This window comes from Suricata suricatta, chromosome X (assembly GCF_006229205.1).
Source record: "Suricata suricatta isolate VVHF042 chromosome X, meerkat_22Aug2017_6uvM2_HiC, whole genome shotgun sequence".
Lineage (NCBI taxonomy): Eukaryota > Metazoa > Chordata > Mammalia > Carnivora > Herpestidae > Suricata > Suricata suricatta.
In genome coordinates this window covers 105,716,015-105,788,103 of record NC_043717.1, presented here as the reverse complement: position 1 = coordinate 105,788,103, position 72,089 = coordinate 105,716,015, and the positions used below count along the sequence as shown (strand labels likewise).

Genomic DNA, 72,089 nt, shown 5'->3' with positions numbered 1-72,089 from the left:
CCAAATCTGTCAAAAGAAAGTCAAGTACCTTGGCTTTCACCTGTCCCAGGGTCAGTGCCAAGTCAGCCCAGAGACAAAACAGGCCATTTGCTTGATCCCGGTCCTGTTGACCCGACGTTACTTTCAGGAGTTTCTTCAGGTTGCACGTTTCCGTAGAATTCTCGGTCTTGGCAAAACCCCTTTATGAGGCGACAAAGGGAGGAGAGTGGGAACCTCTGCTATGGGAGCAAGTACAGCAAAAGGCCTCTGAAGAGACCAAATGGGCCCTCATCAACGTGCCTGGTCTGGGGCTCCTGGACATGTTCAAGCCCTTCTTCCTGTGTGTTCATAAATGTACTGGCATTATAGTGGGAGCCCTAACCCAGATGTTGGCATCACCCAGTGGCATATCTCTCCAAGCAGCTTGACTCTGTCGCCCAAGGCTGGCCACCCTGCCTATGTGCACTTGCAGCCACAGTCCTCTTAGTGTCTGAGGCTGACAAATTACCTATGGGACAAGAATTGACAGTCCAATGCCACATTCAGTATTACCTTAATGGAGTATAGGGGACAATACTGGCTAGCGAACGCCTGGATGATCAGATATCAGGGAGTGCAATGCGAGAAGCCACACATTCGCCTAGAAGTAGTGCGGACCCTGAACCCTACAACCCTACTGCCTGTTGGGCCAGGCCAGCCAGACCATGCCTGCACTGAAGTCACGGATGAGGTGTTCTCCAGCCGACCATATTTAAGAGACCAGCCTTTCAAGGACCCCAATGCCCTGCAGGGTACTCCGTGGTGACCCTGAATTCTGTCATTAAGGCCAAACCCTGGCCAAAGGGGACTCTGGCACACAAGGCAGAGCTCATCACGCTAACCCGAGCCCTCCCACTGGCGGCAGGGGTAAGTGATAATATATACACAGACTCTGATTATGCCTTCCCCACCCTCCACATGCATGGGGCTTATATAAACTCAGGAAGAAAAGACATGACGTATGGTAAGGAAATCCTTGAACTCTTAGATGCTGTGTGGGCCCCTAAGAAAATGACCATCATACATTGTTGGGGACATCAAATGGAGGACAGCATGGCTGCACGGGGAAACCACAATGCAGACTGAGAAGCAAAGCTTGCAGTCTCCAAACAAATAGCTGAATCAGCGGCTTTAACCACCACACTGTTTCCTAGACCACCAGCAGAACGGGTCCCTAATTACCTGGTTTAAGATTGAAAATGGAAGTCACCTCCCAAGTGGATGGTAGAAATGTGAAGACCTCCGAGTAGCAATTCCTGAGGCCCTGGCCCCAGCGTTTGTCAGGCAGTTCCAGCAGGGAACCCACACTGGCTGGACAGCTGTTGAGACCACATGAAGCCGACATTTCTACCTCCCCCTGCTCTCCAGCATAGCCCTAGCAGTATGTGAGCAATGTGAACCGTGTGCCCAGAATAACTCACCTCAGGGATCCAAGGCCGCTCCTGGGGTACCGAGCATCAGGGGAGCCCCATTTGAAAATGTGATGGTGGACTATACTGGCTCCCTGGGCTCAGGGCTGTGAATATCTGTTGATGTTTGTGTGCCCTTTCTCAGGCCAGTGGAAGCCTTCCCTATCCACACAGAAAAGGCACATAAAGTGGCTCCACTTCCTCTAAAAGAAATCATTCCTCGATCTGGGATCCCTATCCCTATGGGTGCAGATAACGGGCCAGCATTTGTGGCTGATGAGGTGTGGCTGATGGCCAAGGGGTTAAAGATCACTTGGAGTTACACACGGCATACGAACCCCAGAGCTCCAGGAAGGTGGAATGAATGAACCGAGCCCTGAAGCTGCAATTAAGTAAACTATGCCAGGAAAGCCGCCTACACTGGGACCAGGTATTGCCAATCACCTTGTTAAGAATCAGGTGCAGCCCCACTAAACAGATGGGGTTCTCTCCTTCTAAAATCCTTTATGGGCGCCCTCCCCCATTATCAAGGGCCTAGGGGGGGATCTAAATGAGATAGGCAATCTAACCCTAGGGCAACAGATGTGGGCCCTAGAGTCAACCCTAACCTGTGAGTAGGGTCTCCCCTAATCTGGGAGCCATTACAGGGGAGTCTGACCACAGACGCTCACCCTTTTAATCCAGGAGATGCTATATGGGTGAAGGGCTGGCATGTCCAAGCCCTAAAACCCCTCCGGAGGGGCCCTTTCACTGTCATTTTGTCCACCCCGACTGCAGTAAAGGTAGCCAAGGTGGTGTCTCAATTCACTACAGCAGAGTGAAGCTGGCATCTTGAAACAGGGAGTGCATTCCTGGTCCGTCAACTCCATACAAGCTGACCATACGGAAGAAGCAGTCTGCACCTCCAGAAGCTCGGGAGATGGCAGCCCTGCTTGAGTCACTCCGGAAGCTGACTGATCTTCACATGGCAGAAGCTTGAGGAATCGACAGTCTGGTGGAACAAATAGACTACCCTTCTTTTTTTTTTTTTTTAAATAATTGTAATGTTTTTATTTTTGAGAAAGAGAGAGAGAGACAGAGTAAGCAGGGGAGGGTCAGAGAGAGAGGGAGACACAGAGTCCGAAGACAGCTGAGCTAGCTGTCAGCACAGAGCCCAACATGGGGACTCGAACCCACAAACCGTGACATCATGAACTTAGCTGAAGCCGGATGCTCAACTGACTGAGCCACCCAGGCTCCCCGGTCCTTATTTTCTATATCTGTTTCCTAACTGCGATGTACTGTCACTCCTTGTGTCTTGCCATTATTGTGATTCTGGCTCTACTCTTCACCAAAAGATTGCCCGAGGCCGCCCTTGTTGGCTGGGAGTGTGGTGAGAGGTCTCTGTTAGCACTCACCTTCCCTTTGTGGATAAGGTGCTTCGTTGGTATTTGTTGCTTCTAATATGGTGCCCTCTATAGACCTAGATTCTTTAGCATGTGACACATGTATTCACATAACCAGGTCAGGCCAGCTCTGTCATTGGGTCACATGGACCTTACTATACCATACCCACTTCTGATGCCAGGGAAAGACCCTGGGGACCTGCAGACACAATAAGACCACATATTCTATCTGCCAATGGGAGAGTCACTACTCTTGCCTTGACCCACAATACTCCCCCAGTGAAGATCAGTTAGAAGTCCTATCCTACCAAGAGCGGGGAGGCTTGGTCAGCTGGACACAAATTACTAACTCAAAACAACCAGTGTCAATGCCATTTGACATATGTGTGGTTATAGGTATTGGCCCAGAGGCATCGGTCATACAAAAAAAGCAGGTACTTGTCATAGAAGGCCCAAGGGCTCTTGATATACCATGTGGAGTCTTAGACCAGGAATGGGAATGCCGACTCAATGACGAATACCTGTGTGAGGAAAATGGTTTATGTGCCTATACACCTGAGTTGTTATGCCCCAGTTGGAGCGGTGTTTCATGGGCTACTTGGGAAAAAGAAGGCACGACAGCATTCCTTCAGCAGGGGGCTGCTACCATAGGTTGTCAATCAAAGGCCTGTAACCCTGTTAATTTTACCATCCAGGAAATTCCAAACGGCAATGAGGTACCCGAATTGGCACCTGGATCCGTGAGCATGGCGGAGACCGAGGGACTGTGCCATATTTGTAAGAGAGTCACAACTGCCCATCCAACCATGTCCCATCAAATCTTCCACTCCTTCTATGAAGACAAAAAGTAGCCTGCTCCCATCTCAGTCACAGTAAGGAACTTGTTTCTAGCCCTGGCAGAGACTGTAGCCCAGACTCTGAGGATCTCTTCTTGCTATGTATGCAGGGGAACCAACATGAGGGAACAACGGCCATGGGAGGCTAGAGAATTAGATATCTATGAACCTTATAATGGAACAGAATATTCCAGTCCTACCAGGGTTTGGCTCCCCCAAACCTCAATTATTGGGAAAAACTGCCTTGCCTGGTGGAGAAGAAAGTTCACCATCTCTGTTGGCAGCTTAGTGTGCCTAGGCCAAAGATTTTATAACTCAACCACCCATGAAACCCAATGGTGGGGGACCCAGATCACTGTGAGCCAGAGCCCCATCCCTTGTCTAACTTCTCTCCTCTCTGAGAGGCCTAGGAAATGTCAATGCAGCCATCGAATGGCAGGCCCCAGGTGGGCTATACTGGATACATGGAAGGACAGACTATATAGTACTTCCCCCAGGCTGGTTAGGGTCATGTGTGCTGGGAACTATTTGTCCATCTTTCATCCTGCTCCCAACTTGCCAAAGAAGAACATTTGGGAGCCCAAGGGTATGGGGACAGGGAGACTCAAAGGAAACAACACAACCTACAGATCAGCAACTGGAAAGATGACCAATGGCCTCCCAAGCATATAATCCAATATTAGGGCCCTGGCACCGGGGCAGAGGATGGGTCCCAGGGCTACGGCACACCCATTTACATGCTAAATCACATAAGCAAACTGCAAGCAGTTGCAGAAATCATAACCAATAAAACTGCCAGAGCTCTTAACTTACTAGCCAAGCAGGAAACCAAAATGCGCAATGCCATCTATCAAAATTGCTGGGCCTTAGATTAGTTACTTGCTTCTGAGGGAGGAGTGTATGGAAAGTTTAACCTGATCAACTGCCACCTACAGATACGTGATGAAGGCAAAGTTCTAGAAGGGATCACAGATCAAATGAGAAAGGTTGCTTATGTCCCAGTCCAGACTTGGAACGATTGGAACCCCAGGGAGTTATTTGGAGGATGGTTTTCAATTCTCAGGGGATTCAAAACCCCCATGGGAATTATCCTCTTGATTTGGGGATCTTGCTTAATCCTACCTTGCCTAGCTCCCCTGGTTATATGGTCTGTCTCCAGCCTCACTGAGGCAATGGTCAAAAGGAAAATGGCCACACATGTGATAGTTATGGAAATATAAACCTCTAAACCAAGATGATGCTCTTTGACCCAAAACAGGGGGCCTGAGTGTCAAAGGGGGGACTGTGCTAGAGGCCCCTCCCTAAGAAATGTGGTGAAAACCTCAAGTCAAGGGAAGGCAACCTGGCTATGTGCACACATGACAGTCCTCACAACTCTGTAAAATAGACCACCCAGTCATACGACTGTATGTCTGTATGTTACCATTTATGGGAGACAAAGAAGTAGAAATTGTATAAGAGGCTACTCCCCCCTGTGCTTGGGGCTCAACCTTTTGGGGTCTCCCCCTGCTGAGCCCGTGCTGGCACAAATAAAGCTACTTCTTGGAAAGCAAAGCCTCAGTGTCCTGACTCTGTGTGTGACCCACTGCTACATTTCCACTGTAACATTCTCTCAGTGTCATTGTAGCCCAGGTCAGGGATTTACCAATGCAATTTGGTACCCTAGTTTGTAGGTCTTCTGTTACCAAAGAGTGCTGGAAACTTCTCTTCTCCATCCCCTGACCATTATTTTACCCACTTCTGTGCAAAAGGCTTGGGGTCCTCAGTGAGGAGTCTAGCCAAGAGACCCTGGCCCTTTTTTCAATCTTTTTCTAATAAGTGATCTCTACACCCAACATGGGGCTTGAATTCATGACCCCAAGATTGAGTCACATGCTCTACCAATGGAGTCAGCCAGGAGTCCCATCTTTTTTCAACCTTTATCTTGATTAATTGGCCCAACCACTGCCCCAAGTTTTTGCTGGTCAGGTTTTGCATTTTAATTTTTGTCTTTTAGCTTAAATTTCTCTAAGCAAGGGTAAGTAGAGCATACTTGTTTGGGGACTTTTACTGTTGGGGGACCTGCAGTAGGTGTCTTTGGCCCTCCCAACCCCATCAATGTCCATTATGTTTATCACATTTCTTTTTTTTTATATATAGTTTATTGTCAAGTTGGTTTCCATATAACACCCAGTGCTCTTCCCCACAAGTGCCCTCCTCCATGACCATCACCCCCCTTCCTCTTCCCGCTTCGGCCCTCAGTTCATTTTCAGTATTCAAGAGTCTCTCATGATTTTCCTCCCTCCCTCTACATAACTCTTTTTACCTCTTCCCCTCCCCATGGTCCTCTGTTAGGTTTCTCCTGTTAGACATATGAGTGCAAACATATGGTATCTGTCCTTCTCCACCTGACTTATTTCATTTAGCATGACACCCTCGAGGTCCATCCACTTTGCTACAAATGGCCAGATTTCATTCTTTCTCATGGCCATGTAGTATTCTGTTGTATATATAAACCACATATTTTTGACACATTCATCAGTTGATGGACATTTAGGCTCTTTCCATAATTTGGCTCTCGTTGAAAGTGCCACTATGAACACATTTTATTTATCACATTTCTTAACAGCCATCTAAAAATTTCCACTTTGCTAAAGTGAGGCCTGTAACTCTCCCCTTTCTGTTTCCTTTTTCTTTTGTTCCTTTATTTTTGAATATTTGCTTTATTTACCTTATTTCTTTTTTTATTGAATTATAATTGACATACAATATATATTGGTTTCAGGTGTACAAGATAGTGGTTTAATATTTTTTACATTATAAAATGATCACTACAGTGGGTATAGTTACCATCTGTCACCATAAAAAGTTATTACAACATTATTGACTATATTCCTTATGTTGTATGTTACATCCCCATTACTTATTTATTTTATAACTGTAAGTTTGTATCTCTTAATCCCCTTCATCAGTTTAATCTGGCCTCAACCCCTTACCCTTATTTCTTTTTTCCCCTTATTTCTTAACAATCTTTCTTTTGTAGTTTCAAGTTTTTATTTAAAATCCAGTTAATTAATATACAATGTAATATTGGTTTCAGGAGTAGAATTTAGTGATTCATAACTTACTTACAATACCCAGTGCTCATCACAAGTGCCCTTATTAATCCCCATCACCCATTTAACCCACCCCTCTGTCCACCTCCCCTCCAGCAACCCTCAGTTTCTGGTTTGACTTATTTTCTCCGTATGTTAATCTGTTTTGTTTCTTAAATTCCACATATGGTGAAATAATATGGTATTTGTCTTTCTCTGACTTATTTCACTTAGCATAATACTCTCTACCTCCACCCATGTTGTTGCAAATGGCAAGAGTTCATTCTTTTTTATGGCTAAATAATATTCCATCACACACACACACACACACACACACACACACACACACGCACAAACACATACATGAGCTGATGGACATTTGGGCTTTTTCCACAATTAACTATTGTTGATAATACTGCTATAAATATCAGGGTGCATGTATCCCTTCGAATCAGTATTTTTTTATCCTTTGGGTAAATAACCTAGTAGTATAATTGCTTAAAAAGTTTCCACCTTGGTGAGCAGAATCCCTTGACTCTCCCCTGATCTTTCCCATTCTCATGTTAATTAACCTAATGTTTTATTAGCATATGTAAGACTCATGTGGGAAAGTTGAGAGGGCAAATTTAATAAGGCTTCCAGATATGTTTTTTGGCTGTATAACAATAAGGTTAAAAAGGTGGCCATGTGAAAGGGGCCCTGTTAACCACAGCATTTACCATGACCTGGAAAATGGGCATATTTAGCAGGTGAATATCCTGTTCGTCATAAAGCCAGCCTCACATGGTTTGCATAGGAAGCATATCAGTGGCTTCATCTGGAGAATTCCACCTGGCATTCATAGGGGGTGATAGAGATGCCCCCTTTTCAGGGTAAACAGATCTTACAGCAGCTTTTATCCAGCCCACCAGGCTGGCTGTTCCCTCAGGAATAACCTACTTTGTGTCGGGATCATGTATAGTGTCAAAAAACAGACTCTGAGTACTGAATAAAACAAAGCAGAATGGTGAGCTTATTGCAAGGCTTTCAACTGGTAAAGCCTGGAAACCCAAGGCTATGGGAAAAATGGGTTCCAGGCTGCTCACAGACTAAGGGATTTTTATGGAGTAAGTGCAGAAGTTATTTGGCTTTTTCATCTGATTGGTTAATTAGTGGTCTTCTTCCTTATTTGGATTGGGGTAGCTGAGTCAGGGGAAAAAGGAAGTCCAGAGATTGTGTGAATAATCATGGCATTGGGATTAGCTGGCGTCCTCTGCTGATTTCCAAGAAGAGTTGTAAATTCCTGTAGGGTTCCGTTTCCTTTATGCACCTGTTTAGACTATTTCCATTTTGTCCTTGACATAAGTGACTCCATTTTAGTCGGTTCTACAGTTGTCCACCTGTGATTGTTCCATAGTCAACTGTGAGTTGCTCTCCTCAACATGCTCTTCTACTCCACAGCATCCAAAACCAGCAAAACAGCTTCTAAATTAGTTGCTCTCATAAGCCAAGTTAGTAGGGGTTCCTCAAGTAGCTGATGATACCAGTCTATGAAATGAAACAACTCCTTCACGCTATATCCTCTGGTTTCAATAGTTTCTTGGTTTTGTCCTTCCTCTACATTGATCATTTTCTTGATGGCCAGCAGTTTTAGAGGTGCTTTCTATTGTCTCCACATAATTTTTTTCCCTTTCAAGGCAGCTTTGAGGCTAGTGGTCAAAACTCAGGCTACCCAAATCTGATCTTGGTTTAGCATCAAGGCTGGACCCATCACTTTCTTGTATTCTCAGTTTTGGTATTACGGATAACAATAACCAAGGGATTGGATACTTTGCCCTTTCCTTCTTAGTTTGTATTTCCTTATGCATCCAGTGAATTAATTCCCAGATGTTGGATCTATCTCTAAAGTCCACTGGTAACTTTTACCTTTAGTAACTGATGGCAGCACAGTTGCTGCTACATACTGGGGGTGACCATGTGGCCACCCAGGAATCAGAGGTTCTTCATCACCCACTCTTTCATCCTCTCTCTTCCCAAATTACATTTTTTTTGTGTGTGAGCCAGAACCATTCTAACAAATCCCATTTTGAACACAAACTAAAATTGTCCAGATCCCAAGTACCATTCATGAAAAGGAGGGGTTCCCCCACTACTACCAAGCAATTCTCCAAACACCAACTGGGTGTCCTACAATTCAGCTCAATTCTGACACTATCAACCCCAAAATGGCATCAGATTCCACAGGCCAAGGGCTCAGTCCTACAAAGATACCTCTCCTGCCACTTAAGATGCCAATCGCAAGCCCAAATTATGGCCCATGCTTCTGATCAACCAGCTAAGATTGAAGATTCCCAGGACCCCCTCCCTCAGATTGGATTAATTTGCCAAAGTGGCTCACAGAACTCAGAAACATTTTACTTACTAGACCAGAGGTTGATTATGAAAGGATATAACTCAGGAACAGAGAGACAGAAGAGACACATAAGGCAAGGGAAAGGGCATGGAGCTATCATGCCCTCTCTACAGTGCTACTCTCCCAGCAACTCCATGTGCTCACCAACTGGCAAGCTCTCCAAGTCCAGTCCTTCTGAGTTTTTATGGAGGCGCCATGATTGAATCACTGGCCATTGTTGACTAAATTCAATCTCTAGCCCCTTTCCCCTCCCTGGAGGTCAGGGGTTGGGGATGAAAATTCCAACGCTCTAATCACTGGTTCATTCTCTGTCAACCAGCCCCCACATTCAGGTTACCTAAAAGCTTTCCAAAAGTCACCTCATTAACACAACACAAGATACCTTTATGGTTCTTCCCACAGGATATTCCAAAAGTTTTAGGACCTGTGAGCCAGATGACCAAACATATATTACTTATAAGTCACAATATTGCATGAACCAAATTAAGAAAAGATTACTGCTATTACACAGAAGCGCATCTGAATCTTCTCTAGATCACTATACCCCTTTGAAAGACGTTATTGTCCTAAATTGTATAAAAGGTTGCCTTGCTTTTCTTTATGGTTTAACCTACTATGTATCCAATGCCAAACTTTTCAGTATTAGTTTTCCATGCTTTTGAATTTTCTATAAACTGGAATCTTTATATATTTCTTTGTGGGTTTGCTTTTCTTTCACTCAACATAACAGCTTGGCTGCAGTTGCATATTGTTGCATATACATTTTGTTGCATTGTTGTATATTATTGTATACAATTGTTGTATTATACAATTTACTTATATATTCTATTGATGGTCCTTTAGTTTGTTTCCAGGTTTTGGCAGCTTAAAGAATTCTATTATCATGATTATGAGTGTGTAATGATTTAGAAAACATACATAGTAGTAGACTTCCTGAGTCATTGTCATACTTCATTTTCTACTTCTTTAGAAAACATCAAATTACTTTCGAAAATATTTGTATCACCTTTTCCTCTCACTAACGTGAGATCTTATTTTGTTTGGTTTGAGTCAAGGTTTGTCAGCCTAGCACATGTGCCTGGACTTCTAAGATCTCCAGGAATATATAAGAGCTGTCAAAGCTCCCTACTGACATGTAGTTCCCAGGTCTTCTGTTTATATTTCTGTGTATATTTTTGTTACTTGCCCCAACTGGTATCACAGCCTCACATAGCTGTGAGGTGAAACAATCACTACTGTTTTCAACACGTGTCTTGGAGTTAGGACTTCTCCTGAAGATGGAACTCTGAGTCTGGTCAAATAATGACAAGTCCCGTGAATAACCCTTTTCTAAGGACCTTCCAGACAGGTCAAATAGTGGTCATTTTCAGGGGACGCGAATTTTTGAGGAGTTACAAAACTAGTGCATACCTCTAGTGGCTGCTAGGACGCTGGTTTTCACAGCTTCCAATGGCTGTGAGGCTACTGGTTTTCAAAGCTGTCATGGAACTGTGGAGAGGTAGATGAGAATAGAATTCTAAAAGCCACAAATCCAGGGTTCCTGGGTGGCTCAGTTGATTGGGCGACCAACTCGTGATTTCCACTCAGGTCATGATCTTCCAGTTCATGTGATCAAGCCCTGAATAGCTCTGTCAGTGCAAAGCCTGCTTGGGATTCTCTATCTTCTTCTCTCTCTCTGCCCCTCCCATGCTTGCTCTCTCACTTTCTCTCTCTCTCTCTCTCTCTCTCTCTCTCTCTCTCTCTCTCTCAAAATAAATAAATAAACATTTTTTAAAAAGCCACAAGCCCTAGGGGTGCCTGGGTGTGGCTCAGTCGTTTAAGTACCACACTCTTGATTGCAGCTCAGTTCCTGATCTTGCAGTTCATGAGATCAAGTCCCGTGTCAGGCTCTGTGTTGGTGATGGGGAGCCTACTTGGGATTCTGTCTCTCCCTCTCTCTCTGTGCCTCCCCTGCTCTTGCTTTCTCTTTCTCAAAATATATAAACATTAAAAATAAATAAAAATAAAAGCCGCAAATCCTGCCATTCTTACTGAGATACAGCAGTTTTTCTTGAATAAACATCCTTAAAATTATTGTAATCCTTTGGTTAATTTTCTGACCTCTAAAAAAGTTGATTTTGACTTTTTTTTTTTTGCCAGAATTTTCTTTGCTTTATGGAGAGGCAAGATTTATGGAGGTCCTCAGTCTGTCATTCTGGACATCTCCACTATTACTGCATGACTTTAATCAATACCTTTTTTCATATTAAAGATTTTCTGGTATTGCTAGTTTGCTAAGAATTTTATCATGAAGGCTGCCAAATTTCATCACAATTTATCTGCATCTATTGAGATGATCATATGATTTTTCTCCTTTGATTTGTTGATGTGGTGAATTACACTGTTTGGCTGCCTAGTGGTAATCTTGTATTCCTGGTATACATCCTACTTTGTCATGATAATTTATTCTGTTTTTTATTGCTGAATTCTATTTGGTACTATTTGCTCAGGTTTCTGCATTTGTTACAATGAAGGAGATTGTCCTCCATTTTCCCTTTCTCTGAATGTTTTTATCCATCAGAATCAGGATTATGCTAGCCTCATGAAACAAGTCAGGGAATGTTCACTCATTTTCTATTCTCTGGAAGCTTTTGTGCAAAGCTGGAATTTTTTTCTTGCTTGAATATTTGGTAGAATTTGCCAGTGAAGCAAGCCATCTGGGCCTGGAGTTTTCTTTGTGGGAAGGCTCCTGATTAGTGATTCAATTTCTTGGTTTCTAACTCTTGTCAAATGAGTTTTGGTATGTTTATATTTTCTAGGAATTCATCCATTTTATGTAAATTTTGTAGTTTATTGACATACAGTTTTTCTTTTTTTTAAATAGATAAATTATTTTTTTCATGTTTATTTTATTTAGAGAGATAGAGCGTGAGCAAAAGAGGGGGAGAGAGAGAGAGAGGGAGAGAGAGAGAGAGAGAGAGAGAGAGAGAGAGAGAGAGAGAGAGAGAGAATCTGAAGCAGGCTCCGGGCTCTGAGCTGTCAGCACAGAGCCTGACTCGGGGCTCGAACTCATGAACCGCGAGATCATGACCTGAGCCGAAGTTGGATGCTTAACTGACTGAGCCACCCAGGCACCCCTGACATACAGTTTTTCATAATCATGTCTTATTATTTCTTTAATATGTGAGACATCTTTAGTGACATCTTTTTCATTTCTGATCATGGATATTTTCCTGGGCAGGTAGGGAGAGAGGTAAATCATGAGAGACTCTTGAATAGTGAAAACAAACTGAGGGCTGAAGGGGGAGGGGGTGAGAGGAAGGGGGGTGATGGGCATGGAGGAGGGCACTTGTGGGGAAGGACACTGGGTGTTATATGGAAACCAACTTGACAATAAACTATAAAAAAAGAAAAAAACATTTATGAACCAAAAAAAGAGGAAAAACTATATGATTTCTACATATAAAAAACTTTTATTCTGATAACTGAATTTTTTATAAATATGACTGAATTTTAAAATTCCTTATACTGGGGTTCCCCGGGTGGCTCAGTCAGTTAAGCATCCGTCTTCAGCTCAGGTCATGGTCCTGCAGTTCCTGGGTTTGAGCCCCGCATCAGGCTCTGTGCTCAGAGCCTGGAGCCTGCTTCAGATTCAGTGTTTCCCTGTGTGTCTGACCCTCTCCTGCTCATACTCTGTCTCTCTCTCTCTGAAAAAATAAACAATTAAAAATTATATAAATAAATAAATAAATCAAAATAAAATTCCTGATACTTGTTTGTCTTCTAAAGGTAATTGTTTCTGGAATTCCTGGGACTCAGTGCTGATTCCAAATAAGATATCAGATGGAAAATTCTAAGTTAATTGTCACTGGCTTTATAAGGTTTGTGGGAAAAAGTGTTTTCATATTTTGCCAATAATTATTTTTCATGCAATTTGCTCAGTCTTCCTTCTCACTTCCCATTCCCCTCTACAAACCCTGTATTCGAGCCGTATGTCTCTGGTGCTGTCCTGTAAACACATCACATGCTCTCACCTCCAGTCTCTGCTTCTGCTACTTCCTCTCACGGTATGGCTCTGCCTCACCCGTCTCCACCTGTCAGAGTCCTACCCATTGTCACATAGGCAACTATTCCTCCGAAGATGAGGGAATTTCACTCTCTTCCTACAACCCCTTTATCCTTCCCCAAAGGAACAGCTGATGTAGTACTCTCTCTGACAGGATTTCAGGGAGGCCGAGCTACACAGGGAGGCAGAGAGTATCAAAATGAACACAAGGAACATGGAGATTTGGGAGATGTTCCCAGCCTGTAATAGAAATAGAAAGAGTCCAACTTCCCTGGGTTTTGTTCCCGTGTGTTGTGCTGTGGGTGGCTCAAGGCGGTCTCCCTTCGGGGGAGCACGGTCTCTCTGTGGCCCTGACGCAAGGATTTGAAGGTACCAGTTATTTGTTTCCCATCCCACCTGAACATCTTGCTCTTCCGGAAAGTTTTGATGCACAAGCAATAGCAACATCTGTTTCAAGGATCTCTGCTGGAATCGCAGCGCCACAGCCAAATTGCCTATGTTTCCATCAAGGAAAATGGCTATTTATTTTATGCAGCCATCTGGGCTCGAACTAGGATGTTTTGTCATTTGTGATCTTGTTTTCTGGCTTTTTCCTTTAAGGATAAAAATTTGATGACTTCCTAAGCAATTTCTTCTGTCAATAATATATATACAGCATGTATATTTTCAAACTTATGAATAAATGTTCCTTAAGTTCTTTACAATGTGACTGTAGTAATAAGTATTTTGATCTAGCCTTCTCTCTTCCCTTTCCCTCCCCCAGCACTGTTATTTGGATCTATAACATTTACACTTTGGCGAAAAACAAGTCAATAAACTTCACAGGGCCCATATGCGGCTGCCTGGAGACATTTTGCAGGGCTCTGCTTCCTCTGGGAAAGCAGGCTGTTTGGAGACTCAATACGCTACCAAATGGGACTCTTCCCTACCTTCCTACCTCTCGACAGTCTACCAAGCAAATGGTTTATCTTACCACTTTTTAATAAACACTCTTTATCATTTCAAACGTTAGAAACTTTTCTGCATCTTTTATGGTGGCTTCTCAAGAGGAATATCACAAATGACTGGAGACTAGAGGATAATTCCAGTGACTAGCAGGCTAGAGGATAACAGAGGGAAAGGGAATGGATCTGAAAACAATTTTTTTAAGATGCCACCCCCCCCTATTTTTGAAGTAAAATTACTCAGAATTAGAACTTTTACAAAGTCTTTCGAGTAGTCTTATTCAAATAGAAGACACAAAAGAAAATACTCCCATTGACAGCACATTTATTTTCTCGTCTTTCTGGCATTGTCACTTACCTGGAATGGAGCCATATTTTATTTTCAAGGAAGAACCTTGAGAGACCAGTAAGCAGCCCACATAAATGTAGCAGAGTTCACACCCCAAAGCTTATAGACTTTATTCATAGAACAGTAGTTCACCCACACTCTATTTACTCTTACATTACACACAATTATATCTGGTTTTCCAGCCCATTGCAGATTAGAATCAGCCAATTAGAATGAAGAGAGGAACTGCCAGGGGAGAGCTATAAATGTTATCAATAGAAGACACAAAACTAAAAATTCACAGCAGTTCTAAGGCATTTAAAATTGGGCAAAAGGCTCTTTACACCAGCATACCCATGAGAGCACACTGTGTTACAACCCAGTGCAATCAGCGATGTTTATAACGATAACTTGGAGTCATCAAGAGGATGCATTATGTACAGGATTCTCTCCGTAGGAGAGCAGAAAGTGTGTAATATATTTTAGGAAGATTTCCATCCAAAATGATTAACATTTTAAAAGGTAAGGCTCGGCAATATAGAATGGTTTACTGAAACCTGGATTATTGAAATCACCTCCTACCTGGTTTTCTGCCTCCAATATCTCCACCCAACACCCAACTACCCACCTCCGTCAAGTCATCCTTTCGGTTATTACAAGATTAATTTTCCTAAAAGCAGTAGCTCTGTTCAAATTAATTCCACATTCAGGAATCTCCAATGGTTCCTCCACACCAATAAAACCAATAAAATAAAATATTCAGCTTATCATTCAAAGGCCATCCACACTCCAGCACAGTCTTATCTATCTTTCCAGCTTTATCTACCACCATTCCTTCCAAATATACTGTTCTCCTGCCTAGTGGTTCTCACAGCGTGGCCTCTGGGGCAGCAGCAGCAGCAGCAGCATTATCTGGGAACTTGTTAGAAATGCGGATTATTGGAACCCACTGCGAACTACTAAATCAAAAACCCTAGAGGTGGGGCCTATCAGTCTGGGTTTTAATAAGCCTTGCAGCTAATCCTGATGTGCCTCAAGTTTGAGAACCATCAATCTAGACAAGATGAACTAACCATTACATAATTATACCTTACGTCTCCTACCTCTGTGGTTTTACTCATGATGCTTCCTCTGTCTGCAGTTCCTCTTGCCTTTTCACCCTTATAAAATCTTACATACTCTTGAAAAATATCTCTGATGATCTATCCTTTAGAGAGTTGCCTATATGCTATGAAATGAGATACAAATTCTTTCTCCTTGATATCCTCACAAATATTTAAGTGCAATTCATTCATCCATTTTTCTGTTCAACTAATATATATTTTAAAGATTTTATTTTTAAATAATCTCTACAACCAATGTGGGGCTTCAACTTACCACCACAAGATCAAGAGTCGCAGGCTCTACTGATTAAGCCATTCAGGTACCCCTCGGTTCAACTAATACTCACTGAAGTTGGCTATGTGCCAGGGGCAGGGAACTGGGGATACAGATAGACCATGAAACAGGAAATGACACCACAGTGTTCCATGACTGTAACTGTGAGAGCACAGAGAAGGGACATCTCTCCCAGACATGGAGATCTGATAACGGTTGTTACAGAAAGTGTCATCTGAACAAGGTATAAAAAAAAAAAGATGAGTAGAGATAATCAGCAAAGAGTATTTAAAAAAAATAATAAACAACACATCATCAAGAATTATTTTAAATAAAAATTCATACATGACATAAAAGTGTAGAGGTGAGTAGCATAAGAGTATTTGCTTACACTGACTAGCTTGAAGCCACGCCCAGTGCTTAAACGGCAGCCAGTTGCATGAGTCCTCCTTGTTTCCTATGGTTTCAACAAATGGCAACACACATTGATCCAGATCTAAAGTTCAGATCTACCTTAGGGGTCAGGTGCTCAGACGAGCCCATGCTGCTATATGCTGTCATTTTCTAATATTTTACTTCTGGACTATTTTTTACTTCACAAAGTAGAAATTATTTTTATTAATTTATACCATCTGTGTTTCTTTAGATTCACACAGGTATCAAACAATATCCTTACTCACATGCCTTATTATCCTTCAGGCTTTCTCCCTGGGATCATTTTCCTCCTCTCTAAAGTATAGCTTTAGAACTGTCCATTAGTGACAGTTTTTTGATAAACACCCAATTTTTTTCTGAAAATATCTTTAATTGCCTCAGTTTTGAAAAATATTTTTGTTGTATGTACAGCCTAGGTTGATGATTATTTTCTCTCAGCCTACTGAAGATATGATTCCACTTCCTTCTCACTTAGATTGCTGCTATTGAAATGTTATCCATCATTGTTCCTGTTTGGGTAATTTATCCTTTCTCTCTGCCCGCTTCTAAGATATCCTCTTTTTTTCAGATGCTCTGTGGGTTCACTTCAGTGTCTCCAGATGAGAACTTTTTCTGCTTTGGACTCATTTCGGTTTCCTGGACCTGAGGATTGGTTTCTTTCAGCAATCTGGAAAAATTGAAAAGTTAGTTCTTGAATATGGCCTTTTCCTCTATTATCTCCAACAAAAGCACCAATTACATCAAACTTTTCACTCAAACTTTCATGTCTTTGGTTTTTCTCTCACATTTCCTATCACTTTGTCTTTCTGTACTATATTCTAGAGAATTTCTTTGGACTGTCTTCTAATTCATGAATTTGTTTTCCAGCTGTGTCTAATCTTCTCATAATACAGTCACTAAATTTTGAATTTCAATTATTTTAAAGTGATTTTCTAACTCTTTTTTGTACTTTTTTGTATTCCTTAAATTATTTGTAGTTAGAATTTGTCATTTACATCAAAGCAATTCAATTTGTTTTAAAATTTTTAAAAAATGAATGAGGAAGCAGCTTTGGGGACTGTTTAGTGAAATCATTTAATTTTATGTGTAAGAAAATGAGACCGAATCAGATAAGACACCATTTCAAGGTCACACAGTGAATTAGGGCAAAACAAGACTTGAATCTAACTTTTCTGACCCCCAATTCCAGGTTTATTCCATCACCCTGCAATTCTGAAATAATACCAAGATTCATTAACAAAGCAAAAAGGTACTTCCCAAAACTTTGCTTTTTTCTTTTTCTTTTCTCTATACTTATTTTAGAATAGTCTGATTTCTCTTAGTATCAGCTCAATCTCTTCTAAGCCCTAAGTTCAAAGGCCCCCTTTTAATGGATTTCCTTTTTACATTCAGATTATCTTTTCCAAAATAACATGGAATGTCCCTCAGAAAAGAGATCATGGGGCACCTGGGTGGCTGAGTTGGTTAAGCATCTGAGTCTTGATTTTGGCTCAGGTCATGATCTCATGGTTCATGAGATCAAGCCCCATATCAGGCTCTGTGATGACAGTATGGCACCTGCTTGAGATTCTCTCTCTCCCTCTCTCTGTCCCTCCCCTGTTTACTCACATGCATGTTATCTCTCTCTGTCTCTCAAAATAAATAAACATTTTTGGGGGCACCTGGGTGGCTCAGTCGGTTGAGTGTCCAACTTCGGGTCAGGTCACGATATCACAGTTTATGAGTTTGAGCCCTGCATCAGGCTTTCTGCTGTCAGTGCACAGCCCACTTTGGATTCTCTGTCTCCTTTTCTTTCTGCCCTTCCCTTGTTCACTCTGTTTCTCTCTCTCTCAAAGATAAATATTTAAAAAATAATAAACAAACAAAACAGAGCAGGTACAAGTCCGTACAAGTAATTACTTAGACTATGCATTTCTATGTAACACATCAAATTAATCATTCTAAAATTTGTTCCGATCTTGTCACCACACCACACTTCACAGGTACAAACCATCCTCACAGCTATTACCTCTGGGCTTCTCACCAATCCCGAGACAGATATGCTGAGGTTGTTATTAACCCCAAACTGGATATGCTGGAAACTAAGAAACCAAATATCCCCTCTTATACCTAATTTTGTTACTGTAATTTTTAAATTACTTTCCTTCAATAGGGGCCCCCAGGCAGTATAAGCTATGGGCCCTATAAAACCTAAATCTGATCCTGATAACCCTCATTTTACAGACAGCAACTCAGGCTAAGTGAAATTAAGAAACTTCCCTATGATTTAATGGCCAATAATTTATGTGCATACAACATGACTTACTTAATTATTCACCAGTCAGTATTTTTTCACATGCAATCATGGCAAAACTTCCCCATTTCAAATACATTTCCAGATAGTTGATGACTGAGTTAAGGTGACTTGGTGGTAGCATATCCTGAAATAGTCACTGATGTTTTCCCACACGAACGTGTCCTGGCATCACTCAAGCCCAAACAGCTAGAGAATTCCACATACTTTGCCTTCATGTTAGGACTGTCACTGCAGCGATGTCGAAGAGAAAAACATGTGATGTTCTCCTTTTGAATTTCAGCTTTTGAAGCCCATGGCAGAAATAATGAATGGAAGGTGACAGCTTGGTAGGAGTTCCTTGCACCACCACAGCATGGGAGTAGGACGGAAAAGTTCTGGAAACACCAGGGGCAAAATTAGATCCTGAGACAGCCTGAAATGATGTGAGAGAAAGAGAGCATGAGGATGCCCGCTTACTCCTAGGAGAAAGTATGAGCTGGTGGGCCCCAAAGCGTCATGTGACTGTGAAGATTGGACAGTGCCAGATACAATGTCACAGACCGTATGGTGGGGGGCCAGGAGGAGATGCAGCTGTCTCAGAGAGTGCTCCATGGAGGCGACAGGGGAGAACCGTGGGGGGTGGCATATATCCCACCAGCAGCTGGCACGCCTCCCCCTTCCCCATGCCATGAAGTGTTCTAAGCCTCCTGTAAGCTACCAGGCAGTCACAGAAGACAATGAGAAGGAGGATGCTGATATGAGCTGAGATCTGAAAGCAGCCGAGATGGACACTTTGTGCTATCTGGAAGATTCAGGACTTAAGAAGCTAAATTCACTTATAGAATCAGTCAGCTAACTTGTGCAACTGAGTTGTGTGGACTATCAAATTTGCAGCTACTGTATAATTATTTTTAAACCAAACATTACTACATTGGCTAAAGACGGCATGATTTAGGAGTAAAGGTTTCTATTTAGAATCAGAAATTCTACCTTCAAATCCCAGCTCTGCCATTTACTAGCTTTGTGATCTTGAGGAAGTCATTTCACCTCTCGGAAACTCCGTTTTCTCATGCACATGATGGAATCCCTATCCTTCCTCTACCTCAGTGCCATAGTGCAAATGAAGTGAAATCATACAGGAGAAAGCGGTTTTCAAAATGTAAAGTTCTCTACACCTATTAGGTGTTATTATCCGTCACACATTTCTTTTCATTCATCTTGTACTATCCTTTTTCTTTTTATATTTTTAGACATATTGTCAGTGTCTGGAGAAACATCTGTTTTGTAAATATGTAAATATATCCAGAGACACTGGAGTGGGAGCGCAGGTCCTCATTCTAACCCTGGTGTCGAAGACAGCAGCTTGGTGCTGGGTGCTGGGTGCTGGGTGCTGGCCAGAGGCAAGGCTGCCAGCTTTTCTTGTGTGTTCATCACTTACGGCCACCGTAACAAACGATCACAAATATAGCAGTTGAAAAGCAATACAAATTTATTATCTCTTAGTTCCAGAGGTCAGAAATCCAAAACAGGTGTGAGTGGGCTCAAATCAAGTTGTCGTCAAGGCCATGTTCCTTCTGGAGGCTATAGAGAGCCCATTACCTTGCCTTTTCCAACTCCCAGAGGCCACCCATATTCCTTGGCTTATGGCTTCTTCCTCCATCTTCAAGGCCAGTAGCAGAGCATCAGTAAATCTCTCTGCTTCTGAGCCTCCCGCCTCCCTCATACAAGGACCCTTGTGATTATATAGGGCCCACCCTCAATAAATCAGGAAAATTTCCCCATCTTAAGAATTGTCCTCTGAATCCCATCAGCAAAGTCCCCATCCCATGTGTGTTAGTCTTCCGGGGTCGCCAAAACAAAGCACACACACTGGGTGGCTTAACGCCACCAAAAGGTACTATCTCCCAGTGTAGAGGCTGGAAGACTGAAAGTCAAGGTGTCGTCAGACATGCTCCCTCCAAAGGTTCCGGAGGAGGAGGCTTCCATGTCTCTTCCCTTCTGGCTCCCAGGAGTCACAGGTGTTCCCGCGCTTCAGCTGCAGCACATACATGTCTGCCGTCATCATCACATGGCATTCGCTGTTCTTAATGCTCCTGTGTCCAAAATTCTCTCTTCACACAAGGGCACCAGTCATACTGGGTCAAAGGTCTTTCCTGCTCCAACCTGACTTCATTTACGTACATCAGCTCTGACCCATGCCCAAATAAGGTCACATTCTGCGCATCTGGGATTAGGACATCAACACGTGTTCAGTGGTGGGGGACAGAAGTTGATCCTTAACACCCTGTAAGGCACCCCAGGCACAGGTTCGGGGGTTAGGACGTGGACATCTGGGGGATCAGTGCTCTGCCCAGTGTATCCAGGTTCTCCAGGCAGCTTTGCTGATCCACGCCGTGAAGACCTGAAGGCCTCACAGGAGAGGCCAGGGCCAGCCGGCAAGGACCAGTGTGGTCATGGGAAAAGAGCCCCTCCCTTGCCAGAGTGGATTCAAGGCGGTCCCTTCTCCTTGCAGTTGTACCAAGTTAGAGCAAACCCTTTTGCTTCCCCGAGTCTGGGTTACATCGTTTGGAAACGGGTCTCGTAACCTCCAGTTCCCAAGGGTAGATGCCATGACGCCATGAGGCAGGTGTGGAAAGCACACATGAAATGGCGGCTGCTATCATGTGTCCTCACACCCCAACTTTTGAGAAAGAAAGTAAAACTTTGTTCCACATAATTATTCTGGCACTTCTATTCTACTTTGAAATAGCACATTTTTCTGTGTGGCTAGCTGGCCCTGCCAAGGCAGACTAAGAGCTAAATGGAAGCCAGGTGGGGCAGGGACCACTCCAGGGGCCCACGGCCTCCCGTCCTGGCCTCTCCCTTTTGTCTGCCTGTCTTCCCTGGTCTGGAGACTGAAAGCTGCAAAGGACGTCAAGCCCTGGGGAGACCCTGAAGCCAAGGACTAAGGTAGTCCCGAACATGCGAAAGACCCTAGACTTAAAATTCTAAATGTAAGAAAGAAAATCTAAACTGTCAACAGCCTCCCGCCCCGCTCCCAAGCCCTTGGAGTCATGTCCTCTGTCTCTTTAGCAAGCACAACCTCGCTTGAAGCCAGTTGTGGTGCTGAGCCACAGTTTGCAGGAAGGGGGGCTGGAAGAGGCAGTGCCGGGCACTTGAGATCCTAACTAATTTGTCACTGACCACAAGCATGGAAGACTGGTTGGATTCGAGTTTCCCAGAGACTAAAATGCCGGTTGTCAGGGAAATAAGAAAAATGCTTACTGTATGGCTTGTGAGGTTTTTTTTTTTTATCCCCCAGGTTTTTATTTAAATTCCAGCTAGGTAACATTCACTGCAATATTGGTTTCAAGAGGAGAACTCAGTGAGTCATCACTTACATAATGACAGCCAGTGCGCTTCGTAACCAGCGCCCTCCGTACTGTCCATCACCCATCTGACGCGTCTCCCAACCCCCTCTCTCCAGCAGCCCTCAGTTTGTTCTCTGCGGTTAATAGTCTGTTTCCTGGTTTGCCTCTCGTTCCTCCCCTCCCCGCATGTTCATCTGTTTCCTTTCTTCAATTCCACAGATGAGTGAAATCACATGGTATTTGTCTTTCTCTGCCTGACTGATTTTGCCTAGCATAACACTCTCATGAGTTTTGCGTTTGAGTGAAATAGTGGGAGAGGAAGATGCAGGAGAGGGATAGAGGACGGGATGAGTCGCAGCACAAGGGACCAGACGTGGGCCTGGAGAGAGCTAGCGAGGCTGCGACACCCCTGCCTGAAAGACATCCTCCCTGCGATGCGATTTCATGAACAGACCCACGTTAGCAGCGATGTTGTATTTATTTGCTAGAGCGGCCATAAAAAAGGTACCACAAACCAGATGGCTCAAACAAGAGAAGCTTATTGTCTCATACTTCTGGAAGCTAGAACTGCAAACCCCAGGCGCCGGCAGGCCGCCTCATCTTGGCCTTTCTCTCAGCTTCTCATGCTGCTGGCAGTCCGGGGGTCACCCTGGTCTCTGCCTCCGTCTTACACAGCCTTCCCCCTGGGTGGGTGTCTTCACCCGGCCATCTTCCTATAGGGACATCACGCATGGATCAGGGCCCACCCTCCACTAACAAGACCTCACCTTAACTTTCTGCATCTGCAGGACCCTATTTCCAAATAAGATTACACACTGACGTAGAGCGTTAGGATTTCCACCTCTCTTTTGGAGGGAGACACAATACAACTCAAAATAGACATGAATTAGTCCACATTTGCCTTACCCAAATCCACAGTGTAGACTGCTGTCAAGGCCATCGTGTGCCACACAAGCCGCGGGTCGTGGGGGGGGGGGCGAGGGGGGAAGGACACCTGGCAATGTCTGGAAACATCTTTCTTGTCTCATCTGGTGGAGTGGGGGATGCAGTGACTGCATCCAGGGGGGAAGGGCCAGTGGTGTCCTGAATATCCTAGAGCACAGGACAGCCCCCAGTAACAAAGATATACCCTGTCCACGGTGCCACGTTGAGACCCCTATGTCACAGTAAAACAAACCAACAAAAACCATGTCTGCCTCCCACACTGTCCCCATAGGAAGAATGTCCCCTCTCTCCCCAACCGGCTCCCAAAGGGCTCTCTCCCTCGGAAGAGGGGTTCCCCGGCCCTTTGACTTCCGGTCCCATGTACTCCCTCCCCCTTCCAACTCGCAGATTAGAGGCAGGGTCTTCAAATGGATGATTTCTAAGGTTTCTCCCTCTGCCGCGCTGCGTGGCTCCGGCCTGCCTGCCGCGCCAACAGATGAACTTGTCAGGGCTGCTGGCTTCCCTGCGTCTAATCCGGGCCTCAGCAGCAGCAGGGAAGGGGGCAAATGTTCGGGAGCAGTTGCTGGCAAAGAAGCACAGCAGTGGCCAGCCCCGATGATGCCATGCGTGCACAAAAGGCGCTTTAGCAGATTTCTCCTAGGTGGTCACATCTGCAACCGGGACAAGGTCCCTGCTGCGTGTGGATCCCGGGCACTGGGGAACACAGGGCTCCTTCTTCATTCTCTGCTGGTGAAGTCGTTTGGATGGCTGGCTGGGACCTCGTGTTTCATTTCACTTCTGTTATGAATATTGGTAGATTAAGCTGATCTGTGAAACGCAATGGGGGATGAATTTACGTGGCAGTAAAATGTAAAGCAGAAAATTTCCACATGAACGTGGTTTTATCTAAAGTAAAAGGGCTTCTGCATTGATTAGGCATTGGTCAGCAAACCATAATAAACTGCTCCCTGGTTTGCGAGATTACATTAATTACTTAATGATTGCTGATTAATGTTACATAACCTTATGATTAGGCACCAATGTGATTTTTGTTCCCTGCTTATAAAGCCCTTGGCTTTCTATTCCTGTCTATATTTTTTCAATTTGTTTAATGTTTTATTTATTTTTGAGAGAGAGAGAGAGAGAGAGAGAGAGAGAGAGAGAGAGAGAAAACTGGGAAGGTTCAGAGAGAGAGGGAGACACAGAATCTGAAGCAGGCTCCAGGCTCTGAGCTGTCAGCACACAGAGCCCAATGGGAGGCTCGAACCTGTGAACTGTGAGATCATGACCTGAGCCGAAGTTGGACACAACGGACTCAACCATCCAGGCATCCCCTCTATTCTTGTCTGTTAACATTATTACATTTCTTAATCAAATATCTATGTGCCAGATTTCAGTAATTTCCCCTACAGCTCCTGGCCAGTAACATCAAATAATGGGAATACCCTTGTATTTAATTAGGGAGGAAAATGTTTTTTCTTAAGATTTAGCATTTGGGCCCTGGTACCTATTGTTTTGAACTGGTTTGGATTTGGGATTGAGGAATTGCTAACATATTCCTACTGCCGTTTTATTTTCAGATCAGCCGTGCAAATTGCAAGAGAACATTCACCCTTAGAAAGGTAGTTAGTGCTTTCAGCGGGGGCTTGTGTCTTGTCTAGGGCAGAAAATCCTCCCTCCCTTCACACATTCTCCTGTTCTCTTTGCCCAGAGCTCCCCCATGTGCTTTGTCACTACAATTTTTAAGAAAGTGCCAATGGAAAAATCCAGCTCTTTCAGCTCTGCAATGCCATGCCTCCATTTTAAACCACTCAGCTCAGGAGCACTGAGGTGGCTCATTTGCTTAAGCGGCCAGCTTCGGCTCAGGTCACGTTCTCGTGGTTCATGGGTTTGAGCCCTGTGTCGGGCTCTGTGCTGACAGCTAGCTCAGAGCCTGGAGCCTGCTTCAGATTCTGTATCTCCCTCTCTTTCTCTCTGACCCTTCCCTGCTCACGCTCTCTCTCTCTCTCTCTCTCAAAAATAAATAAAAACATTAAAACAAATTTAAACCACTCAGCTCAGAAGGACTTGGACGGGATCCTCATCTCCATCAGAGAGAGTGAAGGGTGACTGAACAGGGATGTGTTTAGGAATTCTTGGCACATATTTTTTATTTTGGTTATTGTGCTTCGGTTTGAACAAGCATGACCCTGTTTCTGGGAGCCTGGCACGTCAGGAAGTAACTCTATGCTGCGCTAAAAGGAAGGGAAGTCTATGACCTTCAATTGTCATCAGAGTGTGAGCTAGTGGTCAGATATGGAGGATGATGTCCTGAATTCCTTGAACTTAGCATTTTAGTTTTATAACTTCAGATTTTTCACTATCATTTATTAAAGAGTTATATTATACACAATTATACATGATTCATGTACTTACCACCCAGATTTAACATTTTGCCATATATGGTTCTGAACTTTCTGTTTTCCAAGATATAAAATGTTATAGTTCAAGATCCAAACCCCTTCCATGTCTTCCCTCCTTTTCCTTTTTCCAGGGTAACCACTCACGGTTGTTGTTGTTGTTGTTGTTGTTGTTGACACAGAGCGAGAGCACGAGTGGGGGAGAGAGGCAGAGGCAGAGAGAGAAAGAGAATCTTAAGCACAGTCCACACCCAGCGGGGAGCCCATGACGGGGCTCCGTCTCATGACCAGGAGATCCTGAAGGATCCACCCAGGTGCCCATTTTCTTTATTTTATTTTATTTTTCTTTATAAGTAGGTTCCACGCCCAAGGTGGGGCTTGAACTCACAACACATCAGGAGTTAGATGCTCTACCGACTGACCCAGCCACATGCCCCATAACCACTCTCTTGAAGTTGGTGTGTATATTTCCCATGAGTGTTCTTTTTACTTTTGTTAACTTCATGTTTTTATTCATCTGTATACAATTATTTTTCTTCCAGTTTGTTGAAGCTATAGGTCAGACAGTATGTATGTGTGTGATTTTTAATTTGCACAACCAGCATCAAACTGACCACTTGTAGGACACACGTACATTCCAGTATACTCATTGTCGTACTGTTTGCAACAGCAAAAAAGAAAGTGAATATAACCTAATCGTCCAACAGTAGGGGAACAGATAAATAGAACTGTGTTTTATGCATACAGAGGAACACTACACTATGGTTAAAATTAATGGACTAGACCTACATGTATCAACACTAATGAATCTCAGAAACGATGCTGAGTGAATAAAGCAAGTTACAAAAACATATGTGCAGAAGGATACCATTTACTCACCCGCTTAACTCCTCTGTAACTTTAACTTTTCTGATGTCTATCCCTTCACATTTAAAACACAGATCTCAAAGTAGTATTCACAGTTATTTCACTTAAATATCGTTTCCAGTTTCCAAAGCACTTTCATATACACAGCCTCATTAATAAAGGCAAATGAGAAGATGAAGGCTTCAATGTTAAAAGGCGCTTCTTCAGTTTTCAGAATCCTGAGAATTGTTCGCAAAGACTTGCTTAGCTTGCCAAAGCTGCGTGGGTCGGTGATATTCTCATCTGCAGCACCGTCCTGCCCCCCATGTGTAACCCAGTAATGAGCATATGCCTCAGACCTCGGTCGAGCCTCCTAATCGGCTCTCCCTTGAACCAAAGAAGAAGAGAGGGAAGTCACTCCCAGGAAGGTACCGCCTCTACACACAGCTCACTCCCTAAAATAACTTCAGTGTTTCTACAAGACTCATCAGACGAAGGCATAAAATAAGGCCCTTGTTTAAGTTTTCAAAATTCTTCTAGAACATAAACTGATACAGCTTTATCACGTAGTAGGCCCTCGAGAAGATAACCCTCACACAGAGTTCTTCCTGACTCTCTTGTCGCATTATATGGAAGCCAAATATTTTAAAGGCAGGAATGATACCAATATCTTTGCATCCTACACGGCATGGTTTTTGCACATGCAAGCTGCTCAATAAACGTGGGAGGTGGTACAGAGCAGTGGAAAACTGGCAAGCTGAAGTCACTGTAAACAGGCCTGCCTTTGAGGCGCCTGGCTGGCTCAGTTGGTAGAGCGTGGGGATCTTGATCTTGGGGTCGTTAGTTCAAGCCCCACATTGGGCACAGAGATTACATTTTTAAAAATTCAAAACCAAACAAAACAATACAAAACAGGCCTGTTTCCAAGTCGCAGATCGACCTCTCATTGAGTCAATGGATCTTGCACCTGACCTTGTGTTTGGGTGGCCTGATTATTTGCCAGATTCAGCCAAGAAATACAAGGCAGTCAAGTTAAGTTTCGCAGATGTATTTATACAAAAATTATTCATTGTTTATCTGCAATTAAAATGTTCCTGGGCATCCCGTATTTTGTCTGATGATTCTACTTTGGGCAAACAAATTCTCTGTGATTCAGGCAGCTTTCCCTGGAGAAATGTCGCACAGAAAAGCGGCCTTCCCTAGTCCAAGTCACAGCATGAATGAGACGGAGCCCTGGCCCACTCTGCTTCTACAGAACGGAATCAGGCCTACTGGACACTTGGTGCCCTGAAGTCAGAGACCCGTAAACAGCCTACTTTCGCAAACAACAGCGTTTCCCAAAGAACGGTCCCTCCCAAAGTAGGAATGGTGCCTCATTTGAGAAACACTTACCGGATGCCTGTGGGATAAGGGCAAGTGTATTGATTTTAGTATCGAGTTGGGTATTTTATCCTGGAGAGAAAGTGCCCCCTCACTTTGACCATGGATGGTCCTGTGCCACAACCGAAACTGGAATGGTGAAATTATAGGATAACAAGTGAGGGAATGAGCAGAAATCACTCCAGTTCTGTTGCCATCACTCCAATGACAAGCAACAAATTGCCATTACTCAATATTCACGGTTTCCTGAGAGAAAGTTCTACTTCCATTCAAATTTGTCCAGACAGGACACTGGACAAATGTATGTTATTTCTCTACATTGCTATAATTTTCCCCAATATATTTCACCAAATGCCAAACATTATGGAAATACACAGGAAGTTAGCCTCACACCATAGTCAGATACTGCAAATAGCAGGAAAGGAGGGGGAAATAGGAGGGTTCTTGTCTTACGTCTGCTCTGGAACCATTGATTATTCCATAATCAGAACAAAACCCCGAGACTTTTGACCTGCCTGAGTCCTTGGGTGGTATCTCAGCTCATTCTCAAAATGGTCCCTCCCGCTCTTCAATGCGCTCTTACCCTCAATATTGCAGCTCCGAGTCTGGTCACACGTTGGGCCAAAATGGAGGAACTCAGAGGGTAAGAAGAGGAAAACGGAAAAGAGATCTCTCAGCACTTCTCAATGTCATGTAAGACACTGATGCTTTGGGCTCAGATACCTGGGTTCAAATTTTGGCTCTACATTTACCAGCTCTGCCACTTGGAGACTTATTTAATCCCCTGGTGCCTGTCTTCTCGTCTGTAAACTGACGGCAGTAACACACACCTAGAAGAGCTCTAAGGGTTAGAGAAATAATATACGGCAAGCATTTTGCACCACGTTAGGCAGAGAACAAGTGCTCAGTAAATATTTGTTGTTACAGACATCCTCTCAGAGAAGTGTCCCTTCTGAAACCACACCAACACAAACACACCCAGGCTGAAGGCAGCCTTGAATAACCCATGTGCGGACAATCAGAGGGAAATTGCCAGCCCATCTCCCAGCTCAGTAAAGCCTTCCAGGAAGCACGCACACGCTCATCCACACGCACGCCAAGCAAAGTAACGAGATAGCAATTCACATATAACTCAGATTCAATCACAAACATACTTAAGGAAAATGTTTTTCTTTTTTTAAGTTTACTTATTTATTTTGAGAGAGAGAGAGAGAGAGAGAGAGAGAGAGAGAGAGAGAGAGAGAGAGAAAGAGAGAGAGAGAATCCCAAGCAGGCTCCACACTATCAGTGCAGAGCCCGATATGGGGCTTGAACCCATGAACCGTGAGATCATGACCTGAGGAAAATCAAGAGACACTTAACCAACTGAGCCACCCAGATGCCCACAAGAAAAAGGTTTTCACAAGCAACTTATTATTTGTGAAGCAATGTGATTTGTAAATTCTCAGTTGAAGATATTTGGCTCAGATGTCACTGCCTGTAACAAATGCCATTTGGGGGACAGAGTCATCTATAGAATGTCTTCCATAAAAGCAAACATTTCCATTTTAGCCAGAAAGACTATGTCACTCGGCTTTACACAGAGATGGACGGCAATATCTCCATTGTTGTGAGTCTCGGGGCCTCCCCTAGCCGCTTCCATCTATGCTTAGCGCTTTCGACTCATGGTTGTACTTGACGGCGTCACTGGGCACTTGCCACTCCTGCCTTCTTCCGCACACGTGGCTCTGTAGAGACCACGGGGACGGAAAAATGAAAAAATTAATTTCCCAGGCTCTCTTACTACTAGGATTCTGGATGCAAATTCCATACAGCCAGTGAGATGCACGCGCACGAGATTTGGAAGGTGGAAGTGAGACAAAGGCCACCTTCCTGCTTTAAAAACAGTTGCAGCAAAATACTTCAACAGTAGTGAGGCACGAACTCCATCTCCTCAGGGTCTGGGAACATAGCCCCAAATGAGCCGTCGCAAGCATTAAAGGTCTAAGGCTCATGTTTGATTTCAGAAATGAATGCAAAGTTGGAATGATGACTCATAATTCATCTGTTTGTTTTAATAGGAAAACATTTTTTAAATCATTTTTACCTTCAAATAAAATATATGCTAGAGGAGAACGCACTATGCATGAGCAGATGCACTGAGCTTCAATGACTACAGACCCTTGGGCACAACCCCAGACCTTCAGACTGAGAATCTCTGGACATGCGTGGGGGACCATACGATCCAAATTGGTAGGAGCTTCCCCATTGATTCTGATGTGCAGCCAGATTCGAAAACAATTTGTTCAGATCGTCAGGAAAATATGCTCCTGCATTGTATTTCCTCAGTTTCCCCAAAGAAACTCAGTGATTGAGTTGTAACTGGATATTTTGTCTGCGTTTCTAGAGAGGGTAAATGGAGAAAATATTCAGTCCAAGGTTTCTGTGTCTTTTGTAAATGTATAATAAATAACACTGTGTAGTATGTCACTCAATGTTGCTTTACACTAGGTACCACACAATAAATTTCTTGTAATATTTTTCCTTTAGTATAAATACAAGCATCGATACAAACAACAGAGCCAACCTGCTTGCCTTTTTGGCTTGGGAGCCAGAAAGCTCAGAGCTAAACTGTGCTCTCTGCTTTGGAGAAGTCCCTCCACATTCCTCATACAGTTACCCCGTGCCTTCTAAACAATTTGTCTTTTTAAATGTATACATTTATTTTTATTGTTCCCTTTCAGGTCTTTTGATATTGTAAACATCTTTGAATGTAGAAGGGATATAATTTATAAGTTAGTTAATTGGCATTCTTTGGTGTGGGTCTGTTCAAGATGAATGGCAGGATTATACTGAGCAACAATTATATTCGGCACCTGCAGGTCTTAGAGGATTGTGCCAACATACACCGCCTTATATCATTAGTTATTTAGACTCCGTTCTCATAAAAAAATACTTGAAAATGCAGAGGGAAAGAAGTTCAAAGCTCACTTGCAGTCCCATTGCTAACTCCTGGTAGTTCATAATCCTCAATAAGGAACCCTCTAACACTAATGAAGTTGAGAGAGCAAAAAAATGATCAGAATTCTGTAAATTATACTTTAAACAGCTGCACACTGCCAGCGCATCTTAAATGGGCATTTATTTTCCCTTACTTGATTGTAATACATGAACCTTTAAAAAAAAATCCATACCACCCATATAGCCAGATCAAGACGCTGAGCAGGGATTTTCTTTTACAATCAAGTCAATGCACAGTTTTGAAGACAGCTATCTGCCAGGTTGTTTTCAATTCCACTGAAAACAAAGCCTGCTCTTCGGTTAATCAAAAGGAGAAGAGTGTTACGTGGCGTGGCTCTCGCACTGCAAGCTGCGCATTTTGCAATCTGTGGCAGCTAAGTCCTGATCCAAACCCGGAGCGTTTTGAAGGAAACCAAGAGGCACAGGTGACACTCACAAGACAGTAGAAGCTTTCTGTGGTCACAATGAAGCTTGGCGTATGTTGTCATGAAAAACTGAACTCCTGGGGGCACCCGGGTGGCCCAGTCAGTTAGGCATCTGACTCTTGATTTCGGCTCAGGTCATCATCTCATGGTTCCTGAGTTTGAGGCCTGCATTGCACTCTGCACTGACAGTGTGGATCCTGCTTGGGATTCTCTCTCTCTCTCTCTCTCTCTCTCTCTCTCTCTCTCTCTCTGTCTCTCTGCCCCTCCCCCTCTTGTGTGTGTGTGTGTGTGTGTGTGTGTGTGTTTGTATGTGTGTAAATAAACATAAAAAATTAAAAATGAACTCCTTTGATAAATGTTTGCAAAGAGAAAGTTTTATATGGCTACCATCTCCATTGACCAATAAACTATTTTACTTTAGGAAGTAAAATAATAAACAGATGCAAACAACAGATTCTGTTTGGTATGGAATTGGTTTATGTGACCACAAACATTTTGCTAAATACATTTGATCTTGGTGTGTGGGTTTGGGGCAAAGGGTAGGGAAGAGGGACATGTAGTGTCATAGTCACACCTCGGTCTTTTGACTGCCATCCAACTATAACCGTTCATTCCTATGTCAATCCATTTAACAAATACTCATCGCCAGGGCACTGCATTAAACTCCAACACTTTCAGAGAACTTATTAAAGGAAAAATGCCTTAAACTACCACCAACTCTAATGACGCTGAGGTTGACCTCGTGCCACTTTTTTGAGCTCCTCAACCTTCTCTGTTGGGGGGTGATAGCTGACTACTCTGAGACATGGGGAAAGTTGTGGATATTTCCACCAGAAAAAATGCCCATACACACAGCATTTCAGATACAGTTTAGGAGTTTTATGGACCAAATTTAACAAAATGGTATTTGAATAAAAACAATTCATAGAATGATACAGCCAAATAGCATTTTGTGTTCATACTTTTTGTACAACTTTTCACATAAATGTGTTCACAAAGCAAAAACAATTCTTTGTTGGATTTCACTTCCTGCTTTTCAAGTCAGATAAGGTCACCTTATTATAGAAGGCCACACAGAAACACATTTAGTGTTCCTCTACTGCCATCTTGTGGATTTTTGTTGAAAAAAGTTAAAAGCTGCAAGGTTTTTTCCCCTCATTTTCAACCCCAGATACCCCTCACCTATGTTCACCAACTGTTAACATCTTGCTGCACCCAATCCATCTGGCTACACACCCACATTTCCTTTTTTTCAAGTCACAGAAAAGTAGTCTACTTTCATCATGACATTTTGCCATGAAATATTTCCGTATCCATTTCCCAAGAATAAGATCCCTCTATTTAACTACATTTGCACACTCCAAAAGAGTTACCATAAATTCAATATTCAGCATCTAGCCTTTACTAAATTGTCTTCTATTGTCCCCAAAATGCCTTCTGTGGCTTCTGTCTTTCCAATCCAGGGTACACTCAAGAGTTGCTCAGAGCATTTGGTTTGCATCTCTTTAGTGTCCTACAATCCAGAACGATGCCCCGACTCCTTCTCTACTTTGTGACATCAAACCCTTTGCAGAATCCAGGTCAGGTTTCCTTCATCATTCCCTACATGACACACTTGTCTGTTTCCTCATGATGAGACTCAGGCAAAACATCTCCAGCAAGAACGTCATGTAAATGACATTGTGCACCTCCCTCTGGGTCATACTGAAGGCACTCAGGGTCAAACCGCTATTAGCACTGCCAGGCATGACCACTTAGTGAAGGTGGTGACCACTGGACTTTCCCATTGTAAGAGCACCTTCTCTTCTTTCTTAAAAGGAATCTGTGCAGTGATCATTTGAGACATCCCAAGAACATTTTACCCAGTATGTTTGCATCAATTGATGACCCTTACCTCAACCAATTATTTTGAGGGTTATAAAACAGAAATTTTCTTTTTTAATATATATATTTAATTTTTTTAAACATTTATTTATTTTTGACAGACAGAGCACAAGCAGGGGAAGGGCAGAGAGAGAGGGAGACACAGAATCTGAAGCAGGCTCCAGGCTCTGAGCTGTCAACACAGAGTCTGAGGCGGGACTCAAACCCACAAACCGTGAAATCACGAAGTGAGCCAAAATTGGACAACAGCAATTTTCTAATTAAACCATTTCTTTTACATTTAATAGCTGGCATTCTTCTGTAAAAATAAAAACAAGAATAGAGCTTTCCTCTTTTATTTTCTACTTTTAAATATCACTGTGGATTCATGAATTTTCATAACTCAATGCATTATAAGCTATGACCATCATTATTTTTTTAAGTTTATTTATTTATTTTAGCAAGCTCTACAACTCAACATGAGGCTCGAACCCAGACTCCAAGATCAAGCATTGCATGCTCTTCCAACTGAGCCAGCCATCATTATTTTTGATGTTTGAATTATTCCAGGCTTAGCCAGTTGGTGTCCCTTCAGTTTGGCTTCCGTGTCTTTTAGACATGTTCCCATCATTTTCTAATCTTTTTCTTTTTCTTTTTAAAACATTTTTTGAGAGAGAGAAAGAGCACAAGCGAGGGATAAACAGAGAGAGAGAGGAGGGGAGAGAGAGAACCCCAAGAAGGCTCTGCACTGTCCACACAGAGCCCAATGCAGGGCTTGAACTCACAAACTGCGAGATCATGACCTGAGTCAAAATCAAGAAGTGGATGCTTAATCAACTGAGACCACCAAAGTGCCCCTCTGATCTTTTTCTTAATTTCTGGTCCAGCGGGATACTCAGGCTCATCTTGTACTTTCCTTGAAATTAGCTATTTCTTCAAGGATCTGATTCATCTTAGTGGGAGATGATGTATAGAAACCAAGATCTGGATGGTAAGTGTGTTCACTGCTACTGGAGAGTTTTTGTTCCTAAATCCTTTTGATCAATGTCTAGAGATAAAGGGAAATGCATGAATACACAGACACGCATTTTAATCAGAAGACTCCTGTGATAGAGTAGCCTTCTAGTAGACCAATATTCCAAAAAGAAAAAGTAGAAAAGTTGGGTTTTAAAAATATCTTTTGTAAAGGAATCAAGGGACTACTGAGGCAGCCAAGACTCGAGAGACCAGATCTAGAAAGAGGAGAAGCTCATTAACATAAACCTTACTTTCTGCACATTACTTTTCCTTCAGGATCTTTTTGGCATAGAGCCTGAAAAACAAAGAAGCCAGCAGATCAGCTTTGGGTTAACTCATGGGACTCAGAAGGTTAACAATAAAGTTTGGAGTTGCCAAGGCAGCTGACTTTTGAGGGATCAAGGTCCTGTAGAGATAGGAAGGACACAGAATAGCCTCTAATACTTGGAACTGGTTTTCTTCTAGAGGCATTTACAGTTTAAGTTGTGCAGAGAGAATGAGGCTAAGAAGTCAGGCAGAAAGCGTCGGCAAGCTGACAGTGCTGGTGAGAGAAAAAGAGGAGGTTATGACCTATCCAGAAGAAAGAGCTGTAGTAAGGACACTGGTTCTTATTTGGAACTCCTATAGGGCTACACCCTAGAAGTGGGGGGGAACCAGAGGCAAACCCGGACATATAAAAACAGCAAACTAGCCTTGAATTAGTCTGCAAAGTCTCTAGTTGAAAGAAGCCGATCTGAACCTCTCTGGGGGAGGATCACTTGATCTGGAGCCTCTATGGTTTTTCACACATAATTTTGGGCAATCAAAATTTACTGTCCTAGAAATAAAACGAGACCAAGAGCAACAGAGAGAGGATAGAAACAGAAACATAGGTGATACTGGAGTCATTGGACCCAGTGAAATAACTGTACTGAATAGGTTCAAGAAACTACATGGCAAGAGAGATATTTTCACCAGAGAACTGGAAACTATAATAAGACAAATGGAAAGTCTGCAACAGAAAATAAAATAACTAAAACTAAGACCTCAACAGATGGATTTAACAGCAGCTTGGGCCAAGTTGAAAATAGGATTAGTGCATTAAAAGACAGGTCAATAGGTAATATCTAGAAAGAAGAATGAAGAGCAGAAAAGATGGAAATGAGACATATGAGAGACATATGAGATATGGTAGGAAGTGTACTTGGGAGACTCAGAAAAAGAAAAGTGAGAGAATGGGTCAGAAGCAGTGCTAGCAGAAGCAAATTCCTTGAGAAACACAATTCAATAAAAGTGACACAAGAAGAAAGATTCCTGTGTGTGTAAGAAATGAAACTTGCTATTAAAATTCCACCCCCCCAAAACCTCCGAACAAAGTTAAACCTCACACCTAAAGGGCTTCACTGGTAAGTTCTTTCAAACACTTAAAGAAGAAATAACTTTGATTTTACACAAACACTTCCAGAGATCAGAAAAAAAGGGATATTTGCCAACATATTTTATGAAGCCAGCATAAACCAAAACTTGGGGGAAATTATAAGACAAGAAAATCACAGAACCATAATAATAAAGGGGGCAGGAAGGCGATTTGGAAGGTGACGGTTATGTCTTTGGGCTTGATGGTGGCGATGCTTTCGCAGCTATGTTCATCAAGGCTTATCCATTACATATGTCCAGCTTTCAACATGTCAATTATAACTTAATAAAGTGGTTGAAGAAAGAAATGAAAATTGTAAACAATAACATGTATGTGTAAATCTAATCCAGTGATATTTAGCAATGATAATACATCTGTACCATGTGGAGTTTGGGGAAAATCAATCCGTATAATTTAGCATATTAACAGGAAAAATCTAGAAAATTATGTGATCATTTCAATAGATGCAGAAAAGGCATTTAATAAAATTTTACTCCCATTTGACTTTAAAAACAACAGCAAACTTGGAAGAAAAGGCAACTTTCTTAGTCTGAGTAAGTAGTAATTACCAAAAAAATCATTGATCTTTTTATTTATATTGTTACTTTTTAAATTTTCCCTGAGACCAAGAGTAAGACAGGGATATATGCTAGCAATACTTCTATTTAACACTGTCCTGGAGGTCCAGACAGTTTAATCAAGCAAGGAAAACATATAAAAGGCATAAGGAGTAGAAAAGAAGAAATAAAAAACTATCATTTACACGACACACAATTGTGTACATAGGAAATTGAAAAGAATCCACAAGCAATGTGAATTAATAAGTGTATTTAACAACGTTGATATAAAATTACAAAGTAAAAATCAATTTAATTTATATAGGTCAGGATAAGTAAAAAAATTTAAATTTATAATACCACCTAAAATCCATCAAATACCTAAGAATAAATTAAACAAAAGATCTGTAAGATCTTTACACTGAAAAATAGAAAATATTGTTGAGAGAAATTAAAGAAAACCTATGTAAATGTAAAAATATACTATGTTCATAGGTTAGAGTCTCAATACTGTTAACACTTGTTTTTGACAGAAAGTAGGATTTATTGGTGGGCATGAATAGGGAGAGGGGCAGTGCCAAGGTTCTCATGAGTGCAGAGCCCACCATGTGTCCAAAGTTGGACCACAATTAGGGATGTATTTGACCCCAAAGCCATCTTGGATGAGACACTTTCCAGCCACCATGTCTTTAAATTCATCTACATTAAACTCAGTAAAGCCCCATTTCTTGGAACTGTGGATCATCTTGCAGTCAGGGAACTTGAACTTGGCCCTGTGTAGGGCCTCAATCACATGCTTCTTGTTCTGCTGCTTGGTGCAGATGGACATGATGACTTGGCCAGTGTGGTCCCTAGCCACTGTGCCCTGGGGCTTTCCAAAGGCACACCTCATACCTGTCTGGAGCCTGAATTGGAGGTAGTGTGAGGTCAGACACCAACATCCACTGGAAGGGCTGTCTCCAAGGTCTCTGAGGAAAACCCAAACAATCAACAGGCTGCATACACTACAAGGAGGCTACTGTTTGCAACCATTGCACACTGGGCCCTCATGGGAAACACTGTTAATATGCCAATTCCTCCTTGATTTATAGAGTCAATGAAATCCCAATAAAATTTGCAGCCGGCTTGGGGTGCCTGGGTGGCTCAGATGGTTCGGCGGCTACCTCTTGGTTTTGGGTCAGGTCATGATCTCACAGTTTGTGGACTCGAGCCCCACACTGGGCTCTGTGCTGACAGTGCAGAACCTGCTTAGGATTTCTCTCTCTCTCTCTCGGCCTCTCCCTGTCCTCTGCTCACACTTGTTCTCTCTCTCTCTCTCACACACAAAATAAATAAATAAACTAAAATTTTTTTTAAATAACTGCAGAAGGTTGATTATGAAAACTGACGAGCTGATATTGAAATTTATATGTAAATGCAAAAGTCCAAAGCAGCCTTAAAGAATATAGCTAGAACTTACACAACCAGGTATCAGGACCCACTGTACAGCTATAATAAGACAGTATGGTACTGGGGACAGCACAGATAAATACATTAAACAAAAGTAAAACTATAGGAGGAGCGCCTGGGTGGCTCAGTTGGTTAAGCATCTGACTTCAGCTCAGGTCATGATCTTATGGTTTGTGAATTTGACCCCACATCATGCTCTCTACTCTCAGCATGGAGACTGCTTTGGATCCTCAGTCTCCCTCTCTCTCTGCTCCTCTCCCACTTGCTCTCTCTCAAAAATAAACATAAAAAGTTATTAAAAAAATAAAAAGTATGAGAACAAACCACAATTATAATCACCTGATTTTTATACCCTTAGGAAATATCCAACTGAGATTGGTCAGAGTCACAATCTACATGAATTCTGTCATTTGTGATTAAGTTACCAATGTGATACAGTTAGGATCATTTGTTTTTGTATGCATTCAACTTAATATTTGCTTTTCTTAAATCTCTTTTGACTCTACCTTTTGGATATGTCAGATATTTACATGGTTCAAAAGTCAAAATTATATTAAAAGAGTACAACTTAAACAACATGCTCCTTCATAACCATAATGTCAAAGAAGAAACCACAAAGAAAATTGTAAAACACTTTGAGATGAATGAAAATATAAACACAACATAGCAGACTTAAAAAGTACAGCTAAAACAGTGTTCAGATGAAAATTTAGAGCTGTGAAGACCTATATGAACAGAAGAAAGATCTCAAACCAATAACTTAATCTTCCAACTTAAGAAACAAGAAGAGAAAGAACAAACTAAACTTAAAGCAAGCAGAAGGGAGGAAACAATACAGATTAGAGCAGAAATGAATAAAATAGAAAGTTGAAAAACAGAGATCAATGACACTAAAGGTTGATTCTTTGAACAGGTCAACAGAACTGACAAATTTTGACCACTCAAAAAAGAGAGAAGACCCAAATTATTAAAATCAGAAATGAAAGAAAGAACATTACTATCAGCCTTATATAAATTAAAAAAGGATACAGAAATAAAAAGAATAGTATAAACAATTATATACTGATAACTTAGATGAAAGGGATAAATTCCTAGAAAGGTACAAATTACTGAAACTCAAGAAGAAATACAAATCCAAATAGACGTTTAAAAAGCAGAAGTTCAATTTGTAATTTAAAAACTATCCCCAGGGGCGCCTGGGTGGCTCAGTTGACAAAGCGTCCAGCTTCCAGCTTTGGCTCAGGTCATGATCTCACGGTTCATGGGTTCAAGCCCTGCATTGGCCTCTGTGCTGACAGCTAGCTCAGAGCCTGGAGCCTGCTTTGGATTCTCTCTCTCTCTCTCTCTCTCTCTCTGACCCTCCCCTCCTCATGCTGTCTCTCTCTGTCTCTCATAAATACATAAAAAACATTTTAAAAAATACATTACAAAAATAAAAATAAATAAAAACTATCCCCAAACAAAAGCCCAGGTCTAGATAGCTTCATTGAGTTTCACAATAGCTCTCAGACAAAAGAAGAGGGAACTCTTCTCAATTCATTCTATGAAGTCTTTGTTATTCTGATATCAAAACCAGACATAGCTCTTTCATGAAGAGGATACCGAAGGTGGAGAAGGGAGCCTCTCCCAAAGCTGAAGGCAAAGCAAAGGTTTAGACGGCCAAGCAAGTGGTGCTAAAAGGTGCCTACAGTCACACACACAAAAATATCCATTACCTTCTAATGACCCAAGACACTGTATCTCTGAAGGCAAACAAATATCTTTGAAAGAACACCCCCAGGAGAGATCAGCTTGACCACTATGCCATCATCAAGTTCCTCCTGACTACTGAGTCAGTCATGAAGTAAATGGAAGACAACAACACACTTAATGTTCATTGTGGATGTCAAGAACAACAAGCACCAGATCAAACAGCCTGTGAAGCTCTATGACTTAGATGTGGCCAAGGTCAACACCTTGATCAGGACCATTGGACACAAGAAGGCATATATTTGACTGGCTCTTGACTATGATGCTTTGGTTGTTGCCAACAAAACTGGATCATCTAAACTGAATCCAGCTGGCTAAATCTGAATTTTTTCATAATTTAAAAAAAGACATAGACATCACAATAAAGAAGATTATAGGCCAATATCCATTATGAACATAGGCATAAAAAGCCTCATCAAAGTACCAAATCCAGCAATAGATAAAAAGGATTATACACCATCATTAAATGGGACTTACCTCAAGAATGCAATGTTGGTTCAACATATGAAGATCAATCAATGCAATATGCCATATCAATAAAATAAAGTGAAAAACCACATGATAATCTTGATAGAGACAGAAAAAGCATTTGACAAAATTTAACACCCCATCAACAACAAACTAGGAATAAACTAGGAATAAGTGGAATCTTTCTCAACCTGATAAAAGACATCTACAAAAACTGCACATTGTACTCAATGATGAAATACTGGATGTTTCTTCTAAAGATCAGGAACAAGACAAGGTTGTCCATTCTTACCACCTCTATTCAATGTTATACTGGAGGTTCAAGAAGGGGCAATTAAACAAACAAACAAAAAAACAGTCATATCAGAAAGGAAGAAGTAAACTATATTTTCTATCCCTGTCTGTACATAGAAGATGTTATCTTTTATATATAAAGTCCTAAGTAATCTGCTAAAAATAACTATTAGAAGTAATAAATGAGTCAGCAAGGTTTTAGGATACGAGATCAACATACAAACATCAATAATATTTTTATTCATTAGAAATAACAAATCAGAAAATGAAATTAAGAAAACAATTTTATTTACAATAGCATCAAAACATAAAATCCTGGGGTGCCTGGGTGGCTCCATTGATTAAGTGTCCAGCTTCGGCTCAGGTCATGCTCTCACGGTTCATGGGTTTGAGCCCTGCGTTGGGCTCTGTGCTGACAGCTAGCTCGCAGCCTGGAGACTGCTTCAGATTCTGTGTCCCCCTCTCCCTCTGACCCTTGCCTGCTCATGCTCTCTATCTCTCTCTCATGAATAAGTAAAATGTTAGAAAAAAAATTTTTAATGTAAAACTTTAAAAAAAATTAAAATCAAATCAAATCCTTAGGAATAAAATTAACCAAGGAGGTACAGGACTTGTTGACTAAAAGCTGGAATGAAAATAGCTCTGAATGGTATTAAAGACCTAAATAAATGAGAAGACATCCTAAGATGTGGATTGGAAGATTTAATATATTAATATGGCAGTACTTCCCAAAATGATCTTCAGAGTCAATGAAATCCTTACCTAAATCCCAACTGCCATTTTTGCAAAAATTAATAAGCAGACACTATAGCTCAAATGGAAATACAAGGGGTCTGGAAAAGTCAAAACAATCTGAAAAAGAAGAAAAAAGTTGGAAGACTCACACTTTCTGACCAAAACTCACTATAAATCAAGAGTAATCAAAACAGTGTGGTACAGGGGTGCCTTGGTGGCTTAGTCAGTTCAGCTCTGTTCATGATCTCACGGTTCCATGAGTTTGAAACTGCAGTGAGAGTGCAGACCTTGCTTGGGATTCTCTCTCCCTCTTTTCCCCTCATATGTTCATGCGCACATGCTACCTTTCTCTGTCTCTCAAAAATAAATAAATGAATATTTTTATTTTTATTTTATAATTTTTTTTAATTTATTAAATTTACTTTTATTTTTTAAATATAATTTATTGTCAAATTGGCTAATATACAGTGTGTACAGTGTGCTCTTGGTTTTGGGGGGTAGATACCCATGATGTGTCCCTTACATAGAACACCCAGTGCTCATCTGAACAAGTGCCCTCCTCCATGCCCATCACCCATTTCCCCCTCTCCCCCACCCCTGCATCAACCCTCAGTGTGTTCTCTGTACCTAAGAGTCTCTTATGGTTTGCCTCCCTCCCTCTCTGTTTGTAACTATTTTTCCCCTTTCCTTCCCCCATGGTCTTCTGTTAAGTTTCTTAGGTTCCCCACAAGTGTGAAAATGTATGATATCTGTCTTTCTATGACTTATTTCACTTAGCATAATGCCTTCCAGCTCCATACATGTTGATATTTTTTAAAAAGACAGTGTGATACAGACATAAGGATAGAAATAAAGATTAATGGAATAGGATTAAGAGTCTAGAAATAAATGCATTTATGGCCAATTGATTTTCAACAAGAGTGAAAAGATAGTCAAATTGGAATTTGAACCCCTGCTTCATACGATGGAGAACAATCATCTCAAAATGGATCATTTCCTAAATGTAAGGGGTATAAGTATAAAAACCTTACAAGAAAACTTACAAGTAAATTTCTTGACATTGGCTTAGGTAATGTATTCTTAAATATGACACCAAAAGTACAAGCAACCAAAGAAAAATCAACAAATTAGACATCATCGAAATGAAAAAAATTTTGTGCCTCAAAGGATACTAGCAAGATAGTGAAAAGACAACCTTATGGAACCTCCCCTTAAGATGAGAAAACACTTGTAAATCATGTACCTGACTTTTATCCAGAATATATAAAGAGGCCTTATAAGTCAACAGTGAAAAGAAGATGAATAACTCAATTAAAAACTGGGCAAAGGATCAGAATAGGCTTTTCTCCAAAGAGGATATAGATCTGACCAATAAACACCTAAGAAGATGCTTAACCACAACAACCATTAGGGAACAGGGAAATGCAAACCAAACCCACAGTGTGATATCACTTCACACACAGTTAGAATGGCTACAGTCAAAAAGACAGAAAATGACAATTGTTGGTGACGATTTGGAGAAACTGTAACCCTTATACACTGCGAGTTTGGCAGTTCTTCAACATTTTAAACACAGTAGTACCATATGACCCAGCAATTCCAGGTGTATACTAGATATATACTCAAGAATTATGACACACACAAAAAGTTGTACGTGAAAGTTCATAATCTCACTGTTCATAACAACCCCAAATTGTAAGCAACTCAAATTGCAAGCAACTCAAATGTCCATGAAACTAATGAATGAAGAAAGAAAATGTGGTATATCCATTCAGCGGAATATCATTGAGCTATTAAAAGGCATGAAGTACTGACACATGCTACAACCTGGATGAACCTTGAATACATTATACTCAGTGAAAAAAGTCAGACACAGACTGCATTTATAAGAAGATCCAGAATAGGCAATTTATAGAGACAGAAAGTATATTAGTGATTGCCAGGGGCTGGTGAAGGTAAGTCAAGGGGGCAAGTCCTAATAGGTATGGGGTTTCTTCTGGGATTGATGAAAATATTCTGGGTTAGATGGTGGTTATTGATGAAAAACTTTGTGGGTGTATAAAAACCATGAGAATTGTACACTTACAAGGGTGAACTTTATGTAGTGAATTATATCTTAGTAAGGTTATTTAAGAACACTATGCTAGGAGATACTCAGAGAAGTCTTACCCCCATCCACGTTCCCTTTACCTTATTTCTACCTACCCCTTCTATGTAATCATTTTTCTTAGCATCTGGTTTATTCTGTGTCTTTGTGTAAAAATAAGTATATATTTTCATTCTCTTTTCTTTCTTACACAAAAGGTAGCATATTATATAAACTCTCTTGTACCTTGCATTTTTCACTTAATAATATAGCTAAGGAAATCACTGTATGTAAGCCTGTAAAGACTTCCCTACTCTTTCTAAAGATGGATGGCAGGTCCCCTGTGAACGGTCAGTGAGGTTATATCCAATATATTGCTACTACAAATAATGCTGCAGTAAATAACCTTGTACATATGTTGTTTCACATTTGTGGAGGGATATACTCAGGCTAAATTCCTAGAAGTGAGATTGCTGTGTCAAAGGATAAAAATCTTGCTAAACCTTTCTATACAGGCACCATTTGATGATTCCATACACCCACTAGCGATGTTCAAAAGTGACTGTTTTTAGAGTGCTGCTCGCAGAATGTGGCGCCAAGCTTGCCAAAACTCCTCCATCCTCACTCTCAACTAATGATGTTGCTTCCCACCTAACTGAGAAAACTGGGGCAGTAAGAGGTTCCACAGACTCTCACTGCCACTGTCTTTGTTGTTTCGCTACCTTCTTGCCTTTTACTACACATGGGTCTTCCTTGCTCCTGCGTAACGCCACTTATGCATCAGGTCCCTCCACTCTCATTTGTTGAAGCACATGACCCTGAAAATTTTACCACCTCTCTCCTATATCATCAATGTTTTACTCTGGATCATTCCTTTCAGCATACAAATATGCTCTTATTTCTCCCACGAGAGACAAAGACTTCTTTTAGGGCAAGGACACTTGAACAACATAGAGATGGGAAGGGGGAAGCAAAAAATATACCTTCTGCTCTTAATGAAGAAATGGAGATAGTCTCTGTTAATAATTTTGAAGTATATTCACCTGATAATAGTGCTTTCACCAGTGGCTCTCAAGTTTACGGTGCAGCAGAATCACCTTGAAGGGCTTGTTAAAGCACAGATTTCTGATTCTGTAGGTCTTGGCAGGAGGCATGCCGAGATTGGCATTTCTAACATATCTCTCAAGTGATACTGATCTTGCTGTTCAAAACCTCACTTTCAAAACTGCTGCTTTATTACCCTCTTTTTTCATCTGACACACCATGTCTTAATTCAACACAATCTGCATTAATTGTGCATTTGTCAATAAACCTTAAATGGGGAAATGATCTCTTTTCTTCCAATTACAAAATACATTAAGAAAACCACACTTCTCTTTATCTCAATCCCCACCACCTACCAACTACTGCTTGATTTCTTTGTTCTTCTGTGAAACAAAACCTCTCAAAAGAGTTGCCTATATCCACTATCTCTAATTCCTCTACTTAGTCTTTCTTAAACCCATTTGAAGTAGGCTTTCACTCCATCCACTCAACCACACTGCCCTCATCAAGGTCTACAATGACCTTGGTATTGATAAGCCTTCAAGTTTAAGCTTCCGTCTTACTAACCTATCGGCAGCATTTGGCCACGAATCACATCTTCCTCTTTTCCTTCCCTTGACTTCCAGAACACCATTCACTTTGGGTTTCCCTCTTACCTCACTTGACACTGTCTGCTGATTATCCTTTTTCCCTATGTCAATTTTGAGACATACCAAGAATTAGTCCTTGGTTCTTTTCTCTATCTTATTCATTCTATCCTGTGGCTTTAAATATCATCTATAGGCTGACAGTTCCAAAAATTTTTATCTTGCAGCCCTGAATTCCCAGCTGCTAAATCCAACGACCTAGTCAAATCTCCACTTAATATCTAATAATCACCTCGAATTCAACATGGCTAATTCATGATCATCGCCCTCACACCTGCTCCTCCTGCAGCCTTCCCCAGATCAGTACTGATAGCAACTCCATCCTTCCAGTTCTTCCTGGATTACTCTCTTTCTCTTGTACCTCACATCCAATCTGTCAGGAAATCCTATTACTATTTGCTTCAAAATATTCCCCAAATCAGACCTTCTCAACGCCACTTCTCACCTGCTTCCACTCTGGTGTGAGCTACCTGAATTGCTCCAACAGGCTCATCACTGGCGTCCTTGCTTCCCGCCTTGGATTCTACAGTCAGTTCTTAACACAACAGCCTAAGTGATCCTATTAAAACACAAACCGGGTCCCATCGGTCCTCTGCTCCAAGCCTCACACCAGCTTCCATCTCATACAGGGAAAGCCCAAGTCCTCCCCATGGCCAGCAATACCCCATATATATATTCTGGCCCTGACCACCACTCTCACCTCTTCACGTCGTATCCCTCCCCTTGCTCTCTGAATGAACTACACAGGTTCTCTTTGCTGTTCCAGTAACATGCCAGGCATATTCCTGCCTTGTGGCCTTTGCTGTAGCTGTCCCTCTGCTGGAATGCACTTCCATTAGATACCAGGTCAGTTAAGTCCTTCAAATCTTTCCTCAAATTGTCCCTGCTTAAGAAATTCTATCCTGACTCTTCAGTAGCATAATCTATCTGTGCCTGCCCTCAGTGCCACCCTGAACCCATCTTCTTCTGCTCTACTTTTTTCCTTTTTTCTATAGTATTTATGACATTCTAACATACCACATATTTTACTTATTTATTATGCCTATTATTTTTTCTCTGTTTTACCCTTAACACAAGGGGAAATGAAAAGAATGCTCTTCTCTCCATAGGACTCTGGCCTAGTCTGCGGGGCCAGAGGAATAGGCACTCTAATCACCCACCCATCGCTAAGATTCTGCCCCTAGTGGCCAGACACACACCTAACCAGGTTCCATGCCTGATGTAATGAACCTATGAAAATGGATGTCTAAATCTTAGTTTTTGCTCAGATATAAACTTCTTCTAAATATAAAATGAGGTGATTGGGGGTGCTTGGGTGGCTCAATTGGTTAAGCATCCAACCCTTGATGTCAGCTCAGGTTGTGATCTTGTAGTCATAGGATTGAGCCTTGCATCAGGATCCATACTGAGACTGGAGTCTACTTGGGATTCTCCCTCTCTCCCCCTCTGTCTCCACCCCTCCCCTGCTCACACATTCTTTCTCTTGAAATAAATAAATAAATAAAATGAGGTGACTGGATTAGACAGTTTCTGGTCTTTTTCTAATTCTAAATGTTCTTATTACATTTAAACTTAGCTTAGACATCGAAAGTACATTTTCCAATGAACTAGTCATTTTTAATTAGTCCAACTATTACCCTCTACTTTAAAAAACTGTAAGTCAAATTGTCTAAATGCTGTTTCGTAAGCTATTTTATCATGAATATGCATCCCATGTCTGTCTATACAGAGTAAAGGGCTTAACATTGTGACTGATCAATCATTCAGCTCATTAGGTGATTTGTTCACCCTCCAGTGAATCAACTGGTCACTGAATAAACCATCTAAATAAACCAGGTGTAGAAGAGTGTTTTGGAATGTTATTTCTCTAACTGTAATAAGACACTCTGGCCTACATAAAAGTGAAGATGAACAAGACTTTTCACTCTATATTTACCTTTTCATTGTCTAACACATTAATCAGCAAGGCACACAGATGTGTCAGCCAAACCCCTTCTCCCAACCACGGGGCTCAACTAAGACAAAGTAGGCAGAATATTTGGGAGTCCTTTTCCTGGGTGATCCTAGTCTATATGACCTAATTTTTTAAACTTTTATTTTGAAATAATTATACATTCATAAGAAGTTGCAAGAACAGAGAATTCCCACATATTCATCACCTAGTTTTCCCCACTGGGTACATCTCACATGGCTACAGTACATATCAAAACTGAGAAATTAACATTGGTACAATGTGTATGCATAATTCCATCATTTTATCACATGTGTTGGTTCATTGTTACCACCACTGCAATCCATCAGAACTATTCCATCACCTCAAAGATCTCCCTAGTGCTTCTCCTTATAGTTATATGCACCCGCTCCTCTCTATGTAACCTGTGTTTAACTCTTAAAAGAATAAACTGCCTCAGATAGGATTTCCTTATTGTGACACACATAGACTTAAAAATTCCAAGAACACATCTCTATCATTTTATGACCAAGAAATCCCTGACAACTCATCAAAGCTGTTTTGACTCTGGGTTCACAGCTATTTGTTTGCTTTGTTACCATAAAAAAAAAACCCAACATTCATTAGAGACATTCTAGGAATATTTAACATTTAAATATAGTTTAGTTAACTTATCTTAGTTGAAGCATGGATTTTACAAAATGCCCTTAGTAAGTGATTGTTTAAAATGCCTGCTCCAATGACCTAGTTGCATGCTCAATAAGACAATGCAATCTAGATCCAAGGCTCTGAGGAATAACATTTGATCACTTTCTCAAATGTGAGAGAAGAGTCATACAATGTGAAAAGAAAAGGAGCTATGGGTCATAAACATTTAAAACAAACTCTCTCACCACAATGGAACATTCTCTCTGTGCTACTTCTCCCAATCTTTACCAGTTTGCTGTTCCTACCTTACCATCCTTCCCCTTTTCCAAACAGCTCAACCTCGATTTTTCTCCCCCACCCACAATAATCTAATTTCAAAAGACACTGAAGTCAATTCTGTCTGTAGAAATTCTATTACCTATCTCAAAATTCTCAAAGATATGAATACATGACATATTTTTGCCATTATAAACGGTACTCAACTATACCTAGAGTTATGTAATCTTTTTCATTCTGCACATGAACATTTTCCCATGCCATGACACATTTCATTATTCTTAAAGGTTTGATAAGGAGCAGTCTGACAAAAGAGCAGATTGAGCTGATATAGGCCCATACCTTATGCTAAAAAATATCTAGGAATGTTGGGTAAAATATAATACCCAAACAAATTTTAACACATACACTAGCTTGAAAGCAAAGTAAATTTCCAGGGCTTCTAAGGGGAAAAAAAGAAATCAGAGCCAGAGCTAGGGTGACTGTCTTGAGTTTAGCATGGAAAGTCCTGCATGCAAGATAACCCCACAGTTCGGGACACCCAGAACAGTGGTTATCCTTGCTCACAGCAATAAGTAGAGGGAAGCTGATACCAATGGTCTTTTTCTGGACTCTAGGTGCTGGATATAATAACACTCTTAATTGTTTTATTAGTCTCAACTGTTTTCTAATTCTCTTGCATTTTCCATGTAAATGATGATACTACATGCAAATGACCTGAATGTGAGACAGGAAACCATCAAAACCCTCGAGGAGAAAGTAGGAAACAACCTCCTTGACCTCAAACACAGCAATTTCCTACTCGACACATTCTCAAAGGCAAGGGAATCAAGAGCAAAAATGAACTGTTGGGACCTCATTAAGATAAAAAGCTTCTGCACTGCAATGGAAACAATCAAGAAAACTAATAGACAAGGGACAGAATGGGAAAAGATAGTTGCAAATGACATATCAGATAAAGGGCTAATATTGAAAATATACAAGGAACTCACCAAACTTCACACCCACAAAACAAATAACCCAGTGAAGAAATGGGCAGAAGACATGAACAGACACTTCTCCAAAGAGGACATCCAGGTGGCCTACAGGCACATGAAATGATGCTGAACATCACTCATCATCAAGGAAATACAAATCAAAACCACACTGAGATACCACCTCACACCAGTCAGAGTGGCTAAAATGAACAAATCAAGAGACTATAGATGCTGGCAAGGGTGTGGAGAGACAGGCACCCTCCTACACTGTTGGTGGCAATGTAAACTGGTGCAGCCGCTCTGGAAAACAGTGTGGAAGTTCATCAAAAAACTATCCATAGAACTCCCTTATTACCCAGCAATAGCATTGCTGGGTATCTACCCAAGGGATACAGAAGTGCTGACGCACATGGGCACATGTACCCCAATGTTGATAGCAGCACTGTCCACAATAGCCAAAACATGGGAAAAGCCTAAATGTCCATCACCTGATGAGTGGATCAAGAAGATGTGGTATATATACACAATGGAGTATTACATCGCAATGAGAAAGAATGAAATCTGGCCATTTGTAGCAAAGTGGATGGACTTTGAAGGTGTCATTCTAAGTGAAATAAGTCAGACGGAGAAGGACAGATACCATATGTTTGCACTCATAGGTCTAACAAAAGAGACTTGTTAGGGGGAAGGGTAAGGGAGGTGATGGGCATGGAGGAGGGCACTTGTGGGGAAGAGCACTGGGTGTTATATGGAAACCAACTTGGCAATAAACTATATATAAAGCTGAAAAGAAAAGATACTTGTTTCTTTTTTTATTTTAAAAATATTTTAATGTTTATTTTGAAAGAGAGAGAGACAGCAGGGCAGGGAAGAATCCCAAGCAGGCTCCACACTCAGCATGAAGCCTGACACAGGTGGCTTGATCTCATGACCATGAAATAATGACCTGAGCTGAAATGCAGAGCCAAATCACTTTACCGACTGAGCCACCCAGGCGCCCCTAAAAGATACTTGTTTCTATTAAATGATTTCTTTGATTAGTTCCTCTAGTACTCTAGTGTTATGCTAAATAGCTGGCGGGGTGGGGGGTGGTGGTTCAGTTCATGGAGCTTGTGGTGTGGCTCTTCATCTTGGGGTCATGAGTCTGAGCCTCATGTTGCGGGTAGAGTTTAAACAAAACAAAAACAAAAGAAAATAGTAACTGTGATACCACGTTTCAGTGCCCTGTTCCTGACCTTAAAGGGAACACATCTAAGTTGTCTTCATTAATACTCGTCATTTACTTTTAAAAGTCGAAGGGAGTTTCCTTCTATTTCTAGTTTTGTAAAATTTCTTTAAATCATAAATGGGTGTTGATATTTATCAATTGCTTTCTCCTGTGCCTTTTCAGAAAATCATGTAATTTTTCTCCTTTAGTTCATGAATGTAATTATATTCTTACATATTTCAGCATTAAAACATCCTTGTACTCCTGGAACAAATACACTGTTAGCTTACACACACACACACACACACACACACACACACACACACACAGGATTTTTGTATCTATATGCTTAAGTTAAATTTGTCTCTTGTGTTCTCTAATATTCTTGCACTATCTTCTTCTGACTGTGATATCTACAGCATACTAGCTTCATAACAGTGATGGGCAGCTTTTTCTGGAACAATTTGTGTAAGATTGGGATTACGTGTTCTTCAAATTTCAGTAATATTCATCTTTAAAAAATGGGATCTGACTCTAGGGACAATGAGGGGAAACTAAAGAGTGCAAACCCCACCCTAACCTTTCTGCCACTTGCAGGTCCTGGCCAGTGCCCATACTGCCCTTCATGCACTGACCTTGCCATAAGGCTTTTGATAGATTCTTAGTTGCTAAGTTTGACACTGAGTTCCATTAATTTCTCTATCACTTTTTGGGAATTGGTAGGGGTGAAGGTGGGGGAAGGAATCATATATGTAAGTGAATTTGCCATATATGACAACTATTCCTCAAGGCTGGTTTCATGGGCATACAGTCTGCGCAGTCATACGCAGGCCCAGCTCTTTAAAAGGCCCTGTGCTTGGTTTAATGTTCTGCTGTTACCATTTTAAAATTCTTTATTATCATTGTTTATTAATCTCTACACCCAATGTGGGGCTTGAATTCATGACGCTGAGGTCAAGAGTCAGTGCTCTTCTGGGGTGCCTGGGTGGCTCAGTTGGTTAAGAGTCCAGCTCTTGATTTTGGCTCAGATCATGAGTTCATGGTTTGTGGGTTTGAGCCCCACATTGGGCTCTCTGAACCCTGTCAGTCCAGAGGCTGCTTCAGATCCTCTGTCTCCTTCTCTCTCTGCCCCTTCCCCACTCCCACTCTCTCCCTCCCTCTCTCATAAATAAACATTTGAAAAATTAAAAAATATCATAGATGAGGCCAGCCAGGCATCCCACCATCTTGAAATTCTTAAGAATTGTAAACATGAAGCCCTGTATTTTCATTTTGTACTAGGCCCCACACATTATATAGCTAGTCTTGCTATTCCTAAATAATTTTCCATTAAGTCCTAAATATTGTCCAAGTAAGTTTCACCTCCCTCTGTTCTTTCTACCCTCTAGTTATAGCCCACATACAGCTACATTTTTTTTAGGAAGGCTTCTGGCCGAGATCTGAGGGAGGCAGCAGTTAACCCACATATTACAGATTGGTCTGAGGCTTTAAATTCAGCCTGGCAATCCCATAATGAGTATTATCAGTTTTCCTAGTCCCCTTAAGGGAAAGTTGTGCACCATTTAGACCATAAATAGACAAGAAATATTTACAGAATGCTATAATGAATAAACCACGTCTTCTTATACTTTAGAGAAGACATTTTATGGAGCACTTCCATTGTCCATAATGCTGATACCTGAGAGATCTTTTCCTAGTTTTCCAAACTACTGAACTTTACATCTATCCAGATTCTCCACCAATGTCTGGCTGGCTGTGGGCTAAGGAGAAAGAGCTTTGCTTTTCATCATATGGTCATTCTTGGTTGAAAACCTCTGGTTTTAAAGCAGTCACCCTAATCCGTTTAAGTTTAGGCTCTGCATCAGAGGTACTTCTGTGGCTAGTGTCTTTTCATTTGGAACAGATATGGTAATGGCTTGAGGGAAATGACTCTGTGACTATTAAAGTCTGCGTGCTAGTGACACGCTTATGATCTAGCAATCTATCTCTTGCAGGACTTGGTCATCCATGATTTAGCAGTGTATTAGGCACTGGTTTTGGAGAGAGCACTCTGAACCTTATTTCCTTCCTACTCTTGTTGAGGATCCTTTTGACTTTTAATCTTTAATAATAACAACCCTCGATTGTTCCAAGTTTTCACCTCTGGCCCAGCATTTATTCTGCATATGTACTTGTTTGACTGCACTCTAAGCTCACATTCTTTCCCCTCACATTACCACTTAATGGTAATCTCTGTCGGTGCTCCCTGCAACCCAGTTTCTAATCTATTAGAGAATAGTTGCAGATGTTCCTATTACTTTCTAAGTGCTGCATCAGACTAAGTTTATATTCAGATTGCCGCTGCTTTTACTAAAATTGCAATCTTATATTCTAAAGTATTTGTTTCCTTATGAGTTGTTTTATTACTTCTTATTTCTACCCAGAGAACTTCTCTGGTTGGTCTTTTTCATTCAGTTTTCCCTGAACGTAGCTCTTAAAATTTAGAGCAGCAGTATCAGATTCTTGGGGAATAGCTTTAAAAACAACCACTTGTTTACTAAACTCTAGTCATCATTTGTTGTACAATTTAGCTTGGCTTTTTTTTGTCTAAAACTTCATTTGCCTAGGAAGCACCCATAACCATAGAAAAAGTGAAGAAAACCAGAAAAATATCTTGTTTCCAATTCAATCATGGAATAGGTATTTTATTTCCTGAGCACCTAATAGGTGCCAGACACTGTCCTAGGCACTTGGGATGTATCCCTGAGCTGAACACATACAACTCCCTGCTCTAGGAGAGCTTATATTCTGGCAGGGGGAAGGCAAATAATAAACGAGAAGCATCATAAATAACTAAATTATACGGTATGTTCACAGGTGATAAATGCGATGGAAAGAAACAGAACAGGATAGACCAGGGATCAGACGACCGGCTGAAACTTCTGCACACCTGCAGCATTTACATCCAGTGTTCTTCTACCCCCTGTCTTGTCGTGTTCTCCCTGTCCTAAACCACCAGTCACTATGTCGTTTCTCTGATCGCCTCCACAGCCAAATCTCTTCAACAAGTGTCCACACTTTCACTTTCTCCCTTCCCGGTCTCTATGCAACTAAAACTTACCTAGTTTCTGCTCCTACCTCATCACTGAAACTGCTATTGCCAAAGTCACCAATGACTACTATGCTGCCAAATCCAGTGGAAAGGAATCAGAATTTTGATACTGTTGATCGTTCCCTCTTCTTCAAACATGCCAGCCTCTTGGAATTCATTATACTGCTCTGTAGGGGAGCAAAATTTTCCACCCCAAAATTGTCTCTTTGGCATGTGGATTATTTTGGGCTGATTATTTTTAAGAAACAGAAGGCTCAAGAAGGTGGTTGGTATTTTTTTTTTTTTTTTGCTTTTCTGCTAACTGCCTAAAACAATTTAGATAGAGGACCTGCTCCAGAAAGGGAGCTATTCCCATAGATAACTACAGTATAACTTGAACTAGGTGTGGCAGCCAGGGAGGATCATAGCAAAGTCTGTTGTTAAAATTTTTCTCTGTTTTTGTATGGGTCAGCAAACATTTGTTTACCAAACATTTACTCTTTTTCATCTACCTGTGAATTGTCTTCTTCCCTTTGAAATCCCAGACTCCTACCCCATTTCTCCTTAGCTCTGAATGGCATATAAGCCTCAATTGTCCGACTGCCTGTAGTCCTCAAATTCCTATGGAGCCTTTATATGTTCATAATTAAATTTATTTTCTCCTGTTAATTTGTCTGTCAATTTAATTCTTAGGCATTTTGAAAGGTATAGAAAAACTTTTCCTCCCCAACACCACTCTCTTGCTTATCTTCCTTCATACTTCTCAATCTCCACTGACAGCTATGCCATTTCTGACCAACCTTTAAATGCTTGTGTTCCTCTGGATTCTATTCCAGTCCCTTCTTTTTTTCTTATTCTTCCTGGTTGAAATCACTATGACTTCAATTATTATCTATATATTCACGATTTCTAACCTTTTATATCTAGCCAAACCTTTCCCCTGAGCTTCAGATCCATATATTTATATATAACTGCCTACTACTCATCTGTACCTTGATGGTTCATAGACACTTTAAACGATCTATCCCAAAATGATTCACCTTCCCCTGCCAAACCGTCCCTTCCTCTCACTGTCTCAACTCACTAAATAAAACCACTATCTTTCTATTTATTACATCATTTTGAAATCTGAAATTCTGGGGTGCCTGGGTGGCTCAGTCAGTTGAGCGTCCAACTTCGACTCAGGTCATGATCCTGTGTTCTGTGGGTTTGAGCCCCATGTCAGTCTCTGTGCTGACAGCTCAGAGCCTGGAAGCTGCTCCGGATTCTATGTCTCCCTCCTCTCTACCTGTCCCCCACTCTCACTCTGTATCTCTCTCTCAAAAACAAAATAATAATAAACAAACACTAAAAGAAAAAAAAGAAACCTGAAATTCATACTCTCCTTTCAACCTCCTCATTTCTTCCCCCACACAATAGTCAGAGTGACCTCTAAGGATATAGATCAAACCATACCATTCTTTTGCTTAAAACTCTTCATTGGTTCCCTTTTTGGGGCTCCTGGGTGTCACAGTCGGTTGGTTGAACGTCTAACTTCGGCTCAGGTCATGATCTCACGGTTCGTGGGTTCGAGCCCCGCGTTGGGCTCTGGGCTGACAGCTCAGAGACTGAAGCCTGCTTCAGATTCTGTGTCTCACTGTCTCTCTGGCCCTCCCCTGCTCATGCTCTGTCTCTCAAAAATAAATAAATGTAAACAAAATTCTTTTAAACCCCTTATTGGTTCCCTTCTTTTTAATGTGGGTTGTTAAGTTCTTCTAGTTTAACATCTAAGTCAAAGTTGCTGCCATCCTGAACTATTTGCAGTATTCCAAATACTCCATGTACTTGGGCCTTCACACCTGAAACAGTCCTCCTATCACATGCCTATTGGTCCCTCTTACCTCTCACTTTATGTCTCTTCCTGAAGTCTGGGCTAAGAGCCTCTGCTAAATACTCCCATAGAACTTGGTATTTCTCCTGTCATTGGCTTGTCATCACTTCTTTCCCTGGCTGCCTCTCTTGCTGGACTGTGAGCTCCAGGAGGGAAGGGCCAACTCTGTCTTGCTCATGATTATGTCCCCAGCACATAGGAAGTGCACGGCTCACGGCAGGGGTTTAGTTGGTGCTTGTTGAAGGAACAAGCACCAAGCCCAGGTCAACTTGAAACCCACACATTTCAAAAGAGGAAAGTCGATCATAAAAAAAAGAACTTTTTTCAGGATACTTGGGTGGCTCAGTTGGTTAAGCATCCAACTTGGATTCAGGTCATGATCTCATAATTTGTGAGCCTGTGCCCCATATGGGGCTCACTGCTGTCAGCATATCGGTGCAGAGCACGCCTCAGATCCTCAGTCCCCGTCTCTTCTGCCCCTTCCCCACTTGTGCTCTTTCTCCCTCAAAAAAATAAAAACATTTTTAAAAAGGATAATTTAAAAAACCAATTAATTTATGCCACAGAGCACTATTTTTTAATTTTTTTAATGTTTTTTTTATTTATTTTTGAGAGACAGAGAGAGACAGCGCGAGCAGGGAAGGGTCAGAGAGAGAGACACACAGAATCCGAAGCAGGCTCCAGGCTCTGAGCTAGCTGTCAGCACAGAGCCCGATGCGGGGCTTGAATACACGAACCATGAGATCATGACCTGAGCCGAAGCCGGACGCTCAACCAACTGAACCACCCAGGCATCCCTACTACTTTTTTTTAAAAACAATAGTGTTCAGCTCTTGGTAGTGGGATTATGGGATTATGGTTGACTTTTTCCCTTTCTTCTACACAACCTTATTTACCAAATTTTCTATAATGAGTGTGTCTTTTTCATGGAAAAATGTTATAAATTATAAAATCAAATGAAGAACCCTACTACAAAATATTGTTACTTCTTTTCTTCAAAATAGAGTATCATATACAGTGAAATATGATCACTGGGTTCCCCCCTCAACTTTGCTGGAAGATGAATAACAACATGAAATCTCTGCCTTATTTAACACCAACAGAAGCATATGTTAATAACATAACCCAAGTTCCACAAGTCACATCACTACATAGGACCTGAAATGCTACCAGTGCTCTTCATGTCTTTTTAAATTCTGTAGCAACTATTTTTAATAAGAAGAATTCAGATCCTGGTTTGATGCACAAAAACAGAACTTTATTTTTATATTTGGAAGTAAACACGACAAAAATAAGAACGAATTTTTGTCCTGAAATGTTCCAACAGGTTTGGATGACTGGGACAGGGTCTTCTGCTCTGAATGGCTTGTATTTTTCTCAGTGGGAAAATAACACTACAAGAGAAAAGTAAAGTGGAGTTAAACAACTTGAAAGGACTAGTATACATACATCACATTTTGTTAGAAGAGGAAATAACTGCAACAGAGTTCTCAAACTGTTCAGTGTTATGTTTAACTTCTGTTTTTTCAGTTTGCCAGTGCACCATCTTCTGTTACTGTGAGGTGTACAGATGAAATACACTGTGGCAAATACAAGAATTTCTGAATAACCAAGTGAAGTTCCATGCCCCAGTAAACGGCACACAGAGACTGTTTTGTTAGTCTACTTATGTCATATATGTGTGGCTGTGTTGTGCATACATATGCACATCCATGTACTGCATTAAATGTATACAAAGCAATTATATAATCATACACATACATGATTATTATATATTTATGTATTGCCTTACATAAATCATTGTGTGTGTGTATATATATATATATGTATACATGTATATATACATATATACACATATAATACCTTCTATAAGGCTATTGTTTCCTCTGAGATAAGTCGCATTTCCTATTCATCCAGTCCAAACGTTTCCTTTTGCAGCTTGCTGAACTGAAGCCCAGGAAAGCTAAGGGAACTGCTCAAGCTCCCACAGTACAAAATGGCAGAGTTGAGAGTAAAACCAGAATCTCCTGACACTAAGATCAACGGCCTATTATTCCACTCCTCTCCTTTTCTGTAACTGCATTATAATTTTTAAAGCATCTTCACATACATTATATTGTTTAAGCTACACAAAAGACTTTCAGCTGATGGTATCAAGTTGCTGACAGGTTAACTTACTTGCCCATGAAAATGCCACTAGCTAATGGCCCTGAGTCTCCTGACCCCCAGTCCAATATTCTATTCTCCAAAGTATACTTATTTTCTTTTTTAAAAATTATTTTGTTTTTTATTTATTTTTGAGAGATAGAGATAGTGTGAGCAGGGGAAGGACAGAGAGAGAGGGAGATACAGAATCTGAAGACAGGCTCTGAGCTAGCTGTCAGAGTCCGAAGCGGGGCTCGAATCCAGAAACCGTGAGATCATGACCTGAGCCGAAGTCGGATACTCAATCTACTGAGCCACCCAGGTGCCCCTATTTTCTTAACAACCATTTTATTTATTATAACCATCTTATTTATTTTTTAATACAGATTATTGTCAAGTTGGTTTCCATATAACACCCAGCGCTCATCCCAAAAAGTGCCCTCCTCCATGCCCATCACCCATTTTCCCCTCTCCCCCTCCCCCCATCAACCCTCAGTTTGTTCTCAGTATTTAAGAGTCTTTTATGGTTTGCCTCTCTCTCTCTCTCTCCATAACTCTTTTTTCCCCTTCTCCTTCTCCTCCCTCATGGTCTTCTGCTAAGTTTCTCCCGATCCACATGAGTGAAAACATATTCTTACCAACCATTTTATTTTTAGGTGGCTCTTCATAATTATTTCGGGAGGTAGAAACACAGGCCAAGGCTAGGGGATCTGTAAGCCTGAGGGCCAGCAAGTCCCTGGCATATGATTCTGGGATCCCCTCTCTCAATAACTTCTAATATGGAATTATTTCAGTTTGAGAAACAGGTAGCTGAAACTAACAGCTAGAATCCAGGATTTGATTGCAGATCTGTCAGATTCCTGAAGCTCCTTTCCCTGGATATGTACCATGGTCCATACATATGAGCAACTATAGCCATTATTATTTAGCAGCAGTGTCCCTCACGGAGCCTCAGAGTTAAAGCAGGAGGATTCCATTTATTTCTTCTGGAGGACTGAACCACATATACCAAATAGTTGTACCCAAACAACGTGGCACATTTCTTGCCACCCTCTTAGCATCCAAATATCCCTAGTGATGATACAGTTTCGGAAGCTGATAATCCTGTGGCCCAAACATTTGTAGGGTAAAAAAAATACACATCAATCAAACCGAGGCAGTGGTAATAAGAATCAAATATTACATACTTCAATTACCTTTGTTCTCTTACTGGTTTTCACTAACTGATTTTTCCTCATCTTCTGCTGTTTTCTCTATCGTCTCAGCATCCTTCTTTTCTTTCTTTCTGTGTTTCTTCATATTCTTTACAATTCTGTTGACTCTCTTTCGTAAAGGATTGGCCCATTTGCTGTAAAATTAGAAGTTGAAAGTGAAACCTTATTTCTCAACACTGATAGAACAATAACAATGGGGGTTATAAAAGAAAATAATGATGGGGTACAAGGAGAAGGCTCGTTACCCGCATAACTCTTTGTACACACTCCCACCTGACTATTTAACTCACCATATTTAACAAACAGGATAGAAAACACTGAACGTGGCTCACTCTTATTTATCACTGTAGCCGTTACTGTGACTCTGTATAGTATCATTTTGATCAGTTGATCCTCCTCAACAGGAATGCTGTCCTCCTTGTCTCTGCTGACAACAATGTTACTCACCCTTCAAGACCCAGCTGACATGATATTTGCTTTGGTAGCCTTCCCTTTTATTCCTAGCCTATAGGGATTCTTCCCTCCTACGAACTTCAAAACTAAATAGTAAATAGTTCATATTATATTATCTTCTACAATTTTACAAGTTTGCACTTTCACTCACTATTGCGATCATTTGGAATTCAATCTTGCACTGCCTTGAATTTGTGTGAACGGTCACAGTTGGGGATGATAGAGAGCCTATCACAGGCTAAGAACTTGGCCAGGTGTTTTAAATACTTGATCTCATTTAATCCTCACAATAATAGTCTCCAAATAATTAAGCTGGGGCTTAAAGAAGTAAGATAGCTCACCCAAGGTCACACATAGATAGTAAATGGCGATGCTAGCGTTTGAACTAAGGTCTGTTTGACCCTAAAATGCAGACTCTTTTCATTAGACAACACTGCAGCATTAGCAGATAATGACTAATAATGACAAATGTGATAGACCTCCCATGTGCCAAGACCTTTGTATAAGCACTTCATGTGCATAATCTTATTTAATCTTCATGATGACCTGATGAGGCATTTTCATTTTTCAGGTGGGGAAACTGAGGCACCAAGAAGGAAAGTATCTTGCCTGATGTCACCAGACGTTGTGGTGCCAAGATTCAAATCCAAACCTGCCTAAATCTAAAAAGCAATCTCTCACTCACTATGCAAACATGTCCATTTCTCCCCTCAGAGCTTGGAAATACCTTCAGGCTAGAGCTTTATCTTGTAACTTTATATACCATAGAGAACCTGGTACCTAATGAGGGTTCAGGAAATGTTAGCTGATATTTATGTTTATAAGAGCTTTCACTTTCTTTTTTTAAAAGATTTTATTTTTAAGTTATCTCTACACCCAATGTGGGGCTCGAACTTACAACCACAAGATCAAGAGGTGCATGCTCTATTGACAGCCAGCTAGGTGTCCCAAGAGCTTTCACTTTCTAAAGACCTAAGCACAAGCCAAGGAGGAAAACTAGAAAATGTTTAAAGCAAAGGTATAGATGGACACTCAAAAGAGAAAGAAATTTTGCATATGATATTATCAAGACGGAATGACAGATACATAGGTACTGTCCTCAGCTCGAAGCTAGGTAGTCTACAGAAGAGGACACCTAGCTCCAGACAGTGCTACTTAGCTATACAGGGCGACCAGGTTCTTTTTTTTTTTTTTTAATGTTTTCTTTATTTTTGAGAGACAGAGAGTGACAGCATGAGCAGGGGTGAGTCAGAGAAAGAGGGAGATACAGAATATGAAGCAGACTCCATGCTCTGAGCTAGCTGTCAGCACAGAGCCCGACGCGGGGCTGGAACCCACGAACCGTGAGATCATGACCTGAGCCGAAGCTGGACGCTTAACCGAATGAGCCACCCAGGCGCCCCCAGGGCAACCAGGTTCTTACTTAGCATGTGGGGCCCAGAGACTGATAACCCTGCCTCTGAAATGATGACTTTGAAAGTAATATTCACTTTTCTCCCCTCAAACTGCATTACAGGGTTGTCACTGAGCTCTACCAGGTAAGATAGATATGGAGCGAATAACTACATTTTTCTCAATCATAAAAAAAAAAGCACCAGGCATAAATGAAAGTGGGTGAAGGCCAAAAATATATTCATGATTTACCTATGCCCTCTTTGTTGAGCTATTAACTTCAGTATCAAAACAATATGATAATCCCCAAAATGAAACCATTATGTAGTTCTCAGTCTATTGGGGCCAGATGTGTTTCAGAATGCAAAATATTTGGGGTTTTAGAAAGGCAATATGACATGATATACTGAATATTACACGACACTCCCATGAAGTCTGGGGCAATTTCTCATGCTCAAACATGGTAATATTTCTATAACAAAATATACGAATATTCACTCTAAGCATTAAATAAGGACTAGGAAATGTCTTAGGTCAGGACAGCTCAGGTTTTTCTACCAGAGTTAGAAAAAAAGCTTTAGGTGTGCAGAGCGTGTTGGATTTCAGAATTTCAGATAAGAAATTGGGAACTTACACTTTTTTCTAATGTTGTGGGCTTCAATATATTCTATTTCACATAAATAAAATGACTGTTTTCTTTATATAGAGATTTTATTTTAAATTTAATGGCCTACATCTCACCTCAATTGACAAAGAAAAATGCAACACGATCTTATTATTTCAAAACGTACTGCACTAGTCTAGGTTGCAGAGAACTAGGTTTTAGGTTCAGCCTTCTAACATTCATTACTGCAATCCAACGTTAGATAGTCTACCCAGTATCTAATGAGAATGCCCAAGGGGGATAGTAGAGGTGAAATGATGAGTCCAGAGTCCTACAGGTGGTTTTCTTCATTTTGTATAAAATGTCATATTGTGGCCATCATACTCACACTTGAATTGTACAGATCAACTTACCTCATATGAATTCACTCATTAACACACTTGCTCATTTATGAAATGAACACCATTCTAAATACTAGAGACATAAAGATGAATAATATACAGGCCCTGCCCTATAGATGCTTAAAATTTAGGATGGAAGAGAAATAGATGAGCTGATAATTATATCATACTGAGATAATCCAAACAGAGGTAAGCAGAGATTTGTAGGAAACAAACAGGAAACAGATAGGAAACAGACAGACCCAGTCTGGGGCAGAGATTTGGGGTAAGCTTCCTAGAGGAGGTGAACTCTAAGCTTGGGCCTGCATCCAGAGTGCGGTGAGCCAGATAAAGAAGAGTGAAGACGGGAAGATGTATAAGAGCATCTCGATCAGTGGATGGTACACTGTGTGAAAATATCAGAGTGGCAAAGAAGCATGTTCTTTGTAAACATCAAGTAGACTGGTGTGGCTGGAAATACTAAGTGGGGTCACTGGGAATTTCTCATGATGCATATCTATGTTGTTGTAAGATTTTCTCAAAGAATTCCCAGGAATCTAGATCTAGGAACAGAGAAATGGTGTGGATTCAAATTTAATGAAACAAAGGAGCTGGAAAGAATGGATTAATGTATCAGACAATAGGATCCAGGCTGGATAAAGAAATCAGATGATGCTAAAAAAGAGAAAAACAGAGGAAAATAAAGAATTAAAGAACCTCCATGTCTCAATGAGAACAGGTGTAACAAGGGTAAAAGAAAAGAAAACCTAGAAGACAAAGTATCTATGGTCAAAGAGTAGTTTGAGATTTGGAGTTTAAATTTTCACTCAGAGGTTCAATTTTTAAATTTTTAAAAAATTTACCCATTTTGAGAGAGAGCATGTGTCAAGAAGGGCAGAGGGAGAGGAAGAGAGAATTACAAGCAAGCTCCGCACTGTCAGTGCAAGGAGTCTGATGTGGTGCTCAAACTCATGAACTCATGAGATCATGACTTGACCAAAATTGAGAGTCAGACGCTTAACCGACTGAGTCACGAAGATCCCCCTCAGAGGTCCAATGTTTGATGAATGACAAGACTCAGGATATGGGCATGAAAATGGCTGGCCAATGCAGAATACAGAAAAGATTCTTCAGAATTGAGTACATCGGAGAACTCTGAAGCTATGGGTTTAGATGGCTCATAGAGGCTACCCATGGAGATGACCAGATGGTAGCAAGTGCCCAGACCAAAGTAGGAGCTCAATAAATAGTTGCAGAAAGAATGAATGTAAAAAAGATTGAAGTGGCGAGTCTAGTATACTTCTACATGGACTATGTGTCAGATTCATTTGGAGTGCTTTAGAAAATACAAATTTCAGGTCCAAATCCCACACTTACTAAATCATGTTCTCTTGAGTACAGCCTGGTAATCTATATTATTAAATATTCCCAGGGTTGGGTCCATAGAACCCATCTACTAACTAGAATATAATAAATACTGGTCTAATGGGTTGGTTTTTCCATGTTTCTTAACAAATTCTAATTCATTAATAGAAGTACACATTTTTAAGACAGTTAAAGAACATAACATTAATTTTATAGACAAAAGATTTACCAATTTATCATTTGAAACATCAAAAAGATAGAAAATCCACCAAAATGACCGACTAGATTCCTCCATTCATTATTTACTGAGCTGCCTACCACACAGTCTTAGAGACCTCTGGTTTTCAGACCTGAGTTTACATGAGAATAACTTACTGTGTGCTTGTTAAAACACAAATTTGGGGCTTTAACCTTGGAGTTCTGATTCACTAGGTCTGGTGTGGGGCCTGAGAACATGTATTTCTGACATGCTCCCAGGGGATGATGGTGAGATTAGACAGGGACCCCATTTGGGGAACCACAGCTCTAGACACAAAGCTTAGCCCCCTGTCCTCACAGAAGTTACAATTTAGCCAGAGAAATAAAACTAATAACTGGAAAAAAGGATAATTATGTGTTAGATGATGTAGTTAAGAACACAAGTGCAGAAAGAGGCCAGGAGAAAAGAGGAAAGTTGGGATCTGGAGCATTTGCACAACACTTCATGGATGAGTTGGGGCAGTTGCAATATGAAGGTAAAGAAAGAATTCAAATGAGTGAAGAGGATGAAGAAGAACAATCTCAAGATTTGGGAGCAACGTGGGCAAAAGAACAGAGACAAGAATAAAGCCTGGGGTATACCAACATTAATAAATATAGCTACCTGCATGGAGCAAAAGATACACGTAGCATTATATGAAATGCTATTGGAGTTACAGAATGAGTCTAATATAGAAAATTTTGAAAGCCACAGCCCTTTGAGTGGGCTTAAAGCAACAAGATACCATTGCGTTTTCATCTCCATTTCTTTTCTTCCTATTTTCTATAGTAGACAAAGCAAGGAACTCAGAAGATAGATAAGACTGTAATCCTTGCTCTATCATTGTGCAATCTTGAGCAAGAGACCAAACTTCCCTGCACCTCTGTTTTGAAGGTCGTAGAAGACACTGTATGTGAAAAATTTACATAAACTGGAAAAGGCCAAACATGTTAATTGTTTTTATGTATACCTTTTTTATGGAGTGTGACTTTTTACTTTGGGTATTTGTATATGCCCCTTATGAGACTACGCGTTTCCTGAGAGCAGACTATGATTTGAATCACCTTTTTGTCTTTCACACCATCTAACACATGAGGTCTGGAACCCAGATATTCTTGAATGGATTAGAAGTTCCTGAATAATATAATGAAATGAAATAACACACTGTCTTTTGAAGATGAATCTGGCAGGCCCTTACATGATGGATTAGAAGGAGAGCGGATTAGGAGCCATTAGGAGTATAAGTTCGAATTGGCTTGGCAAGTACCCTTACAAACTCCCTCCTTAAGGCCAAAGCCATATATTCCTATCAAAGTGCCAGGAACCTTCTCCAGGACTTGGCTCCTAGCCATCTTCCAAACCCTACTTGCAGTCCCATCCTAGTTACAGTCTCTCCTGGATAAATTCTTTGGATTGAACCCCTCATTCCAATGCCCTCTGCAGTTCTCAATCCTTTCTTTGCCTCTGGATGCTAACTGGCCTTGTGTTATAGGACTGAATGCTTGTGTCCCCAAAACTCATATATTTAAGGCCTAGCTTCCAATGTGGTTATATTTGCAGTCTGGGGACTTTAAGGAAGTAATTAAGTTTAAATGAGGTCATAAGAGTGAGGCCTCAATCAGTACAATTAATGTCATTATAAAAACTCATTTTTCAGTTTTCTAAACTAAAACAAGAGAGTTTGCTCCTTCTCTCTCTTCTCCTTCTCACATGTATCAAGGAAAGGCAATGAGAGTTCACAGTGAGAAGATGGCCATCTGCAAACCAGGAAGAGAGCCCTCACCAGAAACCAAATCAGCTGGCGTTGCAATCATGGACTTCTAGCCTGCAGAACTGTGAGAAAATAAATGTCTATTGTTTGAGTCACCTGGTCTCTGAAATATTGTTATGGCAGCCACAGAAGACTAATACACCTTGGGTTTTGTTGTTGTTGTTGTTGTTTGTTTTTGCTCCTCTCCTAAAACTACTTACCCAGGACAAAAGACAGCACACAAGACCTGGACTAAGGTAACAATAAATGTAACAATAAATAAATGAGAAGAGGCAAATCTTAGACTCATTCCAAAGGAAACCAAAAGATGACAAGTAGACTAAGGAATCGATTACATATTAAAAGTAAAGGAAAGGAAATAGTCACAGATGACTTTAAGGTTTCTAGCCTGGGAGACTAAAGAAATCACTGACAGAAATGGACAGCTGTCAAGGGGAGATGATTTGAGAGAAAAATAAATAAATTTGATTTTGTACATGTTGCATTTAAGGTGCTAACACAACATCTAATTCATGACAGCATTTGAAAATATGGAATAGGTCGTGGTAAGGATTTCAGGATTCAGATTTAAAAGACTCATTCACTCAGAGAAGCCCAGAATATTAAGATCAGAAAGGACCTTAGAGACACCTGGGTAGCTCTGTCGGTTGAGCGTCCAACTCTTGATTTTGGCTCAGGCCATGATTCCAGGGTTGTAGGATCAAGCCCTGCATCAGGCTCTGTGCTGAGTGTGGATTCTGCTCTGCTTAAGATTCTCTCTCTGTCTCTGTCTATCTCTTTTTCTCTCACTCTGCCCCTCTCCCCTCATAAATTTTTTTAAGCACCAAAAAGAAAGGACCTTAGAAGTCTTATCTAACTCAATTCTCTACCCTAATTTTATAAGAAAACCAATACCAAAAGATGTTAAACTCAGTATAAAACTAGTAGAAAAGGCAGAACTAGAAAACAGATCTTGTTAAATGTTCTTTCTGCTACATACCTGTAATATTGTCTGGTAGATGAGAATAAGACTTTGGGAAACAACACAGTTAGGAGAACAAAGAAAAGCAATCTGAAATGGATCAGAATGGCAAAGGGAACAATGAAATCCAAGGAAGGAAAGTTTCAATAAGGCAGTCCTCAACAGTGTTCTATGTGACCAAAGGTCAAGCTGGATGGGAACTGAGAAAAGGCCACTGCACTTTGTATTGAGGTTATTAGTTACTTGGCAACAAAATGTTCTTTTTAATAGTACCTACTACTCCAGACCTCTCTAAAATGCTGCCCTCAGAGTCCTTGCAATGGGACCATTTCAGACATATAATCTGCATATAATGAGATTCTCTTATTATTTCAGTAACTAAATTACCTTGAACAGGGTCCAAGAAGAACTGGCTTCATGTGAGTGTCAAATCTATAGTGACTCATGTTAGAGCAGGCTTCCAGTTTGCTCACATTCTCATCTGATCATATTTTACCGAAGTTCTTAGAGACTAGCCATACTTTTAAAATTTACAGACTTTATTTCCTTTCTCTGAATTGATATGTATATAATCCAGGAACTTCAAACCTTCCAGCAGTTGGCTAATTACTGCATAAAGCTTTTCAAAATAACATTACTAATCATATTGTACAGGATAATGAAACACACAAACATGGAGATTTGAAAATGTAAATGCTTATTTTTAAAATTCAATGGATGATGATTTTTAGGCAATTGTTGACACATTTATTCCCAATTCTTTACCTCCCATTCTAAGGAAGTATGCGGTATTAAGACTATCTGCATAATGAAAACCACATTCTAATACATAGAATCACGCAGCAGGATTTGTCTAAATGTAGAAATTTTCAGTAACAGCCATCTGGCAAGTAGCAACATTGAAAGTGTATGAGGGATGTGCTATTTACATCATCTGTATATCAGATGATCTACAATCTTAAAAAAAAAACATGGCGTTTTGTTAGCTGAAAGAAAACATAGTTTTGTCATTTTCAGATTGAGTTCTGGATTTTTTCTTAATTCAAAGTTGCAAATCCAATCTGAGGAAGAAAAAAACCCAAGACAATGCACTCCATCTGAGTTTAATAGGCGTAGTATTATAATGTTTCAATTTTCCACCTTACCAAAGCTATGTACATAGCAAGTATCATATTACTATATAATACACAGATGTTTAACTGGCCTATGCATAAAGATTAAACTTTATCTAAAAACAGATAAAAATTAGAAACTAAACTTGGCACTCGAGACTCCTGTTTTTGGCATTCTATTACTGGAGCCACCGCTCTTCTCTACCACTAGAGCCCCCTCCCCTGCTTCCTTTCCTCCTCATCCACCTGATCTTTTCCTTGCTTCATCTCTGTGTAAGTCTTAAGCCTGCCAGTGACACTTAAGCCTAATGAGGTTTCTGATCCCTATTAATGAGAATAAAAATAGATCTTACATAACCTTGAAGATGTAATGAATTTCAAAATGCATCTTATATGCAAGTTTAATAAGGCTATTAGTAGCAAATTCTTAGAAAGCCTTTCACTACTACTCTCTGCTCTCTTTTGTATATGTGCAACCAATTCAAGCCGGCTTGAGTTCTCTGTGTACCTGGTTCAAACCACATCTGAACTTAAGTCAAGTAGAAGTAAACTAGAGATTGCATTACAGATTATCCCAGAGGCAAAGTTCAGCCACTTCTGCTGAGAAATGACAAGCAGTGAAGGGGTCTATAGTAAGGGGACTCCATCTGGACGTAATGAATTCTGTGGGAGCCCCCACCAAATCCTGTCCTCCCTTCAAAACTCAACTCAAACAGCACCTCGCCCACAGAGCCCACTCTGCCCTCTCCCCTTCAGCCTGATCCCCATGCCTCAAAACTTTGGTAAGTTATCGCCGCCACCCCTTCAATCCTTAATTATATTCCATCATACATTATTATTTAACATGTCATGCTTGGGGCTTATTTTAAGGTAGTTTTAAGCTCCTTCAAAGTAGGGCCTATGTCTTAGACATTTCTGTATCGTCCACGATACCTAGCAGAGAGTTAACTAAATACGGTCAACTGCAGAAAGCATGAGTTAGGCACCAAAGGAATAAAATACATTTGGCTCTGGAAAGTGATTATCCTCTTCCCCTTAACTGTTTTCATTTCTCCCACCTGCTCATATTACTTCTCATGTTTCATTCCTCTAACTCTTGCCAGCTGTTAGCTCCTGAGGCATCTGTAAATGAAACACACTGTCCAAATTGTAGGACGTATGGAATGTCAAAACTTCACTTGTCCTGGCTTATCACTAAAGGCCAAGAGGGGAGAGATGCAGCATCTGAAGGAATGTATATTTAATGTATAGGACACGATCCAGCAGGAGGAGAAGCTTAATAGTAGCTTGCAATGCCTCAAAAGTTCTTCCAACAAATAGGCCCAGATCACATTACTGCAGATCTGCTTTTGGCGTTTAGCCCCTAGTTAGCTGATTTAGACAAACCATGTTTGGCGACTTCCTTTTCTTTTTTAAACCACAACGTATTGATTTTACTGCTGCATCTATTTCCCTTATACGGGTCATTTATTCAACCTACTATAATACTTTATCTATCTCTTTATTCTCTGAAATGAAGAACAGAAAGTGAGCTAAGGGGATGGTTCTAAAGAGGTATCTTGACCCCAAAAAGAAAGAAGTGGTTACCAGGCTTTGGCTTCCATCTAAGCTCCTTGTTTGGTACCAAGTATAGGATCTCTATTCGAGCACAACTCTTCTCCTTGCCTCTAAAATCAGCTTGCCAGTGTCCTGTCCACCGTCACACATCCACTGTGACTGGAAATTAAGCTAAGCAGCAAGCACTAAGCACATATTCTGGGGATGCACAAAACAGCCCAGAATGTCTGAAGAAACAAATAAATTTTTTAAATAAATAAATAAATCATAGAAAACCAAATTCTTAATGTTCAATATACTATTCACATTGTTCAAGTCTCTCAAGCAGTTTTTATCATATAGAAAGAAGAAAATATATTCTTATCAGGAAATAATTCCTTGAAATTAATTTTAAAGAAAAATCCAGTGTACCTAAACATCCCTCTAAAAGTCCTTGGCAGAGACACAGTAGAGGAGCCATAATGAAATTATTACAGTAGGCCTATTATAACCAGACATCTAGACTGTACGGCATGATCCTAGCCACCATTTGCTAACAAATATTGTTTCATTTTTGTTCATGGGTTATCTTTTATCTGAAATCAAACTCTGAAGAGGGAAGGGCAAAAAATTCCACTCCTATTCTCAATCACCTGTGGAAAGAAAGAAAAGGGGAGGGGCCTACAAATAGGGATCACACACTCAGTATAGAAAACTAAGTGAAAACTGAGAGAAAAACTGTCATATAGCAAATGGGAGGAGTTGAAAGGCTACAACTTTACCATATCTTCAAAATGGTCTGAGAAAATGATGTGAGTGATGAGAAAGATTAAATTACCAAAGGACTGCCATTCAGGCTAGCCAATGCCATCTACTATATTTCTGTATTTGCTCAACCATTAATTTATTCAACAAAAATGTATTAAGAACCTTAGTATATGCAACACCATGCTATGGACTGAAAATACAGTGATGAATATGACACACTCATCAAACTCAAGGAAAACGTACAAAAAGGAAAAAAAGACTTAATGATTTTTATGGAAAATGAGGTACAGTCTCAATCTTCCAGCGAAATCTAAACAATCGTCTGGTAACTCAAATGTCATTTTCTTATTAACTCAAATAACACCAAAGATGCTTAATTTTCAACTGGTACCTTTTCTTTACCACAGAACTAAAGGAAATCCTTACTTTCAGCGTCATGCTAGTGCCAACCCGGCACTTGCACAAACCTGAGAGTGAGTGTCTCCTTAAATTTTGTGCTCCAATCGCCTCATTCACCCCACCATGGTCCTGGCTCTGCTCAATATCTCTACACCCACTGTTCTAGTGGGTAGTGAGCTTTTTTTTTTTTTAAAAAAAACCTTGTAAGTATCATGCCAATAGGCCACAGGGATTTTATATAAGATGCTAAGAGGAAACATGATACAAAGCGGCCTGAAGACAGACCAAGGCTTTTAAGACCCAATGGTAGATGAACATTTACTAGATGGAGATAACACTTCCGGGAACCCTTCTGATTTGCAGTTAATAACCACTTCCACTCACACGCTCCCAGCTCACTAGTGTATTTTTCCTCCCAACTGTCTGATGAGGGAATGTGCAGACCATGCAAGGGTATGTCTAAATTTATGGGGAAATGACATGAATTTAAAATATTATGGTAACTTGCGGGGCCTGGGTGGCTTAGTTGGCTAAGCATCCAACTTCGGCTCAAGTCATGATTTGGCAGTTCGTGAGTTCAAGCCCTGTGTCGGGCTCTGTGCTGACAGCTCAGAGCCTGGAACCTGCTGCGGATTCTGTGTTTCCCTCTCTCTCTGCCCCTCCCCCACTCGCGCTCGCTCCCTCTCACTCTCTCTCTGTCAAAATAATAAACATTTTAAAAATTGTAAAAATACTATGGTAACTCTATTTTAGGTTTTTCCTGAGCCAGCTTCTTTTAGACAAGAGGAACACAAACATAACCCCCTTGTTTCTCGTGCATATGAATAAATGTGTCTACACAGAAATATCCAAATACATGCAGCAATCAGCAAATAAAAGTTTATGTTTGCCTACCTCCTCCGCCAAAAAGAGGACCAACAAATGGGCAGACATCCCAGGATGATCGTGATGATCACACCAAGCACAAACATCCGGAACATCTGTGTAGGCTCTGTTGGTTTAATTATATCCTGTTACTTTTATGACTTAAGCAAGAGAAGCAAATATGAGCTCTTTCATTAAGTCTTTATAAAAAAATATCAGTGAATAAAGTAAAATAAGGAAGTATTCTTATATGACAGGTAAATATCTTTGCTACTCTATTAGTAGCAGAAGTTTATGAAACCTTCTTAAAATACAACTAAAAGCTACACTTGAAACACCTGTCTCCTTAAGGAAGCCATAACAAAATGATCCTAATGTTTTTGTTAACAGACTATTATGACTCACACTCTGTATTTCTTCCTATGGCCTAAGTGTGTTTTTTCCTTGGCCATATGTTATACATCCTAGAGCACTCAAGGAGGGAATTAATCTATGAACAGTTAAAAGAATGGCTTCTTTAATGTTTACTTCCAAATTATAAAACAGTAAACAAGAAATCAAGAATTTGCAGGTAAATAAGCATATTTTATTCTTATATTCATTTGGAAATCCATTCTAATATGACTAGGGAATTATAATTCATGGTTCAATTTTTCCCTCCACAAAAGCCAAATGTCTCTTCACACATAATATAAAGACTAAACCGATGAATGAATTATAAACACTGTGTGACAGTGTTGAAACTGTAATACTATATTCATGATCACGATTCAGTTTCCATTATTAATATTAGATGTTCAACAAAGACCTGTAAATTGAATAGGGACTATATTAACCCAAGACATTGTTTTGCATGCATCCTTTTTGTAGTATTTGTTAGTGTTTAATCATATCTAATATGTCCATCATGGGACCAACTGGTAATATATCTCCACAATCCAAATGCAGGAGGAAAAACAGATGGTCTAGTTCTCAAAACTCTGTAAATAAAAAACAAAATCTTGAGAACCTGATTCAAAAACAATAGAACAAAGATAAACTAATAAACAAACCTTAACAAGGAACATGCAAGTCTACTGTTACATACTGAGGTTTGAAGACAAGATAAATGGGAAGAATTCTACTTGAGTAGGAAAAAAATGTGAGAAGAGAAAAATAAGCTAAGGCATGCCTCATTGGTATCTTCTCCCAAGCACTGAAGGTTAGATCTCACAGAGCCTGGAATCTCTGGAACAAGACAGAGACTGACTGAAGCAAAAGAAAAGATGAGACTACTTTTGAACTGCCAAAGTCATATTACAGGCTAAGCAGAAACTACTCATGAATAGAGACCTGCCCACCTCTGGACTTTTACAGACAGTGTTGCTCCTGGGCTGGAATCTCCCTTTAGATGTTAAGCTGAGAGATCCAAATTTAAACTGATCCCATTGTGACCTATTTATTCCATTTTTAAAAACATAAATATAATAAATGTAAGAGGATGAACTTACTATCCTGTAGTGGGACGAAACAGTTGACGTTACTGATCTTGGAGGATGAAAAACAGCATCTATTTACCAAACATTCAGTCTTCTTATAATTTTGCTGCTCATTGCAAGGCTTCACCACCTGATTCTCCTTTGGAATGCATGCTTTTAGGAACAAAATCCAAAAAAATTAATTCAGGATGGTTAATAAGCACTTTCCCTAATTAAATAATTAATGCAAGACAAAAAAAAAGAAAAACATTCAAACTGGTACATTTACATGTTTTTAATGTTTATTATTTATTTTTGAGAGAGAGAGAGAGAGAGAGCATGAGCAGGGGAGGTGCAGAGAGAAAAACACACACACACAGAATCTGAAGTGGGCTGCAGTCTCTGAGCTATCAGCACAGAGCCTGAGGCGGGGCTTGAACTTCCAAGCAGCAAGATCATGACTTAAGCCAAAGCTGGACACTTAACTGACTGAGCCACTCAGGCACCCCTCGAACTGGTACATTTAAAGACTGAATGGCATGTAGAAATGGTGATGAATGTTGAAAAAATAATAGTTAAGCTAAAATTTATCACAAAGTTACTTAACATCACATTTTCAATTCTAGATGAATAGCAGAAAAATATAAATTGTTAACAGGTCATTGGTAAGGAAGTTTTAAAAGAACTATAGATCATAAGCTGAGTAGTAGTAATACAAATATAACACAGAAGGAGCTAAATAACAAGAACATACCAAATGTCCTTAAAACTAACGCCTTGTTAACATAATACCATGAGTATCTTCTCACTCAATTTTACTAAGCTACAGAAACTCACTGAATGTGTCAATGAAAATGAATGTCAGTAAAATTCAGTTTACTGCTAGACTGTAAGTAAGGTAAACAATACCGTTGGTATTGACCTACTTTCTGTGAATACTTAACCATATTGGCACGATGGGGTAAGATTCTTCCTTTTGACCTTAAGTTATGACTCTATAATTTTGAATAGACAATGATTTATGGTATGAACACCAAGGTTCATGCAACTGCAATAAATTCATACATATCAGAATCTATAAGATTTGCAAGCTCATTAATAAATAAATAAATAAATAAATAAATAAATAAATAAATATGACTTGCAAGCTCAAATAGCTGATTCTTTTAAACATCCTGCTTTGTATGAGAAACAACAACCAAAACAGTAGATATCAGATTTTTATTCAAAAAGAAAACCTCCACAGTATGGCTTAAGGCCAGCATAGATTCAGTTCAATTTCCA

At 40.6% G+C, this 72,089-nt stretch overlaps 1 long non-coding RNA gene and 1 pseudogene across 1 annotated transcript; both read right to left on the bottom strand.

Annotated features, from left to right (window-relative positions):
• Positions 1-36,626: 36,626 nt before the first annotated feature.
• Positions 36,627-36,747, bottom strand: LOC115284502 (annotated as a pseudogene).
• Positions 36,748-55,382: 18,635 nt separating this feature from the next.
• On the bottom strand, positions 55,383-70,964 carry LOC115283262. The gene is made up of 4 exons (XR_003904977.1): positions 70,839-70,964; positions 69,379-69,475; positions 57,488-57,639; positions 55,383-55,540 (listed from the first exon to the last, which is right to left on the bottom strand). It is a non-coding gene; the product is annotated as an uncharacterized LOC115283262 (long non-coding RNA).
• Positions 70,965-72,089: the final 1,125 nt, after the last annotated feature.